This window comes from Strix aluco, chromosome 10, assembly GCF_031877795.1.
Source record: "Strix aluco isolate bStrAlu1 chromosome 10, bStrAlu1.hap1, whole genome shotgun sequence".
NCBI classification, from domain to species: domain Eukaryota; kingdom Metazoa; phylum Chordata; class Aves; order Strigiformes; family Strigidae; genus Strix; species Strix aluco.
In genome coordinates, this window is record NC_133940.1 from 4,018,982 (window position 1) to 4,082,926 (window position 63,945).

General features: G+C 48.1%; 1 pseudogene; it reads left to right on the top strand.

The window, feature by feature from the left end:
- Positions 1 to 33,161: 33,161 nt before the first annotated feature.
- Positions 33,162 to 59,490, top strand: LOC141927685 (uncharacterized; annotated as a pseudogene).
- Positions 59,491 to 63,945: the final 4,455 nt, after the last annotated feature.

The following is a 63,945-nucleotide window of genomic DNA, read 5'->3' on the forward strand; positions in this document are numbered from 1 at the left end:
GCTGCTTTGCAAACCAAAACGGGAGGCACTGAAACACACATGACTGCAGCCAGAATAACTCTGCACTGCTGTATTTTTTCAAAGACCATGCTGTTTTGGAGATGATTTGATTTGAAGCATGAAGGCCAGTTTGGAAAGCCAGCAGAACTACATGTGGAGACGGAGCCGTTTCCTGCCCCTTAGCACTGGGAAGTATAAATCAGCGAGGTTTAATTGCTAATCCAGCAGCGTATGGTTTTCAGTTGATAAATACGTGCCGTTGTTTAGCACTGAACAGCCAACGGGCATTTTCAGAAGTTCAGCTGCTGAAAAAGCTCTGAGTCTGAATTTTCAACGCACAAGCTGGTTCTTACCAAGATATCAGTAAGCGGGGTTTCTGGCTAAGGTATCCTTACTTATAACACATCAGGAAATCTTGGGCATGTTGGATAACTGCCTGGATCTGGAAAACTCTTGCCTGCTAGCTTCTTCATACTAAATACCATGTCTGGCCCTGGGCCCAGGGCACAGGCCTGACTCTCTGCCCTACCCCAAACCTGTTGCAAGACTTTAGCCGTTGTGTTTCTGTCTGTCATAACCCATACTTAGAAAATGCAGTCCCTGGGGTAGGCAGGGTCTTTTGATCTTTGCACAGCATTATACACTGTTTGGATCTCATTTTGATTGTGGCTTTTCATAAAGAAAAAAGTAATCAAAGTCAGGACTGGTAAGGTTTTAACAGAGCAGTTCTCTAATTGAATGAAAGCTGCCTGGTCCAAAGAGCACAGGCTTGGAGTGGTGGTGAGACAAAACTCCCTTAAACCAGGCTCAGCAGGCTGCAAACCCCACCTGCCGAGGCAGCAGGCAGTGACGGCAGCCTCTGCTATAAAGGACCTGGAGCTGGTGTTTAAGCCAACTCTGCACTGCCTTCCCCCAGCTCAGGGTCTGGCCCAGCAGGGTTACCGCTGGTGTAACACTTGTAGCTGCAAGGGGGAAATTAGACCCCAGGGACCCACTTTACAATGCTCTGCGAGACCTCCAGCCCTGGGAGTGGGTGGGAAAGCCTCCTCGAGATGGTGCTGTGTGTACCTGTGAGGAAGAGGTACGAGCAGAGGTAACCCATGCTGTTCAAACAGCCCTGCAAGTGCGTTCAACTTGGCATTTCAGTTTTGCAGAGGTTGTATAAACATTTCCTTTCGTGTTGATTAGAGCCCAGCAGTTACTGGACAGGCTGGGAATGTCAATACATGCCCAGCCTGGTGGTAACAGCTCATTAATCAGTCAACCAAATAGAAAAACTTGATTCTGTAGGACTCTGAAACTCATATTTGATGATCTGCAAATTTGCAGCTGATCACTCAAACTGGTCAAATAACATTAGTCATATAAATGCTTTAGATTTATTTTGCGGCACATTTTCAAATGATTATTTGATTAATACTTTTCCCTAATGTTTTCAAAGCTTAATTTTTTTTCAGATTAATGAGAACTGATATGAATCACATCACACTGTGCTGTAGCCACAGTGATAGATGTGTTTGTTGACGGCACAATGCTTTCATGTACCTTTAAAAATTCAGGAGTCTATGCAGCAACAGTTGAATTATCTTCTGGGATAGTCATTGCTGAAAGACAAGGCTGGATATCTGAACCACCAACAGCGAGGCAAGGAACGTCAGCGTCCAAGGACCAACCCAAGGCACAGCAGCATCTAAGTATCGTTTACCCTTTATTAATTGGGAAGCTAAAGTAGGCAGCTGGCAACTCCTTCCAGTGCTGCCTTCAAGTGAGTACAGACCGTGCACTGGCAGTAATTAAATCATTATTCACCCACCCTTTTAGCAGGTGTAGCGCTCCTTGGGTGGGTTTTCATTCTCCTTGAAAAACACTGGTAGAAAATTACAAGTGAAGTCCAAGAAAAGCATTCAGAAAATAATCGGAATTAATCTCCTCTCATTTTAGATGCCTAACAGGGACCTGTCCATGTATCTGCTACTTACTCCAGGCTTCCTCTGGAGTCAGTGCTATCTTCAAAATTAAATTATTTTGACCCAACTGAGGCAGCTCTCTGACTATGGGAACAACTTCCCATTGCTGGACCCTATTTATTCCCACTGACTCTACGAGTTTACGGTCATTAGCTCATGTTTACACACCTAAAAAATAAACATATAACTTAGGGCAGAGGAATCCCCCTCAAAGGGATGTATTTTTTTATATATGGACAGATAAAATTGTGCATCTTACAGTATAGGAGCACAATGTGTTAGCTGATGGGAGACATGGCAAGAAGGGACGTGACAGTCGCTACGTTCTTAGATAAACCCACCGTGCACATACCCACTGCTCTGAGGCTTTCCAGTGTCATTACTTCCCACCTGTAAAGAGTCACCAGAACAACATAAACTATAATCCTTCTCCCTGGAGTTGAGCTACCACTGTTAAACCCTCCATACCTACAATAAACTCTCGGCGTGTGCATGAGAGGGCAGGAAAAGTGTGCACGAGGTACAGGAGGAGGGAGGAGGCAGCTGGTTGCTCTGAGCAGACTGTTAATACATTTGCTGATCTTGGTGGTGGATGTGCCCTGAGCAGCTGTGAATGACTTTGAACGCTGAAGCTGCCTGTCCCCTTGAATGGCTACAGTGATTTACGTGCTGGAGAGCAAGGGAGGTGAGATGGATAAACCATGTGGTAAATCACTTTGAAGCTTTTCATCACACCATCAGCGCTGAAAGCACATCTCTCGTGATTTGTAGCAATATTAGCCTGCCATGATTCATCTGCAATGTCAGGCTCTTCCGTTGCCCTCCAAACACCAAAGTGTGGGCAGCATTCGACTGCTGGCATCAGGACACCCAAAACTTTCACCTTGCTTTGTTTTCCTAGGGCCTGTTCTGTTTCCTTATTCCACCTCCTCTATGTACACTTCATTGTCAAGCATGAGGATCAGGAATGGCCAAATAAAATCCCTTTGCTGAACTCCGCGAGGTGCCTCTATGCCCATTTCTCCAGCCTGTCGTGGTCCCTCTAGTGAGGAATGTAATAGTGATTCATGTTATGAAATATAGTGACCTTTAGTGACAAATGTGCCGCAAGCATTTTGCAATGTATATGTGTTAAAGAGAAGTTGCCGCAGTTTTCGTTGTTAAATCGGTTGGAAGTTTTTTTCTGTAACTGCAGACTATGATATGAGGCCTGTTGTTGTGCATGGGCAAAGAGGGAGTGGAAAAACACCTGAAAGACCCCTGCACTGAGTCCCTGACAACACCAGAAGATCCGAGAAAGTTCAAGAAGCTCTACTATGCATGTGCAGACTAGGAGAAGGTTCGGGAAGCTCTGTTACACCTGCGCAGCCTAGAGGTGGAAACTTTTTGGGAAAAATATGCCCATTTTGTGAATATGTATTAGGAAAGACTATAAAAGGAAGTGGCATAGCCCTGTATAGCGTGCGTCAGTGCAGAGCGGACACACACACACACACACACCCCCCCCCCGGCTCCCCAGCGTACCCAGAGCTGGTTTGCTTCTTCTTATTCCAATAAATGTATAAAATTATATTCTGGTTCTGCCTCTGGATTTATAACACTCTGAATGGCAGCACAACCTTCTGGTGTATCAACTGCTCCTCCCAGTTTTGTATCAGACACCCAAACACTTTTAAAGAACTGCCCATACACTTTAAGAAGGTAATAAGTGTGAGAAGAAATGAGTTAATTTGAATAAAAATCACTCGACAGTAATTTCAGAACTGGGAGTGTAGTCTAGACCGCTGATGGATGTCTCATCATCTAGGCTGTACTGCTTCTCTTGGCCAAAAACAGATGTGGAGTTATACCAAGACTATTATTAGCATCCCAGATCCTGCAGCACAGCCAGGAGCTCCAGAGGCACGTTCATGTGCAGTTGTGTTTGGCATTGCACATGCACGGAGCAGAGAAACAACCTCTGTGCCAGGGAGCTCCTATCTAGACCTGCGAGGACACAGCAGGGAGCGGGGCCAGCAAATTACTGTCTGTAACACTTCATGGGGGAGGGATGAGGAGTGACAGACAGGCTCTGCTGCCTGTATGACGATGCCCCCACCCTATGTGTGCAACCATGGATGTACCGAGTCGGCTCTTGGTTCTGCCCAGACTATATTCTGTGTGTGGATGGAGGGTGTGGAAGAGTCCTTCCTGAAATATGTTTGTGTGTGTGACCATTCTCACAGCCAGAAAACATTTCTTACTGCTGGAATGAAACAATGCTTATGGCAGTGCAGACTGGGGTCCTGAACAGCAAAAGCTCCCGTGGAAAGCTGTGGTTTTGGTGAAAGGCATATATTAAAGCATTTTAAAAATTTTCTGTTATGGGAAGATACAATTTCTAATGAAACAGTTCAGTCCTCTCAGAGATAATGCTAGACACAAGATATGTGTTTTCAGTATAATTTTGAAATTATGAAAATAAATTACTATTTCCATTTTGAATTTATTTTTTAAATTATCTTTCCTTTTTTTAACTAAATGAAATTTTAAAAGTCAAATTACATGGCTTATGAAAATAATGACAGCAAATTGGCTATCATGAAGTTTCTGCTCAAGTTAGTTTCTATATTGCTTTATTGGAACAAAAAAACCGCAAAATGACATTTTAAGTCTCAACTAAATGAAAACTGGCACTTTGTTTTGAAATACTGATTGAAATATTTCCTCCAAACCCTAAACTATGCTGTGGTTTTCACTGCTCACTCTCAAAGGAGACTAAGCAGCACTAAACCACGTACATGCACAAGAAAACAAAGTACAAAACCGTTACATGAATTGCTGAAGTTGCAGAGCACTTCCACAGGCTGACGGAATGATGCCCTTGAACTCCCCATCCCAGACTTTCCCCACTGGACCACAACAAGTACAGTGTACTTAAAAACACATCATGTAGCATATTGGATTTTATTAACCTGTTACAGAGTCCCTCCACGTCTCCCTTCTGCCTGTTCTGTAGCCTGCAGCAGTGACATTCACACCTACTGTTTTTTCCCATGTTCGCCCTCTTTATTGTTTGGTGTAAAGTATACCAGAAAAGCATTGTAAAGCAAGACGGTAAGTGACAGGCCACTATTTTATACAGTGTTTGCAGGAGAGACAGCAATTTTTTTTTTTATAGAAAAATAAATCCTCTTTAGTCAGCCAGTAGCTGCTTGGGTGAGTCTTTCTTATGACTACTGCAAGGATGAATAGCCAAGGATTTCTAGTTTAAAAGTGGTATCTCTAGACACACTGACTGCTTTCTAATACACATCCAGGCACTCTATCCACAGACAATTAATTGACACAGCAAACGGAGGGCAAGAACAAAAGAACAAATAATTTTGCTTTCCTGGGAGTTTTGCTGTTGGTCACAGCCTGGGTGGTTACAGCAGCTGGAGGGCCCTGCTTGTGGCTGGGATACTTTCAGATCCTTCCTGCACCCGGCAAATAGGCTGATGGTGCTCTTTGCTCTGACACTGAATTAACTGCTTGACCTCATCTTTCTGGGGGCTGGGGGTCTTGCACATGTACAGTTAATGGAAAAAAAAAAAAAAAAAAAAGAGGATGAAGGAGAAGGGATTGCAAAATTCCATAAACTGTAATGAAAAAAATTGTCAGGGTCACCATTAGCCGGGGTCCTTATTTCTCCGTGCAGGAACAGGAATGACACAACACCAATGTGATGATCAGATCGTCCATCATTATTTTTCCAGTCCTAGTTACATTTGTATCCTACTAAGTTCCGTACACACACTCATCTATCTTCTAATAGGCTACAGGTTATCTGCACGCGCTGTTCATGCGCCTCTACAAGCATTTCCATTGGTTAATTGCAATTAGCACGTAAAGCCCAAAACTTGCCAAAAACTCCCTTATCTCATACCCTGTTTTGCTCAGACTTGTGTGCTTTTGCTGACCACAGGTGTTTCTCACTTATCTGCTATCTTGTGTGTTTTTGCCAGCTTTATTTTGCTGGCCTTGTCTTCGTCCTTGCATCCTTCTGCCTGCACTAACTTCCCTCCAGCGTGGCCCAGACTCCTACAAAAAATAATTAACGTTTGCACAATTTCGCAAATATCTTCCATTTCATGTCTCCTTTTTAACTGATCGTTGTTTTCCTTTTCTCCTTTTTCCCATTTAAAATGGACAGAAAGTGATAGAAAGAGGCTGCAGAGGAGTGCAAATGGAAGGAAAAATAAAACCTTGAACTTTTTTCACCCTCCGCCCCAGCTTTTGGTTTTCATGATTTTTTTTTTTTAAGAAAAGGTAATTTTATACCAAAAAAAAAAAAAAAAGTTGGGAAAAAGCATTGTGTCGAACTTCAAAGCAAATTTATAATACTGTGTTACTCTGGAAGGCGATTTGAATACCAGTGGGCTCACTCAACTTCAAGTAACTGTATGTACACAGGCAGCACAAAGGCTGGGATCAAATAATTGAGGCTGTTCACAATAAAAAATAATGCCATCAGCTGTATCCCACCCAGAATTTTTGGTCTAATTACTTCCCTGGGGTACCCTTACAGACAATACTTTCCCATTTGCAACTCTCTTTGACCCTCTTTGATTTCCTGTGTGCTCAATTCAATTTTACTCTCTAACCACTTGTGAGTTCACAGTAAGTTGTGGTTACACATAAAATGTCACTCAAGCAATCTTGGGTGGAAAGGTTAATGCACATGAGGCTCTCACTGCTCCTATACGCTCTCTCCTTCACCAGCAGACAGAGATTTCCTCTCCCTCTGGTTACCTCATGCAGATGAAACATGCTGAGCCTGAGTTATTCCTCAGTTTCATCAGCGGATGACAGAGGAATCACTGATGCTCCAGGATTTGACCGGGCAGGAGCTCCCCTCTGCTCCCCAGTGACACTGCTGGGTGCAGCGCGGATGCTCCACGTCACACCTTCATACCCCCAGGACGGGGGTTTCCACAGCCTCGCATTTTGCCGTTCCCACCAGTGCAAGTGGGAAGGGTCTCTCCTTTGGCCAGGTCCTGGCCCCATTTTGGGTCTGGCGTGGAGGACCTGAGAGCGATGAGGAGCAGAGCTCAGGAGTGCAAAACTCTTGGTGGTTTCTCCACTGTCACAGCAATTCCACCCTCTGTGCATGAGGCAGTTTTCTGGCTCAGCACCCACCTTGCAGCCCTGCCACTGAACAGCCTGCCAGACTGGAGGATCCCCATGAATTTACTTTCCTGAATTCAGACATTTTGAGTTTGATGTACGTCGTCACAAAGCATATGAGAGGGGTGCAAGTGAATGTGGGAGGCTGTTCTTTTCCTGTCCAGAACTCTTACCGATTTCATCCCTGGTACCCATAGCTCCTCCCACGGGCTGAGAATTTGTAGAAAGCAGCTCCCTAGACAGCTGGCAGGACGTATGGATATCGTGCAGACTGATCCTGAGGTGAAGGGTGGGTGAGGGTGTTTGCACACAGCAGGCGGGGAAGGCAGGGCTGCCCAAAGGGCTCCACAGTCCCTCCCAGGCTCTGAAACGAGATGGCTGGAGCAGTGAGAGTGGTGGGGAGAGGGCTCTGCTCTCCCGCTGTGCACCCCAGGGCTGCTCACAGGGCACTGCTGCCCCTCCGCACACACCCTAAGCACCTCTCTCCTGAGCTCTAATGGGGGCCCTAAAGCTCCCCCCATGATTTCATTCACCTCACAGTCTCAAGTGAAGGCCACCTGGCACATCAAAATTAGGTCAAGGGTCACACACTCCTTCCTTGATGGAATAATTTTTTCTCTTTGAAGTGCTAAGGCTTAGACAATAGGCCCAAGCCAGAGCTGACCTATAGATGAATCCTGTATATTTTATAACCAATAACCATTGTGCTAACAGATGTTATACTAAGTTATAACAAACCACCTACTCTGATGTAGAAGGTGGAAGTGTTGAAGCCTGAGCAACAGGCCCTGAGCCGAAACTGCTAATCCAGTATGTGATCCCTAATGAAATCTGCATGGAGGATGGAGCTACCTTGAATGTATCTTTCCCTTCCTTTGTATGTGAATAGAATAACAGAGTCACAGAGGCAGGTCTCTGTCTCCAAGACCTGATGTGATGAATGTATCTTTCCCTTTCTTTGTATGTGAATAGAATAACAGAGTCATGGAGACAGGTGCCTGTCCTCCAGGCCTGATGTGAGACCTTGCGCATAACCTGATCAGAGAAGCAAAGAAACTCCCTGAGCTTCTCCCTTGAGCCCTGGCCAGGCTCTGGGGGAACCTAATGTGAAATTTAAACCAGGTATTTCCGCTTAAAACAAAGGTGCCAGCTATTCTGCCTTGCTGGTTTTTGGGTATATAAGGCCAGACCCACTCACAGCGACTTTGGGTCCCTCACCTACGGGTGGACGCCCCGCGTAGGATTTCCCACTCGCCGGGACAGGCTCAACAAATCCTCGCTGTAACCGGGGCTGCCCAGCGACTGCGGGTCTGGGTGGTGGGAACGGGTGTGAGTGGTGATGGATCTTCCTTAATCACTCTTCTCTCTCTCAGGTAGCAATGATGTGATGCGTTACCCTGTATTTTCCTATTTGTTTAAGTGCACTGTTCTGTCTTTTCTTACTGTATGTTTTCTGTATTATTCTGTTATATTATTTAGTTATTTCAAGTAAAATACGCCTGCTCTTTTCACTCTGGTGTCTAATTGATATCCCTAATCAGCAAAACACCCTTCTGTCTTCTTTCTTTCCCAGTTGGCTTAAATAAAAGCTATCTGGGGCAATAAAGCAGCTATAGCATTAGCACTCAGTTTGCAAAGTGTATGAAAAACATTCAACATATCCAAACAGTTACTAATAGGACGTGTTCTACTTTTTCTCATCTTGCTCACTGGAAGGAAGCAAGCCTGGGTGGAGGAAATCTGCTGTTTATTCAGGAAATAATAATAATCTGCATTATCTCTAAATCAAGGCTTTCTCCCTAAAGGATTCCAAAGGACCTACCTAACTATATGGCATCTACTTTGTGTATCTGCCTAGTACAGGACCATCATGGCGCACTAAGGTGTGTTCACATACGTTAGCACGGTAGTTTTGCACTTGAAAATGCCAGCAAAACACCTGCATATAAATCTGTGAACTAAATATATAAATTTTCAGTCATGCAAAAGCACATTCCATAATTCCTATATAAAAAGCAGTGCATTGTAACAGTTTTATTATAATGGTAACTTGAGGATACTTCTTGTTTATGGGATGCAATAACCATATCATAGACAAAATAAATTCTAAAAGACGGTGTTGGAATATTCAGCACTGAAGTTTATTAGCTGAGCACAGAGTTATTACCAAGTCAGCCAGAAACACCCCCATCTTGTGGTTGTTATTATGATGATGATGCTTTTAATTAAATATTAAAATACTAAAGGAAAAATATTCAGGAAAACCTTTCAAAATACAGGTGTAGAAAGGTGCATTAAGACAGACACTATTTTGCTCCTTCCTTTACTTTTGCCACCTACTATCCCTATTTCACCCATGCTGTAAATTAATCTGCATTCCACAGTCTCCTCTCCTTCCTTCCAAGGAACAAATCCATGTCTGTAAGATAACAGTCCCTCTTGGTGGACTGAAACGGGTGTTCAACTGTCTCCCAGCACAAGCATCCATGTAACACTGACAGCAATTCTGTCTGAAGTAGCTAATAACTTGCCGATTGTAAAACTATGAGTTAGAGAGACATTTGGATCGTTATTAGAAAGAGATATTTCCCTTTGACTTTGCATACCAGTCTCTCTCACAATCTCCATAAACATGAGAGTTTATATGCTATAACACAGACTGTCATTTATTTATCAGCAGTGGAAATGGGGCAGTATATAGCAGTACAACATACTAACATTTCTCAGAATATCAGCTATATATCTACAGGCTGCACGACAAACATTTCAGATCAGCAGTTAAATATGAAACTGCCAAAGGGCCCTTATCTAATTTAAGTGTTCAGCTCAGAACATGGTGGAATAATACGGCTTTTCAGAGAGGGGTCATTTCATGGTGTCTGGCAAGAGGGGCCTCTGGGGTGTTTCAGGCTTGTCTGACTACAATCTGGAGCCATGGAGAAAATACTCATTTATTTTTACTGGAGAATAATGCTGCAGTTCTGCTTTGACTCAGGCCAGGCTGGCTGCATAATGCAGACACTCTCAGGAGATATTTTCCTCTCTGCTCACACCCCAGGTTCTTGCTTTGACTTCTTAAGCACAATAATCTGATCCTGGTTTTTACTGCGCTACCTCAGAATTTGTTGGCTGTGTTCTAGTTCAGCAATTTTATAGAAAAAGGAGAATGTTACAGATACTTCGTTCAAGTCCTGCTTCATACGATCGAGAGACTTTCACAAATACCTTCTCCAACAAGCCAGATAATTCACATGACTCCAAGTGAGATGGTCCAACCCCCACACATAAAAATGAAAGCTCTAACTTCAGATTTTTTAATCCATTAATAACCAATAACTCCATTTGCTGGTTCCATTCTCCCTTCTAAATTGAACAATCTTCATTTGCTTTGCCTTTTACACCATCTTTCCCCACAATAATGGCATTCAGAAATTCTGTATCTTATTCTCATATTCTGAGTTTTAGAGGTGGTACATTTGAAGAGTCACGCTAACACAACATAATAAAACACAATGTGATTAAGTCTCTGACAGCAAACACTGTTGGAGATAAGACTGGGAAATGCTGATTGATTGCTCTGAATTCTTATACTCTCATGGCAATATTATTTTATTGAAATGGAAGAGCACTGATCTTACTGAAACGAGCTGCTTTGATAGTGCTTCATCCAAAACTTCGCTATGCCTGTTTTCCTATGATACACCACTTCCCTGTCACTGAACGCAAAGACCTTAGCAGGATGTGGCCTCTGTGCTGATGCACAGTCAGCCCTGCCACTGCCCACAAAGCCCAGAGATTGCTAAGAAGCCTCCCTTTCACATATTTATCAGGGTTTTCTACTCTTACATCCAAAAGACCAAAGCCCGAGCCTGAATTGCAGCTGGCAAGGGCACAACGTGTGGAGAAAAGGAAGAGCTCTCTCCACTTTGAGGACTGCCAGTCAGGGAGATTTATATTCCACCTGATACGTCCCTATCAGTCTGTCATCTCAGATCGATTCACGGCTTCATCAAACATCGCAGCTCATCATTAAGCAAGGCTATAAAATCAGGTAGATGAACGGCACTGAGGCCATAGTCTGCCAGGCAATGCTGCTCTGGTTTTCTCAAAATGCCTTGGCCTCCTTTCTCCCTTTTCCCTGCTTAAATATTTCTGAAAGATGTTCATATGGATCTTCAGCAGTGATGCCTGTGAGCTAAGGAGCCTCTGTCCCCTGTGGGGATATTAGCAAGAAATTAATTTCATCAGGTGGATATACAGGGTCCAACATGGTTGCTTTGAAAGACCAAGTCTGAAAGTTTAAGGAAATTGCATGTGATTCCTCAAGAGAGTGAGTGAGTTCAGTTCCAGTTTCTAAAAATCTGGACAGTTTGCTTTGTGTGTCCCTTTCACATCTCTCTTCTCTCCCACTGAAAAGCTGTGGGAGTGGAATACCTGTTTCCCTGTTCAGACCTTTGAAAATATCTGTCCCTCCTTGGTTGCCAGCACGGTAAGTCATGCCAGAGATGACAGAGGTCTTTCAGCTCCAGGGGCCCAGCGGAAACCCCTGGAGTAAGTCAGTTATGATGGGCACTTCCATGTGAACTTAAACTTTCCTGCCACTATTTTCCTACGTGAGCAATGAGGCTGATAGTGTTGAAGTGAGGATTAATTACTATTTGTAACATGTCAGAAGACAGAGTAGGTTCAGATATTCTAGCCACCTGAGCACAAGATCAACTTGCATTTCACTTTAATCTCTTTACTATCCAACTCCAGAGGTTGGTCTTAGAGTAATGTAACACAAAACTCAACACTAAGGCAAATCTAAAGAAGTTGGAGAATTCTGAGGCTATCCCATGAACTTTGGAGTACCTGAAAGGAGTTGCCAGAAACTATTTATGATGGTTGTACTTTGATTCTTTTCACACACTTTTTACTGCAGGCCTACAGTGAGTGGTGAAAACACCGTCACAAACTGCAGAGTCCTGCTATGCCCCTCTCTGCACACCCTTGAAGGACCCTGCAGAGAATTTCTCTTTGAAGCCCAAGGTCAGCATGCCCTTCTGACTCTGCCAGTCTGTTTTCAAGGCTTTTTAGCAAAAATGGTAAAAAAAGCCTGAGGTTCTACTCCTTTCAAGAGCAGTTTCTTCTTCAGGCTAACCCTGTGAGGCTGACAAGTGTGATCATGAAATCTCACAAGTTTTTTAATCCCGTGGTGGACAAGTTAATGAAAAGGAGATGAGGCAGAAAGTAGGATGGAACAGAACAATCCCAGAGTCCAGTGGTTGAGGGACCAGAGCAAAACAATGCCACATAAAGTCAATACAGTACATACATATAACGCATTTGCTATGTTAAAAATACATATTTAATCTTACTTATTGCTCCAGCAAGTATAGACCTATCCCCAAGATGTAGTAGCAATAAACTAGTGATTTCTACAACATTTGAACAATCTTCATATTCTTTGCTCATCCACATAATGGAGATAATTTCATTTACCTGACAGTTTTTTGGGGAGGAGAAGAGCAGGCTGCAGGCAAAACAAGGATGATTCAGAAATTTTTAGGCCTTGAGAAATCAGTCCTATGTTAGCACTGAACAGCAGCAAGCAAATGAATTCATACAAGGATGATGGGTCACTGACTTTTGCTTCAAAGATTTTAGAAGCAGCAACAACAAGGATAAAAAATAGCCTGAGGTTCTGATCTTTCTGAAACAAGAGAATTCAGTTCTGGCTCACGCTGAGCTGAGATTTCATTTTGTCATAGAGCTGTGATTTAATAGAACATTGGCTTGGGCACAGATCTAGGACCTACCTGACCTGTTAACAGAGAGTTCTGTGCGTAAGCACAAAGTGCTGAGCAGGACAGCGGAGCGCCACAGTCCGTTTTCTGCGCTACGGAGGCTGTGCTTGGCTAGCCACCAACTGAGCAGTAGGAATTGGGCTTGTGGCTCAACAGCCCTGGCTCTGTTCTTCACCTGTCTCCACCCCACCCTTCACCCCATCCTGACAAGCAGCAGCAGGAGCAGGAGCTAATACCAATGCTTCGCTTGGCTTGCAAATGCATGAAACAAAGCTGCCCTGCTCAAAGAGGTGGAAGGCAGAGAGATAAACCTCACACCCAGTGCTGACAAGTAGCCATGTGTACACGAAACTGGAAGCTGACATAAAGTGTGTCCTCTCCTGGGTGAGAAAATATATCTGTTCTTATTTCTAAGTCAGTGGATCTAATAATCTTGTTGCTGTTATTTATCTTGTAAACATCTTCTTAAATCTACCACTGTCAGCTACCATTATTTTCTTACAAGTCTCCTGATAATGATACATATCATCATTCCTCAGTTCCTCATTTCTCTGTGTACATGGAAGCCTCAGCTTTCCTTTATAAAAGACAAGCTTCTCACAGCCCACCCAGATCAGCAGAAAAATGTATACAGGTGACCAGACACAAGGAGAAGGTGAAGAAGAAAAATGTCAAACTACCGCTGAAAAATCAGATAAAAGAAAAATTAAACTCATGATTTGTTAAAGCCAATTTTAGGATTTTTGAGTCATGAATTTTGGATGCATTCAGCTGGTAGAGCTGCACATCCAGCTTATTACATCTCTTACCAGTAAGGGGAGGAGAGGCCACTGCAGCGCTGGGCTGAAGGTATTTCTCTCATGCTATGGCGCGAAGCTGGGCTGGCTTCACACAGGGTGACCCACTGCTGCGTGCTGCTGGGGGGTCGGATCAGCAGTCCAAAATAACAGCAGTAGCAGAGCTGTCTGATTAACAGCTCAGAAGTGCTGTTTTCTCAGTGCTTTTGGACATTACACCCTGCTGATGAACAAACTATCTTGAGTTTTAAACACCATTTTGCTCAAGGAGAGCTTTTTTGTGGAGACGAGTCCAAAACTAGAGCTATTAATTAAGAAAAACCAGCAGTGAATGCAACAGCAATGCCAACATTCTTCCTAGTCCCCAAGGGTATCGTTTGAAGAATACCATCCAAGGCAGTGGCAGAAGGTCTGAATAATCAGAAGTGACTGCTCATCCATCATTTAATCACCTAAAATTATCTCAAAGAGGACCATAGTCAAGCACCACAAAGTTTCTCTACTAATTCTTGGAAGAGCTGGGATGAAAGATAGAATGGAATTTGTCACCCTGTGAGCCAAGAAGATTGTTATGAATGAATGGCAGGCTGTCCAGAGCTCCACCAGCTGTCTCCAGCAAAGAGGAAGAAACAGAGCAGGAAGGTTTTGTTAATCTATATATTAGCTACTGAGCCACATGCTTCAGCCAATGTGGCACTGGCACTTGGCTGGCCATCAAATAAATTCAACATTTAGAAAGGATTTTTTTCCTGATGGATGTATTCCTGAGAACGGATAGCCATAAAAGAGAAAAACAGACTGGCTATGCCCCGGTAGCAACAACCTGTGAAGTCATTATCACCAGCTCCCCCTTGTGAATTAGGATCCTGTGTCTGTGCAATGCACTTTCTGAAGTAATTTATCAGCACATAAATTTATGGACTCTGAAAAAACTGTCTTGATCATTGTTTTCTGCTCCAGTTTACTAGCAATACCTCTATTTAGATTTTGTCAAGATTACTGCTCCTCTGTGTCATTGCTGGGTGGGAAAAACAGTCTGGCCTCGCAGCAGTGCAATTAAATACTCGTGGCAGGAGGATGAAATCCAAGCAGACAATGGCTTTCAAAGAGTCTTGCTGCTTTTCTCCCAGAGGTGCCCAGAAGAATCCATTCCCATCATTGTTACAATTTCCAAGATGGGGAAGTTCTTGTAGGCTACACACCTTCTCAGAAGGTTCACCCTCGCATTGCCTGGTATTTCCACAGCTCCTTTTCTAAATGCCTGGGACAGTTTAAGCTTGGAGTGTAATCACCACTGAACCAACCGACGCATTCCTGGATGAACAATGGTCCCTTCTGAAGCACACTGTCATTTCATTTTTACATCTGGACAGAGAGCCTCTGCCGTCCTTTGAATTCCTTAGAATAGGGGTTAACATAAGTGTAACAAAGCCAGACTGCACCAGGCTCCCCACTGGCACACATCCACAGGCTGGCTCAGCTCTGATTTACCTCAGCAGAGTCTGGCCTGATGTTCACTCCCAAATTGGTTTTATCTTTATTTGAACAGCTCTATTGACAACAGTGGTTCCAGCAAGGGCCTAAATGGTGCAAATCAGGATAGAAGCAACGGGGAACATACGGGTGATGAAAAACAATGTTTATGAAACAGAAATGCAGAAAAACAACAGGAAAAGGATCATTATTTTAAAACTCCAGCAAGAATGCACTACAGAAAGCTGTCTTTCTTCTGAATATTGAAGGGAAGGAGCTGATATAGCAGGAAATAATCTAGCTCCCCCGACAGCATGAATAAAAATCCCATATGTACAATGTGTGCTTTCTACGGATGGCAGCACGTGGAAAGATCAGAGAGTTAATAAACAAAAATATCACCGTAAAATAACCTGATGCTCTGTGTTCTTCCCAGCTCCACGTACCTCTCAGCTCTTTTTTCCCATGTTTTCACTGCTGAACTCTAGTGCAGAGCACAGTGTGAAGCCAGTGTACCTGTTACAGGTTTCTTGTCCCCCCTGTGGTTCTACACTCTCTCTCAAGTTTAGGTTCAACTCTGAAGTTCAGACTGCACATCATCATAAGACAGACTCTCAGGTATGTATGAATTGGCTTAGCACAAGCTCCAAAGCCATTTGACATGGGAGGAGGAGAATGTGGCTGGTACCTTCCCATGAACACAAGCTGTCACTGCTGTGACTGGAGTGGTTCTATTCTGCATGAAGCCCACGGCCCCTTCCACTGACAGCTACCTTGAACAGCTCGGCTGTGAACAGCCTGACCTAACAGAGCTGGATAACTGAAGGCATTTATAACTGAGCTGGTGTCCCAAGCTTCCTTCTGCACTCAGTGGAGGGACACGGACATACCCAACAGGACATTCATTGCATCCTATGACAGGTATCTAAGGCAGGTCAGATGAAAGCTTTTGACACTGTCTCACACGACATCCTTGTCTCTAAACTGGAGAGACATGGATTTGACAGATGGACCACTCAGTGCATAAGGAATTGGCTGGATGGTCGCACTCAAAGAGTTGTGGTCAATGTCTCGATGTCCAAGTGGAGAGCGGTGACGAGTGCTGTTCCTCAGGGGTCGGGGTTGGCACTGGCGCTGTTTAACAGCTTTGTCAGCAACATGGACAGTGGGATCGAGGCACCCTCAGCAAGTTCACCAACGACACCAAGCTGTGTGGTGTGGTCAGCACGCCGGAGGGAAGGGATGTCATCCAGAGGGACCTGGACAGGCTGGAGAAGTGGGATGTGCCGACCTCATGAAGGCCAAGTGCAAGGTCCTGCCCATGGGTCGGGGCAATCCCAAGCACAAACACAGGCTGGGTGATAAGTGGGTTGAGAGCAGTCCCAAGGAGAAGGACCTGGGGGTGTTGGTGGGTGGAAAACTGACTGTGAGCCAACAACGTGCACTCACAGCCCAGAAAGCCACCCGTGTGCTGGGCTGCATCCAGAGCAGTGTGGGCAGCAGGGCGAGGGGGGGATTCTCCCCCTCTGCTCCGCTCTCATGAGACCCCCCCTGCAGTGCTGTGTCCAGCTCTGGGGGCACCAACATCAGAAGGACACAGACCTGCTCAAGTGGGTCCAGAGAAGGCCACGAAGATGCTCAGGGGGCTGGAGCAGCTCCCCTGTGAGGACAGGCTGAGAGAGTTGGGGGGGTTCAGCTGGAGAAGAGAAGGCTCCGGGGAGACCTTAGAGCGGCCTCCCAGGACTTAAACGGGCTACAGGAAGGGAGGGAGGGACTCTTGATCAGGGGTGTAGGGATAGGATGAGGGGTAATGGATTTAAACTGAAAGAGGGGAGATTTAGATTAGATGTAAGGAAGAAATTCTTCTCTGTGAGGGTGGTGAGGCCCTGGCACAGGTTGCCCAGAGAAGCTGTGGCTGCCCCCTCCCTGGCAGTGTTCAAGGCCAGGTTGGACGGGGCTTTGGGCAACCTGGGCTAGTGGAAGGTGTCCCTGCCTGTGGCAGAGGAGAACTAGATGATCTTCAAGGTCCCTTCCAACCTAAACAGTTCTATGATCCTATTCTATGAATTACCCCTGGAGGTGCCTGTTTCCCCCCACTGGCAGTAATGCAGAGGTGTCCAACTCAGAATCAAGCAACCAGCTCTTTGTCATCTAAATTTCATTAGAAAAATCTCATCTCTGAGTCCAAGGTGCAGCTAATAGCTGCAAGGGGGAGGGTAAATGACTAAGGAGGCTGACTAAGCCTGTTCTTTACTCTCATTGCCAACAAAGCTCTGTTGGCTCCTTTCAGCATCTCATCACCAGCTTCCCTGGGATTAAGGCAGCCTCAGCTTTGTGCTGGAGAAATGGTCCCCTCACTGAACAGGAATTGGTTGGATTTGAGAGACACGGTCAAACAGAGGGGTTGGGGGGAAATTATTAGATCAAAAGAAAAGCTGGCAAAAATTCATGGCAAAGGCTGAATTTGAACTAAATCTCCTTTATGGAGATTGGAACCATCTTGATTTATGAAGCGAAGGAGCAAACCTTTACGGCAGGGGTCCTAGTGCTGAGTTTCCTTTTCTGTGCTATCTTTCCGTCAAAAGACAGGGTTACAACTCCCCCCATTCTTGCACAATCTTTCTTAGGACTCTACTACGTGTCCATTTTGTGAAGAATATGGTGGTGATTCATGTTAAAATATGATGACTTGTTAAGAGTTTACCATGTGCATAAGTTAAAGGAGATTTGTCATAGTTTTATTGTTAAAAGGAGTTTGGAGGTTTTTTTACTCAGTGACTGATGCTAAGCAGGTGCAAAATTACTGGCGGGACTCCCGTCAGAAGTCCCCAGCAACACTGGATTGCGCAGGTGAAATATGATTGGAGGAATCCCTGCCAGGAGCCCCAGCAACACCAGAAAGCCCGGGAAAGTTTGAGGGACCCTCCTGCGGATGTGAAGAAAGGACTATAAAAGAGAGTGACGTAGCACCACCTGGTGCTCGTCGGTGCAGAGCAGGAAGCCCCCCCTGCCCCCCGGCGTGCCAAATTTTTTTTTTTTACTTGTTCTTATTGCAAATAAATTTATAAAAGATATTTTCGGCTCTGCCTCAGCATTTATAACAATTTCATGATCCTACATATTAACTCATGAATCTACAGGGCTGTGAAATAGTGCCTGAGCTATTCTTTCCCCTCTCTTCACAAACAGCAGTCCAAGAGAATTGCAGAGTCAACAGTTTTATGGTACTGACAGGTATTTGCTTTGGCTTGCCAGTTTTATCTGTCAGGCTATAAAGCTGGCACTAGAAATGGATCATGCTGCTGTAGGGATCTCTTGCTGGCAACCAATACGTGGAGAACCTGGAAAGAAAAAGGTGCCATTCATTAAAAGGTGGAGGTGCTCTGGCATGGCTTAGGGCATAAAAAGGATCAAAGACAGTTTGTTTCTAGGGGGCAAGAAGAGGCACCTTGCGATTCCTGGGTCCGAATGCACTGCTGGGATTTACTCCAACACAGCCCATGTCCCTGGGGGCAGGGACAACCTCGGACCCACGGCCAGGCAGCTGCTCCTGTCTGCATGTTTTGAACCCAGCTTCTGCCCCAGCACATGTCTTCTTTGAAGTTTCACTTCATGTCCATTTGAAAGTTAAGCTCTTGGCCAGGTGGCAACTGCCTTTTTTTTTTAACCTACTCCAGACGTGCCTACCCAGCATCTGCATGAAGTCAGCTGGGAAGGCTTGTGTAGGCAGGTGAAATGAATTTCTTTTTTTGCAATTCCAAAAGCATACTTCATATCAAAGTTAATAACGACTGCATTTTGAATAAACGCTGAAGGTATATTAGGTACAAAATTAAAGTTAAGTAGCTCTGCGGAAGAGACATATTTACATTCAGCACTGGTAAAACTGGGCAAATATCTTTTAAAAATTAACTGTACCATAACTTAATAAGTTAATTAATAACCATGCTTAGCATTCTGCTTTTAATACATATGTGGTTATGGTGCATTTTTTACAAGAAACTTTAATAACACTCTTCATCCACTTGAACAGTTGTGATGAGTGACAAATAGCTCAGGTTGTGACTAAAACAGGGACAAATCCTATAGTCCTCAAACAACTGTTTTTTTCATAGGTAGAGACATAAAGATTAGTTCCACAAACTGGATGATCATGGTAAAATTGATCAGTAGAGTTAACAAGACTGGTTACAGATAAAGGATCATGCTACATCCCTTACAAATCTCGGAAAAGACATTCTCTGCTATTAGCTTGCATTCCAGTATTATACAACTGTCTTATGAAATTTTAATTCAACCCTTATTGGAGATGAATAATTCAATGGCAGACAGTAACAGACAGTCATCCAGCCTATGGCCCTCAAAGGAAAAAAAGGAGGATGTCAGACCACGACAGTCTTCAGCCGATGTAAATCAGCATCACTCAGTCAACTCCCATGTGTCTGCACCAATTTACTGTAGCTGACAGACTAGTCTGCACGTGCGAGAAGATACTGGTCTAGGAGCAAGAGCACTGGCAATTTGTGTTCTACCAGTGAGCTGATCTGACCATCAGTTACTTGGGGATTGGCAGATGGGGTTTTTTGACCCAAAACACATCTTCGATCACGTGTAGCTACCACTTACACACCAGCAAAGCTTTCCCTTTTTCAGGAAACTGCCTGAGAGGTGTGTGATTGGCAGCCTATGAACAGGGGCAGCTTGACCAGCAACAGAAAAAAACTCTCCAGCTCATATATCTTTGCCCCCAGCTGAGTTCCCTGTTCCAGATCCTGGCCTGAGCAAGACCCTGGTATGAAGCAGCAGAGATCTTCCCAGGGGACATCTCTGACTTGTACTAATGAAACAAGATGGATTTCAAAAAATGATTCCTGATTTACCCCAGCCTAAACAAGAGGTGACTCAGAGCTACAGATGTTTGTCTGATTTCTGAAAAGCTGTTTGAGTCATTGTTTCTACCAGGCTAGATTTTCATTTTGCCACAGAAATTGATGCACAGAAAGCCAGCCCATGGCTCCACACCATGTCGTCCTATTGAAGCCCTCATGATGTGAACACCATTCACTCTTCACCTCTACATTTGGAGGAGAAGAGGGATAACAAGGGAAAGAAGAGCATTTGCTATTCACTCTACGGAGTAGCTGTTCCTAATTCATTACTCTCTCATTGCACAATTCAAATTCTCTGAGTATGAAGCAGAAGCCATATGGTTAAAGCTGAGCAAAATATGGGATTCCTATTCTGTGGCAGATCCCTATGTTTCAATACTTTGTTTTCATCCGAAACTGTGATGGAAAGCGAATGTTTGTTATTGAACTTAAACTCCAGAAGCGTTTCAGTGAGACATTTTCTAAATGAAGAGAAACAGGTTGACACATTTCAAGCTGAAAGATCTCACTGCTTTTTGTTGAACTGATTTAAAACATTCCCTTTTCAGTGCTCTCAGTGTTAGGCAGGATTTTCCCCTTTGGGGTACACTGCCACATCAGAGCTGAAGATTTGCCACCATTTGTGGATGAATCCTGCAGAAAATACAGCATGTGCCAGAAATGACTGAACAAGAAAGTATTTCATGGTTCATAGTTCATAGAACTCTTTTCTAAAGAGCAAAGTTGAAATTTTCCCTATTTTAATGAAACAGTTGCACATTCGTGATGCAATCAGGCACCAAGACACAAATGAACTCTTTCCCATCACTGCTGCTCAAGTCAGATGATGCACTTAGTACTTTATAAGATAAAACTCCAAGAAATCTCCAGCACGCTGACCCTAAAACCCAGGTCCCTGCTCTGCAGTTGGAACATATTTGCAACTCACTGTTAATATGAATCAAAGACTTTCAGAAAGAAATGTGTGCATTGTGACAGAGGGTCAGATTTCTTCAAACAGGAGCAACATGAGAAATCCAAAGTTAGTTAGGCTTACAAAATGTGGGAATCTGGGCTCAATCCTGCCAAACTACTGTTCTAATGGCGCTGGAAAAGGCCTCGCTTCACACAGCAGGAATCTCCTAGTCACCAGCTTTTAGGAAGAGAACTGACCAAGATGCAAAGGAGTTAAACCCAAATCTGTAAAACGCGCTTAGTTAGGAGGGAGCTTTACCCTACTGAGAACAGGTCCTGGGCCCAGGTGACTTTCCTAAGGTCAGAACAGCAGTCAGTATCGAAGGATCCCCTCAAGCCCTCGTTTAATCAAAGTCATTAATTTAAAGTATGAATTCTAACACTCCTTTAATCCTTCTTAACAATAAGAAGCACTATTAAATCCTTAATGTGCCTACTTTATTATAACCTATCAAACATGGAACCAATTCTAAGTGGTAAACACAAAAAGCAGTATTCTGCAAGTGGATGAGATCACGCCTTTTAAAATGCAAATTGAGACTGAAGCATTAAACCTATAATAAAGTTCAATTAATCTTTCTCCTTAAAACACACACAAAATATTTAATCTCAGTCTAATCTCAGAGGCTGATTGAATCAGAGCCAAAGCAGGCAGCTTTGGTCATATGTAACCAGGCAGGAGCAGGAATGTCCTGTCCTTGGAGTCACACAGATCTAGGGAGGTGGATGTTCATGTGGGGGGTAGGGGAGCAAATCCATTAAAGTTTAGAATGAAGGTGATTATTTTTGGAGGATTATATATATTAAAATTTCCCATTATCTCATGAACCTCTCTAAATTCCCTACCTGGAGAGACATCCACGGACAAGTTACTTAAGTAAGAGTGCAACAGCAGTCCCTGTCTGGGGCTGGGACAGTGACAGCCTTGGACTTAACTGATTTACAGCTCTTTTCTGCTCGCCAGTGCTGAGGAGGAGCACAGGAAGCAGAGCTGTAAATCAGAGACAGGCTGGAGAGGTTCTTGAATAGTCTCATGGTACAAAGAACCACTAAGGATGCTGCAGTGTCTTGTCTTTCTCATCTCTGGCAGTGCAGGATCTGAGCAGTCGAGGTGGATTCTGCCCTGTGCTGGACAAGCTTGTGGCCAGCCCCCCTCCTCCTCCTGCAGTGCCAGTCTGCTACAAAGCAACAACTGCGAGCTGTTACTCCTCTTAGTCCAGGGAGGAAAAGCGCTGGCAAGTTGCTGTGTTAACACTCAACTTGTGATTGCTACAGTTTCTTCTGCAGGCACTTCCCCAGAGCTGCAAGAAATGGGCTCAATTCATGTATTCCATTTCCTAGCAAGTTTGTTTTCTGCTGCTGAAGAGTGTAAAAGTAAAAATGTAAATGCCAGTCCTGCGAGTGTTAAAAAAAAGGCATTTGGGGATAATGAAGCTATTTTGTTTTATGAAAGGGAAATGTTCCAAGCTGGTTACATATTTTTAAAGGAATATTTATGTTGTAAAACAAAGATACTTCTAAACAAAAAGTCACTTGAAATACAAATAAAAATGTTTTGTTTTGACAACCTGGGAACAGGATATTGATGTATTATTGAACAGCCTGACTATTTCTTTTCCCCTCCTGAAATACGAATTCACCAAATTCAGCATGCTGTTGTGAAACGTTTTGCTTTTAAAAAATAGCTGCTTTTTGCTGAAAAAATGTTCAATTGGAAGATTATAGAGCAAGTCTGCATCTGAACAAAGTGGGTGTGGAGGGTTATTAAATCAACACAGAAGGGTCTTGATATTGCTTAGGTGCATGTGTTGACACTGGATGCTCTGTAGTGGAGAGATATCCCTTTTATTATCAGTGTTATTTAGCTCTGATAACGGGTTCAGTCCTGAAGAGAATATAAATGTAGCTGCACAGCTGGACAAATAATGACAGTATTTGTCTTCATGTCATTTTTGATGAAAAATATTGGCAAAACGTCCAATGAAATTTATTTGTAATGAATTACTGGATAATTCAACAAATGAAGTCAGAACAGCTAGAAAACTCATGGAGGACGACTCTCCACCACGTTGCAAGCTGTTGTTACAGCAGCAAACAGCAGTTGTAAAATGTTACCACGGCAATCGGACAAAACTTGATGACTCCCAGCCACTCGACTTGCCTTTATGTAAATGCCTGCCAAAGGCCCTGGTTAGTAGGAATCCTGGATCAGTATGATGCTAAATACAACCTTAGATCCCAATCTTTACAGAATTGATTATAAAAGAACAGATAAAAAACAGTTTTAAATGGCCTAAATACGTCCAACTCCTGCAGTGCTGAATGCCCTTAGCAATGCTTCCTTGCTGCCTACAGGCGTCTGTCAGGAATGCTATTAATAACATTAGCAGATAATGGGTTTACAGCTTTTTTAAATCTCCCCATGCCCTCCGTTTATTTATTGAGCATGTGAGTAAAGACGAGGCAGCCATTCCACGTTTCTGGGAGATCTGTTCTGGTTTCCCTGACATACAATTTCCCTGCACAGCAGTCCCTGTGGCGTCCCCATATCCCGTTGCTTTTCCTTGGAGCAGAGCTATTCACTGATGTGCACTGCAATCACACACAGAACCTGTCTGTGTGCATCATCCCTCCCTGCGATAATGTGCTGCACGGGTTTGCAGACTCCACTTCTGTGTAAATGAGTCTAATGGGTCTTGTGTTGAGAGGTTTCATTAGTAATCCCAGGTGCCTTGAAACACCACTTTTTTATTACAACAGAAAAGCTCTTAGGAATTACAGCTGACCGTGGAGTCCCGAGCACGCGATGCATTCACGTTCCATTTGGTGCATCTTGGAATCTGTGATTTAGATTCCAGTTGCAGCTGTTAAAATTTCATTAGCAGATGTCTTGTGGTGCACCAGCAGTTGCCATCTGGGAGCACTGGAGCTCTTCAGGTCATTAAAGCTGCCTCAGAGAAGGCTTGGCTCTGACTGATCTCACCACTGCTCCTTAGTTATGTGCTGTGTATTTACACAGAATAAGGCAGCTGTGTGCCAAACACCCAAAGTGTGTGCATCAGTTTATGGGAGCAGAAAAAACCCCCAAACCCCAAGTGATAAATACCACTTATAGCCAATTGGGCAGCACCAATATAAGACATTCTAAGTGGAGTCCATAGTAAGGGTTAATGCTCTTTGCTCCCTGCTGGGACTGTCCAGGCCATTGAGATGGTTGACTTCAGGAGCAGACAACAGCAAACCCGATGATCTGTCCCCTCCACACACCTCAGACACCGAACACTGATCTTGGCTGTATGGGAGGTTCAGCAGGACCTCAGTTCTCTAACTGGTTGCTTTAAAATCTTCATGCAACCAGCTGCCACCACGGCCTGATGTGTGTGCCCTGGAGAAGGGTTCTCTTCACGTGTGCCTCAGGAAGTCCTTCAGCGGGCACAAAGGTCTCGCAGACTGCAAGTCTTGAAGTCTTGTCCACGCGAGGACAATTTCTGCAGTGCTGAGGGGAAGATGGGGTGCGATACCAGAGGGCTCCCATCAACTACACCTGTTATAAATGAGCTCAGACTCATTCAGATTTTAAAAACTTAACTCCAAATTTATTGTTCGAATAAAGACAAGCAAACAGCGCTGGGTGTGCCGGGAGTCTCTGCTCTACCAGGACACACACAACAAAACCGATTCCTTTTATAATGTATCCTTATACATATTCATGAGGATGGGTGTGTTCCCTGAGGGGTCTGCGAAGTTGTAACAATTTTCTTTTCGGGGGGTTTTCTCGGGTTTTCCCATTTATGGAGATGACTCAGCAGGGCTGATGTCCGAGCACAGGTGCCATTGCAGACATAGTATCAATGAGTCCAGACATGACACTGGTCCGATGAAGACGGCTATTTTAACTGCCCTCTAACAGCAATGGATCTTAACAACAGGAGCTATGGACATAACATCTTATTTCCTAAAAAAATACAAAAGCGTTTAGGAACTCCATACATAAGAGAATTACATTTTATCACTCACATGGGCACGAATCAGATAAACATCTCTCACACACCTGTCACACCTTGCTGATGTAAGAGACTTGGCCGTGAGGGTGGCTGGAGTGTGCAGTCTTTGGCACACGCTCTTCTGGAGCCTTTCAAAAGCTCAGTGATAAAAGTTTGTTACATGTGGGGCTAAAAGCGAGGCCAACGCTGCAGTTTGCAGTGCTGTTTTTAAACACAGCAGCAGCTTGCAAATCTGTTTGCAGATTTGTTGCAGTACTGAAAAAGAACAAACCAAAACACAACCAAAGCTACAAAAAAACCCTCACTCATCAAAAAAACCCTAAACAAACAAGGAAAGCTTTAATTTTTATAGTAGCATGTTTAATCAGTTTCATTTATCTGTTGTGAAGAATAGGGTGGTGATTCGTGTTAAAATATGATGACTTTGTTAAGAATTTGCCATGTACATAAGTTGAAGGAGATTTGTCATGGTTTTATTGTTGAAAGGAATTTGGAGGTTTTTTTTCCTCAGTGACAGATGCTAAGCAGGTGGAAAATTACCGGCGGGACCCCTGTCAGAAGACCCCAGCAACACCGGATTGCGCAGGTGAAATATGATTGGAGGAATCCCTGCCAGGAGCCCCGGCAACACCAAAAAGCCCGGGAAAGTTTGAGGGACCCCGCTGCGCATGTGAAGGAGGGACTATAAAAGAGAGTGACGTAGCACCACCCGGTGCTCGTCGGTGTGGAGTGGGAAGCCCCCCCTGCCCCCCGGCGTGCCTAGTTTTTTTTGCTTGTTCTTATTGCAAATAAATTTATTAAAGATATCTTCGCCTCTGCCTCGGCATTTATAACAATTTGGTGACCCCGACGTGATACTTCGGGACCCGTGGAGCGTTGGTTTTCAGGGGAGGCGCGCCCCACCTTTTAGGTGGCCCCTGGACTCCAGCACTTCCTCGGACCGACAGTATCACGAACAGAAGGCAGTAAGAACAAGCAAAAGAAAAGCGAATCCCCAGACGACGCTCCCCGGAGATTCCCCACGAAGGATCCAGGCGAAGACCTCGGACTGTGAGTGACGCCTGGTGCGGGAGGGGTGATTTTCTGCCTGAGTGAGTGCGGTGTGACTGAGACGTGACTGCATCACGAAGCGAGTGCGGAGCCCTTCTAGCCGCGGTTTCAGAGTCTCGCGAGAGGCCTGGCCGGCGAAGGGGCGAAGCGAAAGGAGTGAGTGCGGTGTGACTGAGACGTGACTGCATCACGAAGCGAGTGCGGAGCCCTTCTAGCCGTGTTTCCAGAGTCCCGCGAGGGGCCTGGCCGGCGAAGGGGCGAAGCGAAAGAAAGAAAGTGTTTGAAAGGACTCAGGCAAGGGTTTTCAGGATAGGCATTATCCTAGGGTTTATGGGATCAGTCTTATCTCAGGACGCCGGCAAAGACTATGGGCCAGAAAGGGAGTAAATCCCGCGGCTCGGGGAACCCACAGAGAGGTTCCCAGAGAGGGAGCGATTTGCCCGATATTTCTCAGGACAGTCCCCTGGGTTGTATGCTAAAAAATTGGTATAATTGGCCTGAAACAAAACGAAAAAGTAAAGAAAAAATGATTCAGTATTGCATGGTCGAGTGGACCAAAGAACCTATCAAATCTGATGATTTATTTTGGCCAAAATTTGGAACTACGGACGATTGGACATGTCAGGCATTAAATTCATATGTACACAATAAAAAACCATATAATCAAGAAGAATGTAACTATGCTCAGGTGTGGAGAGGTTCCCGAATAACATCAAAAATCCTATTACTAAAGAATAAAAACACTAATAAGGAAACTTTCAAAGAAAAAGAATGGGAACCTTTAGAAAATCTTCCTCCTCCTCATGAGGGAAGCTCAGAGGATGAGGAACCAAAGCCTACCGCTCCTTCCCCTCCATCAACTAGCAGAACCAGCAACCAAGAAAAACAGAAACAAACAACAAATAGTGGGGCAGAGGTTTGGGAAGGCGTTGGCGGCGGCGGGCGGCCCCCGGGACCGCGGCACGACCCCGCACCAGGACCCGGCCCCCCCGCGGCACCACAGGGAGGGGCCCGACGGCGGCTGCACCCCCGCGGGGGCTGCGCCGAGCGCTGCGGTCTGAGCGTGGTGCTGGAGGAGCCCGGCCGGGGAATAAAGCAGAGAGCGAGCAACAGATTTTACAAATATGTTCGGGGGTAGACCCGACCTCCCCGGTGGGAGAGGCTTTACTGAAAACTCAGTTCGTGGCCAAATCGTGGGGTGATACCAGAGAGAAATTAAAAAGGTTAGATGACTGGCAAGATCAGGGTCTGCAGGAGCTGTTGAGAGAAGTACAGAAGGTGTATGTTAGAAGGGATGAAGAAAAACAGAGAGTGAAGGTAAAAATACTTGTTGCAGCAGTCAGAGAAACTCAGCGGAGAGAGGAGAAGCCTCCGAGATCTCGCTCTAATGAATCACCTGGAGCGTTAGGTGGTGAAAAGAGAGGGACAGTAATTGGGGAAAACACATTAGCCTGCTATTATTGTGGAAAGAAGGGACATTTACAACGGAATTGTAGAAAGCGAGAGCGGGATGAAAGGATGTTTAGAGAAGAATAGGGGTGTCAGGGGCTCTATTTCCTGGGACAAAGACATCAGAGGAGCCCTTGATAAAATTGAAATTAGGTCCCCAGGGAGAGGAGTTTGAGTTTTTAGTAGATGTGGGTGCCGAAAAATCACCTGTGAAAAACATTCTGAGGGGATGTAAAGTGAAAAAAGAAACTGCTCTAGTAGTAGGAGCTAAAGAGGAACCATTTAAAGTACCAAGTGTCGGGGATGTAGAAAAATAGAATCCCAACCCCGTATCGTTATAGGGGATTTACTGTTGCTACCAGAGGCTGAAAATAACCTTCTGGGAAGAGATTTAATTACGGAGTTAAAATTAATAATAATACAAGAAAAAGAACTAAAAATTTATACATTAACGGAAAAAGACAAACAACAAATAGATCCGAAGGTCTGGTATACAAAAGGAGAGACTGGAAAACTTGAAATAAAGCCTATTAAAATTAATTTAATTGATCCGGAGACACCAATTTGGATAAAACAATACCCCATTCCCCTAAAGGGTCGAGAGGGGTTGAAACAAATAATAGATGAATTACTAAGTAAAGGCACATTGGAACCTTGCATGTCTCCACGTAATACACCTATTTTACCAGTTTTAAAATCAGACGGATCTTACAGATTGGTGCAAGATTTAAGGGCTGTGAATCAGCGAACTGTGGCTCGTTTCCCTGTGGTAGCAAACCCCTATATGCTACTTAACCAACTATCCCCTGACTATATTTGTAAAGTAATGATTAAAACTTGGAAGGAGGAAAGCTTATCTTCTAGGTGGGAAGGACCATTCCTGGTATTGTTGACTACGGAGACAGCTGTAAGAACTGCTGAAAGAGGATGGACTCATATTTCCAGGGTGAAAGGACCAGTCACAGGTGAATCAGATTGGAAGATCGAGTCAACGCCTGGAGATTTGAAGCTTCAAATACAACAAAGCTAAAATAGAACTGGACTTACTGAAACAGACAGAGCGACATCAACAGTAGTAAAGATCTTGAATTGTCCACATGAACCCTGTGTGTATGTAGATATGTTAAAAAGTTGTAACATTCACAGGTTTTTTTTTTCGGTTTTAGACGGTTTTGCATGAAAACATAAGTCAGTTTGTATAGTTGGACAAAGAAACTGAAAGAAAAGGGAAGTAAGAGAGTGAGGGAAAAGCTGAGAGTAAGTCCAAGTGAGGGCAAGACCGGGTTGGCCTCCATTTTTGCTGTTAAGAAGACACAAACCCGACCGTTGGCAGCAACCCAATGGGTCCAGGGATAAACAGAAAAATGTGCCATACCGGACCTCACGATGGCGACTGGCTTTTTCTCCTCATTTTGTGTGTTGGCCTCGTGATGGCTAAAAAGGGTCAAAACACTACCAGCTTATCTGACCCCTTTGAAGAGAATGAGTTTGTTCTGTTAGCAAAAACTATAAGTAAAACTTTCAATTTAAGTCATTGCTGGGTTTGTGGGGGACCTTTGGGATTGTCAAGTTGGCTGTGGGTTTCTGTACCGCTTTCCCCATCACAAATTGTAAGTAACTATAGTGATGTTAATAATACTACCTGGGAAGATAGTGAAAAATGGCCAGTTCAATTTCCTAACAAGGGTAAATTTTGTCTGAACCGAACTCAGAAAGGAGGAGTTGATGTGGGAGAGAGTAAGTGTCAATGGACACTTACACATAAATTAATTAACAAAGATAGAGGTATCTATATATGGTTGTGGCTTAACGGACAAGGACGCAGCAAAGGATTCAAGGGGTTCTGGTCAGACAAAAATGAAACTGAATATGCCAAACTACGAGGAAACAGTTTTTATAATTGAACTTGCGAATGGAAAAATGACACTGGGTCCTGGTATTGTACTATATGGATAAATAACAATTTAAACGAAGTTTTCAGCCCTTTGGGTGACAAAAATACGACTTATTTTCAAACCCCAAGGACTGCAGAGGGACCATTTGCCAAAGGTACGAAGGCCAAAAAAGGCCACTATTGGATATGCGGACATACTGCCTACAAACAATTGCCAACGAACTGGTCAGGAATTTGTTATATAGGGATTATCCGACCTCTATTTTTCCTTCTTCCAGAGGCGGATGGCCCCCAATTAGGAATAAAATTAGGAAATAAGAGTATTACCCGTTGTAAGCGATCCATTGATTTCAGAATAGGTGGAACACAAAAGTGGGGGGAAAATGAGTGGCCTCCTGAGAGAATCATTAAACTCTATGGACCTGCCACCTGGAACCCTAATGAACCAATATCAGGGGCAAGAGAACCAATTTATAATTTGAATCGTATAACTAGACCGCAAGCAGTTTTAGAAATCATTACGAATAAAACTGCTAATGCCATAGATCTTTTAGCTCAACAGGCTCAGCAGATGCGCACTGCGATCCTCCAACATCACATGGTCCTGGACTACCTGCTCGCTGAAGAGGGAGGGGTATGTGGAAAATTAAATGTCTCCAATTGTTGCCTAGAAATAGATGATGTAGGAGAAGTGGTCCTTCAATTGACCACAGATATCAGAAAACTGGCTCATGTCCCTGTCCAAACATGGAGTGGCTGGAATGGCGATCTATGGTCCTGGTTACCTGGAGCCCCGTGGGTAAAACAGCTTTTATTTTACTTGTTGTGTGCATTTGCTGCCCTAATGTTTATACCATGTATGATTCCATGTTTTATTAGATTGATTCATTCAGTTGTTCAAGGGATGCAAATCTCTGCAATACCAATAGATCCTGAATTAGCCAAAGGAGGAGAGGTACACCCACTAATGATATTTAAAATAAAGAAAACAGAACACCCAAATCCCATACAACAAACCCTAGCACGTTTTGAAACCGAAACACGAATCAATTTAATAAAACAAAAGGCGAGGGATTGTGAAGAATAGGGTGGTGATTCGTGTTAAAATATGATGACTTTGTTAAGAATTTGCCATGTACATAAGTTGAAGGAGATTTGTCATGGTTTTATTGTTAAAAGGAATTTGGAGGGTTTTTTTCCTCAGTGACAGATGCTAAGCAGGTGGAAAATTACTGGCGGGACCCCCATCAGAAGTCCCCAGCAACACCGGATTGCGCAAGTAAAATAAGATTGGAGGAATCCCTGCCAGGAGCCCCAGCAACACCAGAAAACCCGGGAAAGTTTGAGGGACCCTGCTGCGCATGTGAAGAAAGGACTATAAAAGAGAGTGACGTAGCACCACCCGGTGCTCGTCAGTGCGGAGTGGGAAGCCCCCCCCTGCCCCTCGGCGTGCCTAGTTTTTTTTGCTTGTTCTTATTGCAAATAAATTTATTAAAGATATTTTCGCCGCTGCCTCGGCATTTATAACACGGGGGTGCGTGAGGGTCCGGGGGTACCAGGGAGAACTCGGGGACCCCCGTCCCCAGCGCCGGGGGTGCCGCGGGGAGGGGGCGCCCAGCGGGAAGCCCCTGCCTACCTCAGGGGCTGGCGGGAAGGAAGGCGGGGAGAGGAGGGGGGAGAGGAGGGGGGAGAGGAGGGGGGAGAGGAGGGGGGAGAGGAGGGGGGAGAGGAGGGGGGAGAGGAGGAGGCAGCGGCGGCAGCGCCCGCCCCGACCAGCGCCGCCTCCACAACGACAGCGGCGGCGGCTGCTGAGGGGAGGAAAGAGCCTTCCCGCCCTGCCGCCGCCCGCCCCCGAACGGGCTGCCCTCACCCGCCATGGCGGCCGCGGCGTCGCTCCGCACCCCCCTCCGAGTCCTGCGCATGCACCCCGATGGCCCCGCCCCTGCCCTGGCAATGCCCACACTCCCCATGGCGGCCTCGGCGTTGCTCCGCACCTATCCTCCGCGTCCTGCGCATGCGCCCTACTGGCCCCGCCCCTGCCCTGGCAATGCCCACACTCTCCATGGAGGACGCGGCGTCTCCGGGCCCGCCTCTTCGCGCCTGCGCGGAGCCGCCTCCCTTTAGTCTCGCCCCTTCTCCCCGCTCCCCTCAGGGCTACCATGATGGCGGCGGCGGCCCCGCGGCTCTGGCCGCTCCTCCGGGCCCTGCGGGCTCAGGTGAGGCGGGAAGGCGGGTAGGGGGGGACCTGGGGTGGGGGGGCGGACCTCGGGGGTGGCGTCACGCCCGCGTCGCGGCCTCACCCCGCCCGGGGGGTGTGAACACGGCGGCTCGGGGGGGGGGGGGGTTGGGGTCCTCCCTCCCCTCTTCCCTTCCTCCCCTCTTCCCTTCCTCCTTGTCGCCGTTCCCTTCCCCGTCCTTCCCGGGGGGCACCGGGGGCCGGGATGTCCCGGCGAGCGCCCCGAATGCGGGTCGCGCGGATTCAGCCCCCCCGCAGGCCCGGCGCTGGCGGAGCCGCTGGAGGCGGGGGGGTGCGGGCAGGCGGGCGGCCTCGCACTGCTCACGCACCAGCGGTGGCAGCGGGGCCAGGCGGGGCCCAGCGTCCCTGGGGGGCGACGGGGGGGTCAGGGGCAGCCCCCAGGGAGCCCCCCCACACCTGCCCCGAGGCAGCCCCCACAAATCCCCACCACATAAACCCCACAGGGACGTTTCACGGACCCACAGAGACCGCCCTGGCCCCACAGAGACACCCCAACCCACAGACACCCCCCCGCTCCCATAGATCCCCCCTCAGCCCCACAGAGATCTCCCCCAACCACCCAGAGACCCTCCCCCAGTCCCACAGAGCTCCCCCAACCCCAGAGACCTCCTCAGCCACCCAGAGAACACCCCAGCCCCACAGACTCCCACAGAGACCCCCTCCAACTCCCCAAATCCCCCCTCAGCCCCACAGAGACCCCCCCCAGCCCCACAGAGCGCCCCCCCGCTCACCAGGGCAGCCCCACGTGGAGGTGCAGGAACCGGAGGAAGTTTTGCACCAGCCCCGCGGGGGTGTAGGCCCCCAGCCCCAAATGCTCCATCCGCTCCTCCCCCTCCACACCCACGGCGGGGAGGGGGAGGGGGAACCGAACCCGCAGCAGGGGGTTCAGACTCACGGTGGGCTCTGTTCACCCCACGGTGGCTATGGGGGGTGGGGAGGCTGCCTGGGAGGGGGAGGAGAATGGGAGTTATAGGGGGGGTCTGACCCACAGCCCCCCCGAACCCCCACCCTGCCCCGTGGTGCCCCCCAGAACCCCCAGTCTGCCCCCCAGAGCCCCCAGTGTGCCCTCCCAAAATCCCTGTCCTGCCCCATGGCCCCCCCAGAGCCTCCAATCTACCCCCCAGCCCCCCCAATCTGCCCCCCCCCCCTCCCCGAACCCTCCGTCCCCCCCTCACCTGGGCACTGGCGGTGGCGAGGGTGGGTTCAGGACGTGGGGCCCAGCCCCAGTGGGGGTCTCCAGGCCCAAAGGGGCCCCCGCAGCGTCGGGGGGGTGGGGGGCGGGGGGGGGCATGTGATGTCACATCACATCATCGCCTCCCACCCCAGGGGCAAAGCCCTCCCTCCGCAGAGCCCCAGCACGGCCGTGACATCACCACAGAGGGCAACACTCACAAGGGAGAAGTGGCGGAGGAGCGTGACACCACTGCCGGCCATGATGTCATGATATACGTTAAAAAAAAAAAAAAAAACACCACAGGAAATGACCCCTACTAGGTCCTGCCTCTACCTGGCTTGTCCTTGAGGTATGGTGGGACGGGGTGGTTTGGGCAGGACCTACAGGAATGTTTAGAAATGGAGAATATGGAGGGTTTTGGTAGGACCTACAGGAATGTGTGGGGTTGGGGCACACAGAGGGGTTTGGGTAGGACCTACAGAAATGCAGGTGGCACCAGTGCAGTGAAGGTAGAACCCAGCTCTTGGGGTCACCACCCCTGAGAGCCCTGTGCAGCCCAGGGACACGGAGGCTGCTGCAGGCACAGAGCAGGAGATGGGCTGGGGCTGCGTGGGAGGGGCGGTCGCTGCAGGGAGTTGCAGAGGTTTGGGGTTTTTTCTTGTGGTGTGGGAACAGTTTCCGTGTGTTACAGACACCCAGTGCCCCCTGCTTAGAGTGACAAGCGTTCTCCTTGCCATCAGCTCTTCAGTGATGCATGGAACCAGCAGCTGCTCACCAACAGAATTCAGATTTCCTGGGCCAGGTCGCGGGAGAACTGGAGGTAAGAAAGGCTCCACTTCCTGCGCTGCTCCAGAGTCATTCGCAGCTCTGCTCTTTTTTCCCTCGGGGAAAGCAGAGCCTGGGGCAGAGGGTAAAACTCTGCAGGCATGGGAAGCTTGGCCTTGTGCTGGTGACCCACGGGGTTTGTGTGCTGCTGGTGTCTGGGCTGGAAGGGCTGAGGTGGGGACCCTCTGAAGAGCCCACGCTGCCCCAGACCCAATCTGACAGACCCACAGCAGAGTGCAGCTGTTGCTTTCGTACTTCTCGGCAGCTCTTTGTCCTGCTCCTTCCCAGAGCTTTGACCTGCAGGAGGAGGGTGACAGTCTGTGGGGGGAAGAGGAGCTGCCCTGAAGAGAAGCCCCTGTCTGCCTCAGCCCTGCACCCTGGGACTGTTCTTCCCTCTGCTCTGGATCTCTGGGGCTACTCAGAGCTGCCCTTGGCAGAGTGAATCTTCTCAGGCCCCGAGAGCTCTGGGGATGTCATTACTGCAGGTTTCTTCAAGGCAAAGCTGGCCAGGAGAGAGAAGCCCTGTTTGGGCCTGCAGGGCAGGGTCCTGCCAAGATGCTTTAATGGTACCTACTGGAGAGAACAATCACTAAATAACTTTTTGTATAAAGCTTTGAGCTCGCGTGCTGCTGCCCTTCTGTCAGCAGGCAGCCCAGTTACTGTCCAGTGCCAGCCCAGCTGCCAGCCCTCGCCATCGCCTTCACAGCCAGCGCTGCCTCTGCCCATCGTGATCTCTGCTGCAGAGTTTCTCTGGGTTTCCTTCCCCGTTCTGTCAGGGAGCAGCCAGGGCACTGCTGAGCACGGGGGATTTCCCCTTTCAGTGCCCCTAGAGCTGAATCTGGGGGACTCACCCCAGGAGGTTTCTCCTGTCATGCAGTTTCTGTCATGAGTTACTGTCAGCCATTTACCTTACTTGGCTGTAAGCTTCCCTCAATGTGCAGGGTATGCCCTCACCTACTAGTTAATTCTTGAAGCCTTTTGGCTGTTCCATATGTTTCTTCTTATCTCTGAGGAGAAAATAGCCTCACTCCTCAACCCGTCAAATGGACCCATTGCTCAACTATCAGGATGTGTCCCGATCCCAAAGTGTCAGATGGGTGATTTGTCCCCAGCAAAGATGTCATCTTTCCTGCCAGCTTTTACTGCTGCACCATTAACGTGCTTCAGAAGTGAGTCAGCTGATAGAGATGGTGGTGTGAGTATGATCTCTTTCTTGATCCTTCTGCAGAGATGTGTCCGAGCTGAAGACAGAGCAGAGGAGGCTTTTGGGCTCTGTACTTGTAAACTGCTCCCACCTGAACTCTGGCGTGCAGCTCTGGGAGCCCGTCAGCCTGGGCAGACCTGTCCTAAAGGGTCAGGCACAGCAGCAAGCGGGACAGGAAACAAGCCAGAAGACTTGGGAAGTGATGCCCTTACAAGTCAAGGGGGACCTGGAGAAGAAGGAGCTTCAGGACAGGTAAATGTGTTTTAAACTTTGCTGTTACCAGCATTACCTTTTGTGGCTGCCTCTTGGATTCACAGGCGGGCTGTGTTCACGTTTCAAACCCACCCATTCTGCACAGCCTTGTTTCTGTCCCTAGCCAAGCTATGGCCTTCAACAGCACAGGTAGAAAAACACGTCTGACCCACAGAAGCTTTTGTAAGACAAGACTGGAAAAGAGATCACAGTGTATTACAGTGTTTTTGCCGTTACCTGATTGTTGGTGAGAAGTTGAGACCAGCATAAAGAGAGCTGTGTCTCTTGTACAGCCCTTGGTACCCCCAGGGCTGTGCAGAGGAGTTGGGAGGGATTTGCCCAGGGCCATCCTAAGCCCCTCTGCACTGACAGTTCCTTACCAGACTGAGTGCAGAAGTCCTTTGGGGCAGGAAGGGCCATTTTGCAACATCAGGCATATTAACCTGTAGAGATGAACGCTGCCTTGGCTGTATTTTCTGGGCTGACCTTTCTCTGCTGTGCTTCTGGGAGCTGCTTAGCTCTTCAGCGGGTGCTGGTGTGCGATGCTTTTGGAATGGCACGTGGACCTTCTCAGGGGGATGGAGCTCTCAGCCTTGCTCGTACAGTCTCAGAAGCAGAACGAGGAGAAGGAGAAGACCGTGAAAACACTTAACGACACTGTGGAGATTCTAGTATGTCTTACCTTTATTTGGGAGATGGTTGCTCTCCAGCTTTAGCACAAAGGGGTGTGGTTTCCTCAAGAGAAAGAGCGGTGAGGACGCTGACTGTGTGGGAGCATCAGGCACGTGTGAGTCAGCCCAGGGGCAGGCAGTGGCGGGGGAGCTGCAGACAGTTCCGAGGGTTGCACCAGTGCTATTCTGCCTGTGACTAAATCTCTAGGGATCAAAGTTCCTTGGAATTGACAGCTTCATAGCAGCCTGTGAAAACCAGCTGTTGGTCTTTCTCTTCTTAGTTTTAGCAAAGAAGGAATTCAATAGATGTGGGAAGGGATACACTGGAATCACTAGGGCTGAGGCTTATCAGCACGACGATGCTGCTGAGGCTGGGAATGCTGCAGAGGGGAGCAGCTCTTCCCTGCCCACCCTTTGCTTATTCTATTCTCAGGAAGCAAGTCTGCTAGAGAAAGAATATGAAGCTTCATTGACTAAAAGTGTCAAAGAAGAGAATCTTTCCCTCCAAAAGCTGATAAAAGATATAACAGAGGTGAGTACAGAGTTGGGACCACATGCCTGTAATTTGATTTAAAAGTACTTGAGGAAGGCAAACGACTGGCCCAGGGAATAGATATATATGTTTTATACTGTCTGTGTTAACTGCTACTGGCTGTTTAATTATTATACCACTTTTCTGACATCAAACCTGCTATAACTTCTGAGTTGGCTGTCCTGTGACACTTGAGCTAAGTCACTAGAAGTTTCCGTACCTTTGCCTTTCCCGTAAGGTCTCTATTTGACTGTGCTTTGAGTTGGCTACTTGACATTTGTGTTCTAGTGTTGCCTGGAGGCTTCTCCCACCTCCTTGAGCAATGACTCTCTTGTTCTTTAGATTTTTATAAAAGGTCACTGACTGAATCAATGCGCTTGCCAACTCTGCTCCTTCACTCTGCATTCACTGACCATTATTATCTCCCCAGAATTGCAACTGATCTAACTGTTTAGGGCTAACTTTAGCTTAGTCCTAAACCTCACTCTAGGGAGGGGGGTTTAATCATCAGATGTTTTACACAGCTTCTCACAAAGTCAGTTCTTTCCCCTTATGCAGTCATTTTTATCCTCTTGTGCTACTGCTCAGAATAAACATTAGCTTTTTCATTGCTGTTTTCCAGTATTCATCAGCTTCCTTCTTCCCTGGGTAGCATTAATATTTCCTTTCATTGCTATTTCCAGTGTTGACCTGGTGCTCCTCATCTCCGTGACTCTAAGAAGCTGAAGGAGACTCAAATCATTCATGAGAGCTTCAAGAAACTGAGCGTTCAGGCAGCCTCCAGCCACTTCACACTTGTTTCTTCTTGTTTGTAGTAGCTGTATTCAGAAACCCCTGGAGCACTTGTGACCGCAGGGACAAAACTTCTTTGTTGACTGAAGAAATGAGAGAATTGAATTTTTAATGACTCTAGGGTGAAGTGGGAGAAAAAAAAGGAGAAATAGACAAAGAAAATCAAGCAGAATGAGCAGAGAGTAACAGCTTGATGTGGGCTTTCAGGTGGTGTTAGATGAATGTGCCAGTGTGGTCACTGACAGCTCCCAGCAGGCAGAGTCTATCAACGTCCTCTCTTGTCTGAGCTCCATTGGTGCAGAGCGTGCCTTTGTGTTGGTTCAGGAAGCGCTGGCAAGGAGGAGAGGAGCAGCACAGGTGAGAATTTCTCCTTGCCTTCACCACTGGCCGCAGGCTCAGCTGCTGATGCCTTGCTTATCTTGAAACCTTTCCATTCACTTAGTCAGTTTCTTTCTAGCCATCCCACTCTTGGTACTATATCACCTCACCAGTCTCACCAGCTCTGTGTTCTGATGCTTTTCTCTCTTTGATCTCCACCCCCTCATCACAACTTTTGCCTTCAGGCAAGCTGTCTCGCTGCTTGCTTCTCTCACAGCTATCAGGAGCCATCTTCCCTGCTCCTTATTGCTTGTTTGTGCTTTTCCCTGCCCATTCCTTGCAGGCCCCAAAAGAAGAGCTCTCTGCCAGGCAGGACTCTATCAGTTTCCTGCTGCACCAGCACAGGCAGTAGGAGGAGAAGTGCTGGAAGCTGCAGCAAAGCCTCGAGCAACTGGAGCAGGAATGCCAGACGGCCAGCAGCCACCAGCAGCACCTGCAGTCTCTGGTAGAAGCACTCAGAAGGTGAGTGTTCCCTCCTCCTCCTGCGGTCTGGAGGCAATCTGCTTCCAGTTCTGGCAGTTCAGAGCTGTTACGGGCAAAGAACTCGTCTGCCCTCGCCGTGTATGCCCCTGTTTGGCACTTCAGCATCCTCCTGTCACTGCTTTTCCTGCTCTACTGTGAATCCTAAGGCTGTCTTGGAGACTCAGAGCGACGTTGGAATACAAGACGCCTCCCTCTCGATGTGCTGCTTCTCTGAATTCTGTTCTTTGGGGGCCCTTTCCTAGCCACGGCTTCTCAGTGAATGAAGGCAAAAGCCTGCCTGCCTTCCTCTGTCCCTCTCCAGTGACCTTGTGAGGGGAAGGGCAAGTTCTTCCTTACCGTGCTGCCCACAGCGCCAGCCTGGAGTGACTGGAATGGCATCCGTGACTCTTCAGGCCTGTTCATTCTTCTGACTGAGCCTTGTCTCTGCAGTGACCGTGCAAACCTCGAGAAAACCAGGGCAGAGCTACAGCAACAGCTTGAAGAGCAAGAAGCCTTGCGTCTGCATCAGAGTAACACTGAGCTGCAGCTGAGGGAAGATGCAGCCCAGGGGGAGAGGGTGGAGCAGCAGCAGAGGGTGGAGAGAGCACGTCGTGACCAGGAGCTCCTGTGAGCATTAAAGCTTCCTCTGGGCAGGGGTGGGTGCTGCCGGACGGTGGGAGGCCCCCCTAAAAGAATGGATTTTGCCTGCTCAGCATGTGTAGCACAGACTGGTGAAGGGAGCACGTGGGCAGGGCTGGCTCCCTGCTGACACACAGCAGAGGTGCCTCCTTGTACTGTCTTTATGGCCCTTGAAAAAAATCATTCCAAAGCTGACCGGAGTAGTTGATGACAGGCCTAAGGTGAAACAAGAGAGGTTCAGGCTGGATTTAAGGAGAACAAAAAATGGAACCATGAAGGCAATCCTGCAGCAGAACAGGTTGCTCGAAAGGTTGTGCAGATTCCATCCCTGGGAATTTGGAAGCCCCAAGTGGATCGAGCCTTGAGCAACCTGGACTGATCCCATAACTGACCCCAGGTGCTTTGAGGTGAAGATTGGGCTAGAGGCCTCCTGGGGTCCCTGCCAGCCTGAATCATCCTGTCATCTTATGGTTATTGGATTGGAAATTCATACAGATCTCCCCAAATAGATTGCAGGCTCTTTCATCGTTTTGTTGCCGCAGGCAAGAATAATGGAGAGAATGTTAATCTGGACTTTAAAAGTCTGTGTTATGCAAAGAACAACTTTGGAAAGTCTGGTATCTAATGTATCAAAAAGGAGAGAGAGATCTAACAGGCAGGAAGCTGTTGAGAGCACCTGAACTTTTTGGAAACCTGTGATTTCTGGAAGCTTGTTTTACTTTCTCAATGATGAATGTTTCACCTGGGTCAGTGACAAAGACTGATGCAGCGCTAGGCAGGAAATTACAGCATTCTTTGGGGGTAAATAGAAAGCTGTTGCAAATCGTTCAAACTGCCATATCTCAGAAATAGTATGTAATCTTGGTTTTGGAAATGAGACTGTTTTTACATTAAAGACTTGTTTGTCTTTCCCCTTCTCATAGGCTGAAGGACTTAGCTGCACTTGAAGAAGAACATTCTTTATTAGAGAGTGAGCTGGTAGTTGCGAGAGAGACACTGGAGGAATCGCACCTTCAGAGGGATCTGCTGAGGCAAGAGAAGCATGAGCTTACCATGGCCCTGGAGAAGGTATGGTCACCTTATTCCTAGCAGAACTTGTGGGAGAGGGAGTTGTGATAGCAAGACCAGCACAGGTGCCGTTTCTGTCAGTAGAAGACAGTGACAGGGTTGTTCTCCTTCTTGGAAAAGGGAGATCAGACCACACAGGCTCCTTGGTGCAGTCAGTCCCCACATGGTTATTGGGAGCGCTGGGCTGGGGGTGTGTCAGAGACACCAAAGGGGATCTGGAGTCGCTGCTTAAAGTCAGGGATTTTCTTGTCTCTGCTTTCATGTTGTTCTTTTGTCTCTTCAGGCAGAGCAGTCAGTGGCAGAGTTGAGAGGGGCTCAGAATAAGCCGGGTGCTGAAGGAGCTGATCTACACGTTGCAGCAGCGCAGATGAGCAGTGTCAGTGAAGCTCTTGCACTGGATAAAGTGCGACTGAACAAACTTGTGTCGCAGGTGAGCAGTTGCCAAAGATCTTGCCAAGTGTTCGTCTGCAGCTGCTGCTGCTTTTCAGACTTCTTGCCTTCAGACGTATGACTGCCTGAATATGGAAATGTTCCTTTTTCTGTCGAAGCCAAACCTTCTCCATGGTAAATCTCACTGTATTTCATTTCCTCTGTGCTTCTGTGACTGCAGCTGGAGCAAGAGAATGAAGTTCTGTCGGGTAAAGTGGCTGAGCTGGAGAGAGTAAGGATCTCTGACCAGGAGAAGCTGAGCTTGTGTGAAAGAACAAATGAAGAGCTCGGTGCAGAGAAAGCCCACTTGGAGCAGCTGCTGAAGAAAGTGGAGGAGCAACGGGAGGGGCTGCAGGTAGAGCTGAGGATACTGGCAGAGGAGAAGGCAGAAACCAAGAGCAGCTCAGTCAGGTGAGACCAAACACCTGGTGCTTTCCGGGTGGGCTTTTGGCTGCTCGGCTCGGTGAAGCTCAGTCTGTTGGATTCTGTGGTGGTTTTGTCAAGGAGACACTTGGTAGTGCTGGAGGTCAGAAGCTTTGTTTACTGCCTTTTGGAAATGTGTTGGTGGCTGGCAGAGCTGTTCTGCAATTCTCTCAGTTGTTCTCTGCTGCTACAGATGACTTCAATCCACCTGCCTGTGGTGGCCTCTTTTTTGGCTTTTGATAAGCTGCAGAGAGATGATTTGTCTTGCCCATGAATCTGAGTGAGGCTGCTGCTCTCCCATGTGGCAAAAGAAGCAAACAGCGTAGCTCTTCACCCTTTTTCTGAGTCAAAAAAACCCGGGGTTGCATGTTTCTACTTACGCTTTTTCTTGCGAATCTGCAACTTTCAAAACTCCATTTGTTGGAGCCTGGAGAGTGGAACAAAGCTGCAGGTCAGTGTCTGCTGTCTTGTACTGCTAAGAACGGGAATGAGATCCTGAAATTGTTGAAATTGTATTTTAAGACATACATGCAACTTTGTGGCTGGAAATATGCCTGGGGAAAAAGGACCTGGGGGTGCTGGTCAGCAGCTGGCAGGTTATGAGCTGGCAGTGTGCCCAGGTGGCCAAGAAGGCCAATGGCATCCTGGCTTGTGTCAGAACTAGTGTGGCCAGCAGGACTAGGGCAGGGATTGTCCCCCTGTGCTCAGCACTGGTGAGGCCGCACCTTGAATACTGTGTTCACTTTGGGCCCCTCACTCCAAAAAGGCCATTGAATGACTCGAGCGTGTCCAGAGAAGGGCAACGGAGCTGGTGCAGGGTCTGGAGCACAGGTCTGATGGGGAGCGGCTGAGGGAACTGGGGGGGTTTAGTCTGGAGAAGAGGAGGCTGAGGGGAGACCTCATCGCCCTCTACAACTACCTGAGAGGTTGTAGCAAGGTGGGTGTCGGTCTCTTTTCACAAGTAACAAGCAATAGGATGAGAGAAAAAGGACTCAAGTTGCATCAGGGGAGGTTTAGGTTGGATATTAGGAAAAATTTCTTCATGGAAAGGGTTGTCAGGCCTTGGCACAGGCTGTCCGGGGAAGTGGTTGAGTCACCATCCCTGGAGGTATTTAAAAGCCATGTGGATGTGGCGCTTAGGGACATGGCTTAGTGGAGGGCTTGGCAGTGTTGGGTTAACAGTTGGACTTGATGATCTTAGAGGTCTTTTCCAACCTAAATGGTTCTATGATTCTGTGAGCTGTTAGAGCCTCTTCAGGCTCTGAGGAAGATGAGAAAGAGGTGATCACACAAGACTCTTCACTCTGGACTAACTGATTTTGATACCCTGGAAAAAGAGCTTGGGAGAATCATGTCACTGAAGGAGACCAGGGAGTTTGTCATCATTTAAATGTCAGTTTCATAATGTACAATCTTGGGTATTATGGGATAACTTTGAGAGAATTGTTTGTTTTTGATGATCTGTTCTCTGTTAGATAGTCAGTCTTGGAGTCCATGGTATGTTTGGCAAATACCCAGCAGAGGTGTTATATTGAAGAAAAAAGCTAAAAAACCATGGTTAATCTTCAAGTTTGAATACCAGCAAGGTATATTAGACAACTTCTTTGTGTGAAACAAGCAAATAGTGTTGTTGACATGAACTACTGTAGGAATAGAGTCTACCATCTCTTTGGCCGCATCAGCCAGACTTCAATAAATCACCCCAAGGGCTGTTTCCCTGCCCAGCATCACCTCATTGCAGCCAATGCACTTGGATCTTTTTCTTTTTTTCCAGAAGGAGAAACCACGTGTATTTTCACTTTCTTCAGCGAGCAAAGTTGCTTTTGCTCAAACTTTTCTGAAAATTTCCAGCACTGGGATAGATTCTGATAGAATTCCAGTTTGCAAGGTGGCAGTTCTGGAATATGCCATATTTTTGCGTGCAAACACGTAGTCTGGCGTATTTATGTTTGCTGTGAAGGGGCTGTGTGGTCCCAGGCAGCCCAGCGTGGCCTTACTCATCACTTCCAAGTTAACAGTCCCAGTGCCTTTTGGCAGCCCAGGGTATTAGCGTGGTATGGAGCAGATGCTCTTAAACTTCCAGCCCGCAGTACAGGAGCTCTTTCTCCTCCAGCTGAGGCAGAAGTGGCACTGGCTGGCTCTGCACAGAACTCCAGAGAAAGGGCTCTAACTGTCTTTTGTCCTGCTTTCAGGTTTACCACCAGCAAGAGTCAGCTCGCAGCGGTCTGAGCAGCTGCGCCAGGAGTCCTCTCGCCAGGGGCATGCACTGGCCACGGTGTCCAAAGAGAAGGAGTTCCTGGTGCACGAGAAGGCTGCCCTAGAGGTGCGCCTGGCAGCCCTGCAGTGGGACAGACAAGGCCTGTCAGAGCAGCTGGCAGAGGCCAGGTAAGGGCGGGGAGGAAACCCTAGGCAGGACATTAGATAATGGCTGTAATTATAAAGGTGGTAATCATTCCACGAGGATTTACTGCATCCTGTGTGCTTTTCAAATGTTTTCACCTTCCACGGGCAGAAAATGAAAGAATCTTGAGTAAAATGAAAAAAAGTATACTATGATTTTAATGTTGTTTTCCTGACAGCTAAAACTAGCAAACATCTCCTGGGCCTCGGGCTCAGGTTTATGTCCCCCTGCACATTCCTGTGTGAAGTCCAAAGCAAGGCAGCTTGGCTCTGAGTTGAGCAATAATTAAACCCTGCAGGCGTTTACTGAAACTGAAGTTTCTCTCTGGTTTTGGTTTCTTGTTCTATGCATTTGAACATAGATCTGTCCTTATCAAGTAGTTTGGCTGTCGATGGCTGTTCCATGCAGACGTTGTGAGTAGGACACTGCCATCTAGGGTGGAGCCAGAGGCTGGTGCTGCAGATCTCGAGGGCCTTCTGGTTGGAAGGTAACTCTTGTTACTGTGGTGCAGGACCCAGGGCTGGTTACTCCAGCAGCTGGGAAACCTCTTTTGAATCCTCACGTCTCTGAGGATTCTTGCCCATCACTGATGTCTGCGCCCTGTACTCCTTACCACCTGCTGTTTAGAGACAGATGTCGTGGAGAAGTTACACAGAGAAGGAGCAAGATTCTGTCCTTCTGCCTTTCTAAGGTCATATGTGACAAGTTCTGCTCAGAAAAAAAAAAAAGAGTCGTTTGTCCTCCTTGTAGGTGTTTTTTAGAAGACTCCTGAACTTGCAGAGCTGTACAAATGATGTTTTAGACATTGTTTTTCATGTTTCTTGACTTTTACACTTTATTACTCCAGAGTATGTCGTTAGGATGGCTGATAAACACCCATTTTGACTCAGTGTTTCTTGAGAGCTGCTGCTTCTTCTGAGCTCCAGCTTCTCTTATTTGATCCAGCTGAGTTATGTTTGGTCAGTTATTGGGCTCTTACTAAACTATTAAATGTTCAGCTCCTTTTTAAAAATTTTTTTGAAAAGGGATACATTATTTTTTGAGAAGATAAATTAGTTCTGAAGAACCTTTGACAATAGATAAAAATTCAGCAACTGTTCTTGCCAGATGTTGTTCTCAAGAGCCTTTTGTTGTCACAGTTTTGGACTCTATCTTTTCTGTTCTGTTTTAGAGACTGACTTGTATTTATCCTAAAATGGAGCATATTTGCTTTGGACTGCCAGAGATTGGCACAATCAGAAATATGTGCTTGTTCTCCTTGAAGATACACCCTCCATTGTCCATCCAAGCAGTGAAATTCTACTGCTGTGGTTTTTATGGCACCCCCGTCCTAGTGAGGCAGTGCTGTGTGTTGTGGGAACCTGGCACACAGGGCGCTGTGTTAGATCAGGGAGGTCACTTCAGCTCCTGGTTCCAGAACCCTCGTGTCATACGCAGCAGTTGGTTGAAGTCTGTGGCTGTAAGAATTTGGCTCTGCAGTACTACAGCTTCCATTTTAAAGAGCAACAAGTCACTTGGGCTGCTCCCTACTTAGATAGCAACACTTAAAGAAAAGCAGCAAGTTTTTCTCTTGAACTTTCAACAGTTGAAACTGAAGGCTGCCCGTCTCTCCTTTCAGTGGTCCTTGTTCAGATAAAATCTAGTTCAGGTTTCTTACGAGTGCTGCTCCAAGCGAGAGATCCTACTGTATCATCTGATGTATTTCTTGAGTCCCTTTTAAATACAAGGAGTCTGGAAAGTTACTTACCTATAGCTACACTGTGAACAGCATTCAAAAAGTCACCCAGGGCAATACTCTTGTTCTGTCCCCCTGCAGAGCAGCTTGGAAGCGCTGATGAGCTGAGGGCTGTGAGCAGAGCCCGGGCTTTTGCTTGTTGGCCCAGACTCTGGGCACAGCTACTTGTGTGTCAGCCAACAGCAATTCCAGATTTGGCCGTTGAGATCAAATTCGGCTGGGCTTTCTGTGTTATGCTGGGTCATAAGCAAAGCCTGGGTATCCCCCGGAGGGGCTGGCATTGCTATTTTAAATGGCAGAAATATGCTTTCTGTATACAAGTTTCCTTGCAACCCATCTTCTGTACTCAGGGGTAGGGATCTTGAATGACTTCTTACTGGAATAACTCTTAGTGGGTGTCGGGAGCAACAAACTCATTTCTCTCTGTACTCACAACTCACAGGTCAGTGAAGGAGACGCTGGAATCCAGCCTGTTTGAAGCTCAGCAGCACTTCTCTCAGCTGGAGATCACCAGGAGTCAGCTGGAAATCCAACTTCACAGAGTCACGCAGGCCAAGGAGGTGATACAAGGTGAGAGCCTCCTGTCTGTGGTGATCCCCCTGCTAGGGAAGGTGGTATAAAAATAGCTCTGTGTCCGCAGTGCTTGTGAGGAGTGAAGGAGATGGAGGCAGATCTCTCCTGCACTGGAGTTCAGATGGTGTAAGGTCAGTGAAGTCAGAACCATTGTGTAGACTCTGAATCTTGCCATTTGTCCTGTTTGCAGGGGAAGTGAAGTGCCTTCAGTGTGAGCTGGAAGCAGAGCGATCTCTAATGAGGCAGGAATGGGAAAACATGGCACAACAGCTCTTGCAGACGGAACAGCAGTGTAACAATACCCTCAAACTGCGGCAAGCTGATCATGAAGTGGAAATAAACCAGCTCCTGCAAGACCTGGTAGGAAACAATATGCTTCTGAATTCTTCAAGCAAGCTTTGTGGGCTGGCTTTAGAAGAGTAATAGCCTGAGTGTGTGAAATGGGAGAAACCATCTGTCATAGGTCACACCTTGCTGACCCCTAGCCCGTAACCCTAACCCCAAACCCCTAACCCCCGACCCTCAACCCCTAATCCCTGACCCCTCACCCCTACACCTAACCCCTTCCCCTAACCCCTCACCCCAACCCCTAACCCTTACGCCTAATGCTAACGCCTAACCCTGACCCCTGATCCCTAACCCCTCCCCCTCCTCCCTACCCCCTACCCCCCAACCCTCAACCCTAACCCCTAACCCCTAATCCTAATTGCTACCCCTAACCCCAACCCCTAGCCCCTAACCCCTTAGCCCTAACCCTATCCCCTATTCTCCCTAACCCTAAACCTTGTACTTGAAGGCATGTGAAGACCCCCAGGACTCTGCCAGGACAGTAAAAGCAGCCACAGATTCAGTGTGGGCCTAAGGCGAGTTTAGCTGGAGGTTGGGTGCTCCCCACCCAAAGCCTGGCAGGAAAGGGGTAGGATCTTACAGACTCCTGTCTGCCATGAAGTAGACTCCTCACATTGCTGCCAACTGCAGTCACGGGAACTTTCTTCCTTTCTTTCTGTCCTGTCACCGTCATCAGAGGTGTTATCTCTGGGCTTGACGCATGTGGAACAGGCCCCTTGTTCCTGGTACTTCCGTTCGTGGCCTGTCTTGTGACTGGGGCATCAGGGTACCGGTCTCTTTCTCACCCTGCAGTTCATCTACATCTTTTCACTGATGGAAAGGGATGTGAGCTTTGAAAATAGACTCTAAGAATAGAGAGAAATCCTGAGGAGACAGGTGCTAGGAAACAGGCAGCCATGGAGAGAGGAAGGTAACATCTCCTTTTCGTAATGGTTGGACTCAATGTTCTTAAAGGTCTTTCCAACCTAAATGATTCTATGATTCGTCCACCTGCTGACCCACCTTTTAAGTTCCTTGACAGGACGTGATTTATGGAGAGCACAAAGCCATTGTTGTGCACTGTTGAGGTGGGGGGTTGTGAGAGGGATGAAGCTTCACATTTGTTTTGAGGAGCGTGGCTGGGACTTCACCTTGAAGTCTTTCCCTCCACTCCTCAGGCAAGCGAGCGGGAAGGGCATCATTCAGAGCTGCAGAAGATACTGGAGCAATGGGAAAAAGAGAGGGCAGAGACAGAAGGGGAGCACGAGAAGAAGCTGTTTGATATGAAGCAGAAAATTGCTACCACGCGAGCTCAACAAGAGGAGGAACGAACCAGAGTCGAAAATGCCAAGCAAGAGGTACAGACTGTGAAAGGAGAATTTGTGTAGCTTTTTTGCAAGGCTAGAGCCGTGGGAGATGTCTGGATGTCGGGCTGTGTGGAGCATGCCCTACATGTTTTCTACATTGAATTTGGTGAGGTGAAAGGCAAGCAGGGTTATCTTTGGGACTAGGAGTGAGACCTGTCAGAGGAAGCCAGGCAGAAGCATCACCTTTCAGTTGAGATTTTTGTGCTGCTATTGGTTTTTTAAGACTTACCTCAGAGTATCTTCACAGTTCTCTTAACAGTCCTCCTTTGATCTGTACTGATACATGCTTATAACCTTAACTCCATTAAAGACCAAACGGAATTTGTAGGACTGAATCCCCATGAGGATGGGGTTTTTGTTTGGGGGGGACAGGGGGGCATGGCAGGATTGTTGACAAAAGAAAAACAATTTTCAAGACTCCTCTGAAATATTTCTGAGCAGTAAAACAGGGGTGTCTTCTGGGCTGTTTTAAGTCACTTGCTGGTAAGCTGTTTTGTGCCCAGATCTCCTGTGCAACGCTGTGACACAGTGAGATCCTCCTTGTGTCCCACCCAAAGTCCTCTTCATGGAGTCTGCCTGGGGACAGCAGTACCCCCAACTGTGTCTCCAAGTATTGAAATGCCAGGGCAGTGCTCAGAGATGTCAGTATGTCCCTGTCATGTCAGTACTTTACCAAAGTCTAATGAATACCTTAAAAATGAAGTAATTTTCACCAAACCCCACTTGGAATACAGGAGTTTTCTGAAGGAGCTGCTCGCTTCAGCCCTCTGGCAGCCCTGCATTTTCTCTGCTGCTAACTAGGTGTAAAAGTTGCTATTGAAAGACAAACAGGACACAGCAGAAGATGAGGGACACCCTCACCAGCAAGGCGAGACATCTGAGAAGTGCCACACATTTTCCTGTTAGGTGTTAGATGTTTGTAGGAGGTTCAATCACAGGGGGACTGTGGCTGGACCATGTTCATACGGCCAGTCTCACCTAGGAAGCTGTGTCTGCAAGTGGGCAGAGAAGGGCCTGGGAGAGCAGCAACACAGCGCTTTGAGAATGTGTCAGCCCGTCGGTGTTGGAGCCTTGCCACACAAATTCTGTGTGGGAAGTTTAAACCTGTCTTCTCCTTGTTTCTGTGCAGGTCCTGCAAGAAAAGGAGCATGAGAAGAGTGCTTTGTTAGAGACACTACTTCAGACTCAGGGAGAGCTAAGAGAAGCCAACCAACAGCTGGAGCAGCTCAGGCAGGAGGTGAAAGAGCAGCACGAGGATGGGCAGGTAAGTCTGACTAGTAGGGTGGGTTGAAGGAACAGGCCGTTGGCAACTGGACGTAAGCTGAGAGAGGCTGAGAGACCCAGGTAACAGAGTGAAGGGCAGTAACAAGGAAATAAAACCTAAGTGCTGTGACTGAGGAGGCAGGGACTGGTGCAGGCACTGAAAGCCCAGAGCCTGATGAGCTCCAGAGATCAGCAACAGGAAGGAAGTGTTACAGTGGAAGCAGAGCTGGGTAGAAAAGCAGAAGTGGCTGAATGAATGTGATTTTGAGACAGAAAGAAGAGAAAGCTGAACCTGATGGCAGGTCCCAGCAGCTTGCTCTCCATTTGTGTTTGCAGAACATCACAGAAAAACTGCAAGCAGAGCTGCAGGAAACTCAGAGTAAGATCAAGGCAGTGGAGAAGAAGCACAAGGAAGAAATCAAAATAATGAAAGAAGAAATTAATGTCCTCCTTCAGCAGAGGGATGTTCTACAAAACCAGGTGAGTGAAACAGCAGTAGCTACTCCAGTCATCAACCAGGTGGTCTCTCCCCATGGCAGAGCAGCAGGGGATGGGGTGAGTCCCTCTGGCTGCCATCACACTGTGGTCTCCATCTCAGCTGGGCTGAAGGAGACTGACTGGCCAGCTGCTGCCCTGGACAGATGGGCTGCTCTTTGTGCCTGTTTGCCAGCACTCATCAGAATGGATTTCTGCTGGCCTGTTACTGCCAGCCTTGTTTTTTAAAGTGCTTTTTCAGATGAACATGGTGACCCACTTAGATTTTTAAACAAGCCAGCTGTATCCATTGTGGATCTGGTATTTTCATGAAAGGGTGAAATTTAAAGTTGTTCTTTCCCTTTCCTCACAGTATATGATATGGCTAATATGGCTGACAGTGGCAAGCTGTAGTCTTTGACTGCTTTGTTGTGTTTTACTTGAGGTGGAAGAGTTGACATCTCAACTAGCAGCCTCCAAAGAGTCCCAGCAAGTGATTGGCCACAAAGCTCAGCAAGATCCGAGTGAGGCACAGGAACTGTCAAGGCAGAAGGTGCTGGAGGTTGTGCACATCCAGAAGATCCTGGAGGAGAAGAGGAGTCAGTGGGAGAAGGTAGAACATCAGAACAAGGAGCTGCAAGTGTGTTTGCAGTCTTTGGAGGGGGAAAGGAGTTGATGAGGAGAAGTGGAGCGTCACAACACAGAATTTCAGGCTTCGTTGAAGCTCCTAGAGAATGAAAAAGCCAGGTAAATGAAAGTCTGTGAAACTCTCTGTTCTGCTTAATGGATTCCCTCTTTCAGATCTTCACATATCCAAGTGGCTCTGGCAGCATTTCATAAAAAGCAGAATTCTGAACTATCCATGCAGATATGTTTCATTCTCTTGATGTGGTGTTTCATTTTCTTTTAATCCTTCAGTTACAGTGTTTCTGAAGACAGTCGCTTTTGGAGTAGTCCTTTCCTTAAAATGAGGTGTTGTTTTGTTAGGTCGGCGTGTTAATGCTGTGAAATGAAACTTTCAGGGGTTTCAAACCTGAAACACACCAAAGGAGGCAGAACGAGCTGCAGTGTAATGAGCTAGATACATCCATCAGCTCTGTCTTGGGTCTAGTAAATTTTAAACATTTGGGATCTGTGTCAGTCTTCCATCCTGATACCTTTGGTTAAAACCATGATTTTGAACTAAGCCAGATTCCCCTCTGAGGCACCCAAGAAATAAGCATGTTTCTTATTGCCATCTGTTTCCTCATTCCTCAAAAAATCCCAGCCGGTGTCTGGAAGGGCTTGAGCAGGGTCCCTGCCAGCCTCAACAGTTACAGATGTTACTGACTGTCCAAGGAATGCAAGAAAGAAGAGGAAGGGTAGGTAGGGTACTTCACCTGGTAAAGTCTTGCCAGCCTTCAACACACACCTTCATTGAAGAAGAGAAAAGGCCGTGCCCTCTTGCTTCCCCCATGAGGGATCTGACATGTTATATAAGGATCTGAGTATTTCTTCCAAACCTCCATTACTGCTTCTGGTATCAGCCTTCATTTCTCTAGCTGAAAGTAATATGGGTGCTGCAAGTCTTGTGAAACTCCCCAAAGATCACCTGGCTGTCAGTTGCTGCTGTTCCTACCAGGACAAGTTAGGGGAAGAAAATGTCTCTTCATTATTGACAAAACCTCTCCCTTGGAGTCTCATTAGTCAAAAGAAAAATCTTCCTCTGCCCTAATGTCTTCATTTCAAGACTTTGTTGTGTTTCTATTCGCATTCCCATCTCAAAAAAAATAGGGTATTTAGCCAATAATTCACCTTTCTTCTGTGGAAAAAAGCGTAGTGGGCACGTGCTTGGGTGTGGTTGCCAACCTGGCTGAGGACTGAACAAGCAGCCTAGTTGTTCAGACAAACCTCAGCAGACAAATCATTTTTCCCCTGTGGTGGTGGAAGTCCTAAGAGTTTATTAAATGTTATATACCATGTAGTAATGAGTTGCTCTGACTTTCAGGCTGACTCTGTCTCTGGAAGAGAAGGAACTGAGCCTCAAAACCCTGGAAGAAAACAACCTTGCCCAGCACAACAAGGTGTCTCAGCTTCTTTCTGCTCTTCACCAGGCCGGGCAGCCCCATTCAGACCACAGAAGAGAAATACAAGAGCTCAACAACCAGGTGACCTGTGCACTAGCATCCTCTTCTCCAGGGACATAGAATACCACCTTCAGCTTGTAGGCCTCAACTTGTTTTCCCTCCCAACAACATGCACTCCTTCTGTGGTCTGCCCAGAGACTGCACACTGAGGCTGGACCTGCTGTGTTCTGCCTGGGTTTTCTCCAGTTCTCTCATGGTTCATGGCATTGAAGACTCCTTTGGAGCTTCTCAGTATCTCTGTTCCAGATATTGTCCCCAGATGGTGTTTCTGCCTCTGCCAGGCCCTGAGCACTCTGGTGAGACAGCATTGGTTATGGCAGTCTGTGGGAGCACTCCCGGCTCGGCCGTTCAGCTGGCATTGGGGAGGTGCCCCATGAAGGATGCCGACTGTCTCCCCTTTGCTTCTAATCCCAAGCATCCCTGGCAGCCCCACTCTCCATTCAGGAATGCTTCATCTGCCACCTCACCCTGCCAGCCAGCCCCTCGCACCCTCACACACACAGGAACCTTCATTTCTGAGGTTGGAAAGCACGAAAACCTGACAGTTTGACTGTTCCTTTGGGGACGGGGAAACTTCCTTCAGGCCCCTTAGCCTCCAGGTACCTGTTTGTAGCTTGTTTTGCTCAGTTTGAATCCTTGCCCTCGTGCGTTCTGTTTCCAGCGTGGTTTTTGGCTTGAAGTAATTCCTCCTTGGCCCCTTCCTCTATCCCGCTCTGTTCCTCAGCAGCAGCGCTGTCCCTGAGCACTGTGCGTCTGTGTTACAGGTGCAGTTGCTGCAGGAGGCAGCGCTGCAGGAGGAGGCTGGCCTGGCAGCTCGGGAGGAGCAGCTGCTGCAGGATCTGGAGGAGTCCCAAGCAGGCGAACGACGCTCGAGGAACTCTCTGCGCATGCTGGAGGCTGAGGTGTCTGAACTGTGTTTGAGGCTCTGCAGCACAGAGAGCAGAGCACAGGCATTGGCCACGGGGTGTCAGCAGGCCAACAGTGCCCACCTCGAAGCCCGATCCCAGCTGGACAAACTGCACTTGGTTCTCCAGTGCACGGTCTGTGACAGCAGAGACTTAGTCCCTTGGAGTTCAGGCAAGTGTGGGGCTGGGTTCACAGGTCTGTAGGCGGGTATAGGGGAGCAGGTGCAGGGGGGGTGGTTCTTTGTAATCCTGATGTGACAGACCTGTCCTGTCAGTTTAGGCTGATTCAAGCCTTGGGAAGTCTTGGAAGCCTGACATCCCTGCAGAGACAAGTCCGTGTTTGTATGTGGAGAAATGACCAGCATCAGAATGAAATAGGGCCCAAGTCCCAGGGCACGTGCGTCCTTCCTTGAGGCAGTGCTGACATTAGTGGTCATCAAAATAACGTTAGCCCGGGACACACGTCTTGCTGTAACACGAGCTCTAGGACGACATCAAAGGCACTGCCACCTCCTCCTGTGCATAAAGAGGCCTTGTTTGTTGGAGACCCTTTTGGTTAAAGCTTGCAACAGAATGGCTTCTCTCTTCAGAGCAGGGTCATGCCTGAGGCCCAGCTGTTTCCCAGGCCAGGGACCTCCCTGCGGAGCTCACAGTGGACAGAGTGGCCGCAGCCCTACGAGACCTGCGCCAGCACCTGGAGCAGACTCAGCAAGATCTGGTAACTTGTGTCTAGTGCACCCAGAAATCCCGTCCTTCTGCTGCACTGAACTGACAAGCAGAGTGCCCAAGCCAGAATGGATGTAAATTCTTGTGGGCCAGGTTGGCTTGCTGCCACGGGGGAAAGGAGAATCCCCATCCCATGTACCATTACTGCCCAGCTGCCCCCTCCCACCTTGGCTGTTTCTGCCTGTGTGTTTGTACCTCTTTGTCTCCCGCCAGCAGTGGCTCTGTGAGGTGATGCTTCTCTTCTTACCTCTTCCAGAAGGATGCAAGGAAGAAGATACAGGACTCGGAGCTGGAGCTGAGCAAGAGGCAAGCTGAGAAGGAGTATTTCAGTGCCTGCCATCAAGAGCTGCAGAAACAGTTGGCTTAAAGCCAGGAAGGTACAACTTCCCTTTTCCAACCCACTGACCCCATCCTGTCTCACCAGTGGGGGTCTCTGATACCACGCAGAGGAAAAATGCAGTGCCCAGAGATGGGAAGAGGAGAAAAACAACAAGCCTGAGACTTATCGATAGAACTACCAGGGAAAGATTTTTGTAGAGAAAGATCCAGTGTCTGGCAGTGCATCTGGCTGTGTGACTGGTGATAATGTGCAGAGGTGGTGCCTTTCAGGTCCCATGTCACTGCTAAGTAGGTGTAGCGTGATGCCTCACAGTGTCCTTCTCTGTATGGTCTTTGAAAGCACCAACCTCAAAAAGCCTTGTCTTTATCGACTTCCTTTTCCTCTTACATGGCAGATTCACAGAGCATGAGTTCAGTGTTAAGTTCCTGTGGTATTGCATCCTTCCTTCTGCTGCTTTTCCTCGTTCTCTGGTACCTCGTGCTTCTGCATCCTTCTTACCTGTTTTCTTGCCGATACTGATTTGGTGTCTGAGCTCACAGCCATAGAAAACACAATTTTTTACTTCCGTAGCCTTTGGTAACATGTTCATGTTGTGTTTATCTAGAAACTGGTTTTCACATGTAGCTAGTTGCCTTTTCCTCTAATCTCCAGGCCATCCCAGAGCCTCCAGGGCTACTGGCCTCTCTCTATTATAGCTGGACAGACATTCCTTCTCCTTTCTCTGTCATTGCTTTCCCACTCCCCACATCAGAATTGGGTTTTTATCTCATTGTCGTGTTTTCCTTGTCCCAGACTGCAGGAACAGGGAGGTGTGGGCATTGCTCGTTGCCTCCCCCACAGGCTGTCGCCTGCTCATGTAGAGCCTTTACCTGTTCAATATTTCTTCATGTTCCCTCTCTGAGGTGGAACTGCTGATCATTTTTCAGAGAGTTTTCCAGGCCTTAGATCACTGCTTTTTTCTGGAACATTCATAGTTTTTACTACATATGTTACGTATGATAAAGCTTATATACTTGAAATTCTGCCATTGGATGGATCCTGCTTGTCCCACTAGTCAGTTCTTTCCATCCTTAGTTCCTGTCTATTAGTTTAGTGTATTAGTTTAGTTTTAGTCCTGTCTATCTGTAGTCATCCTTGATTCAGGTCTCGGTACTGGTGTGATGTTCAATTGTTTTTTCCTTGCTGTTGTCCTAGTACCACTGAATATTTCCTTTCTTCCTTTTCCTGCCAGTGCACAACATATTCCCCTAGCTTCGTTCTTTTGAACAAATACCAAAGCACATCTTCAAGCACAACGTTGACAGATCTGGTTTTTTCTGTAAAGTCTCTTAAGTCTTCCTGGTCAATGAACTGTGTCACAGTCAGTCTTCACTTTTGCTTCTTCTTCCTTTTCCTTTAGGACACTGGATCTGACTCTCACCTCCTGTCTCTGCCCGTGTTTCACTGATGTCAGTGCTACCTGCTTCTCACACTGTGGGTGATGTGCTGCCATGCCCTTAGCCCTGCCCTTTCAACTCACAGAAGAGCAAGCACATTTTCGTATTCTTCTGAACCTTGCCACTCTCATTCTTCTTTTATTCTCTGCCTGGAAGTTTCCTTTATTTATGTGTGCTTTGAAAGTCCTTGTGGGCTCAGGGCCTGGAAAACACAGACAGGCAGGTAAGAAAATGGTGTTTTCTCTGTAGGATGCAAATCAGTTTGGTTTTGCTTTGCTTGTCATCTTCTCCTTCACCTTTCCTGCTGCAGAGACACAGATGGCAGAACACAGGAAGAACTCTCTACAAAGTGCCTTGCAGGAGGAGGCTGCTGCTCTAAAGAAGGAGACTGTGACTCTACATCAAAAGGTGGCGTCTTTGGAAAGGAAACTCGAGACCACCGAGAAGCACAGAAAGGATGTCCTGGTGAGGCTGGCAGATGCCATGAAGAGCCATTTCTTACATATTTTTTGGCCTTCTGTTAATAATTTTAAGGAGCAACTTTTTCCAGTGGAGATCTGATTTTAGGTGGTCTTGTACGAGTGCAGTCCAGATCTGAGAAGGCAGAGAATATGCAAATGCCAACCAAGCTTCCCTCATATTCCCCTTCCATTCATCATTCCTGTTTCCCAGACTTGCTTTCCTGCCAGGCCAGGTAAGCTGAATTAGCAGGGTCATCACCTTGGGTAAGAGAAGACAGTCCAGAAAGGAGAGATCATTGACATGACCAATATCACAGACTTTGTGGAGAGACCACAGACCACCATAAGAGCAGAAGAATATTGTGTAAATCAGTGGCTGTTTTTTAGTTTAACTTTTCCAGTTACATCCCTCTGAATAAGTAGGGAAAGATGCTGTAGTCATATAAAATTCAGTTAAGATTCAGGGTGTTTATTTTCCTCTATTTTGACGATTTCTCCCCTTGAAGCTTAAGTCAAAGTAATTTTCAAACTTGTCTCTATTTACATTGCATGGTTCGGGCTATTATTTGTGTCCAAATCCGTATTTAGATTTCTAAATATCTGGATCAGAAAAAAGGGGTGAGAATACAAAAGTTTGCTAATAATAGAAAGCTGTTCAACATTACCACTGAGAGCAGACAGTGGGAAAAAAATAGAGACATTTGAGAAACAAAAGTGCTGAGCCAGATAAATATGTCTGCCTGCAAGGGGACAGCCAGTCCTGATTTGAAACACAGAATGACAGTCTGTGCTCTGACCATCACTCCTTCGAGAGGGCACAGTGCGGTTCTGGAGGATGGTACCATGAAAACACTACACAGTAGAGGTCCAAAAAAACCCCCAACCCCAAAATGGGAAATCAAATGTCAGGGTTGTTCTCTCTTCCCTTCCTCCCTAATAGAGAGAACATCATCGTGCCACTGCCTAGATCATGTTTAGTCTGGACTTTAAATCCTGGCTGCAGTTCTGCTGGCTCCTCCCCAGAAGAACATCCCAGAAGTTCAGAGAAGGGCAAAAAGGCAGATAGGCCAGTGGGACTCTGAGGGAAGAAATAGCCATCCTGCAGAGAATGGTTTCAGAGAGGGACACAGGCCGGTTTCATCATCTCTGAAGGATTCTAAAGGTGTTTCCCATAAAGATGTGGGAATATATATTCCTACAAATACATGACCTGCTTGGCCAGAGAAGCCATGCTTGCAGTCAGCAGGTTTGCCTGTCTGTATAGCTCCGGCCGGAGACCATTCACCTGCTGGAATGTTTTCTGTCAAGCCCAGAACTACTGAAGGAACTACAGAGCTTGCTGTTAAAATTACCTCAGGTGCAAAAGCTGGGGATGGGTAATTGGTTCTCTCTTACCTGGGCAGGCCTAGCCAACATGTTGTGGTTAGGATTTGGCATGGAAAGGAAAGGGCACAATTGAGCGAGAGTAATGTACTAAACTGTGGTGGTTTGACCTTGGCTAAATGCCAGGTACCCACCAAGTCACTCTATCACTTCCCCCCCTTCCCCTTTTTTTCTCAACAGGGCAAAGAGGGGAAAGAAAATAAGATAGAAAAAAACCCCAACCCTTGTGGGTAAAACAAAAACAGTTTTAATATAAGCAAAACGAAGCAAAGGTCCATGCGCGGAAGCAAAAAAAAAAAGAAAACAGATTTATTCTCTACTTCCCATGAACAGGCGATGTCGGGCCTTCTCAGGAAGCAGGGCTCCAATACTCATAGTGTTTGCCTCGGAGGACCAAGGGTGACCCCCCCACCCCCCACCCCCCTTCCTCCTTTTTCCCAGCTTTATACTGAGCAGACGTCTCATGGTCTGGAATATCCCTTTGGTCAGTTGGGGTCAGCTGTCCTGGTTGTGTCCCCTCCCAAGATCTTGCCCACCCTGTCCCACTGTGGGGGGGGAAATGTCAGAAAGAGCCTTGGTGCTGTGTAAGCACCACTCAGCAGTAGCCACAGCACCAGTGTGCTATCAACACCCTGCCAGCTCCCAACATAAAACACAGCACCATGAGGGCTGCTACAGGGGAAAACCAACTCCGGCTCAGCCACACCCAGTACATAAACTTAGTAGAATCGTATCACAATGGCTGAACAGCAGCTGCACTGATGGTGCTTAGAGGATGCTTTCGGAGACTTAGACTTCTGAGGTACAGCTTTTCCAGTGTATTGAAAGGAATTGAATTGATCTCATTGCCTGATCTGGTTAACAGCTTCCTTGTGCATTCAGGACGTCCTTGTGCTGTGGTTCAAAAAGCAAGAAGGCAAATTTGTGTGGATTTCTCCAAGGTGATCTGGAGGAGGGCCCCTAGGGAGAGAGTGTGTTGTCTTGGCCTCTGGACAGGAGGAGAAGGGACTTAGCACTGTCCGTGCCTTGGGCCAGTCACTCTCCCAGACTTGTTGATTCTGGCCCTTCCAACCCTGATGTGGCAGCAGCTCACGTAATCCCCTCTCTGTACCCAGCAGGCTGCTGCAGAAGGGGAGCAGCTCTCATGGCTCTCGGAGAAGAGACTCCTGTCGCAGCGGCTGGAACGTCTGCAGCAAGCGGTTGCAAGGCTGGAACTTGAGAAGAAGGAGCTGAAGCAACTCATTGCTGAGCTCAGGAGGACTCTTGAGCAGGTAAAACTGGCTTTCACTGCCTCTGCAAAGCCTCACGGTCCTCTGGAACACAACACAATTCCACAGACAGCACTTTGGAGTCCTCTGCTTGTTTCCTTCCCTCTCCCACTTTCCCCTGTGGACACACACTTTGGTATTTTCTCTCTCTTCTCCCACCCCATTGCCTTCACAAATGCACATTCACTCCAGTACCACCCTTCTTGCCCCAGTGTCCCCATACGCACACATGTGTCACTCTCGTGTCAGGAACTGTTTCCTCTTGCTCTTTCTCTTCCATAGTCTACTTCGAGTGCTTTTTGCCCGTGCAGTTACAGCCTCTGAGCAGAAATCTCCTTGCCGTGATGCCCAGAGGTCCTTTCGCCCCTTGTTTGGTGGCAGCTTTCTGTGACCCTTTCTCCTGTCTGACGTGCAGGTGGAACGTGAACGGAGGAGACTGAAGAGATGTTGTCGGTCGCTGCCAGATGCACGAGGATTTTCCCTTTCTGACCAGCACTAGATCCCTGCTTCTAGAGAGGTGAGAACAGAGTCTTACTTGGTGGGAGGAGGGTCTGGCCATACGGAGGAACGATGGCAAATCCCAGTGGCAGCAGCCCCCCAGTATAGATCCAATAGAAGTTGAGTACAGACCATGGCCCTGACCAGACTGGAGACTAAAAAGAAATCCTTGTGTTTTCTTCGCAGGAGGAGTCTCGGGCTCGCCGCAGTCACTGATGAGCTGAGTTGCAGAACCAGGTGAGGAGTAGGAAAGCTCTCATCAAAAGCTGCTGTGCCCGTACTGATGGGCACAACTTTGCACAACTCTACAGCCCGAGTTCTGTCTGGCTGTCAGGAGGTGAGTGCAGCAGTGCTGGGAGGGCCCTGTCAGACACATCTGTTGGCCATGGCGAAACGACATCAGTCACCTGGGTCTAGTCTCTGACTTGCCTAAAGGTCAGGCATGGTGGGAAAGAGATTGGAAGAAATTCCCTTTGCAGAGCTGGCTGTCTGGGTTTCACATCTAGTCTGCTCTCGATGCTTAGCAGATTAGGGTCCCCCTCTTTATCTGGTTTGGCTTTATGTTGACAGACCTTGGTACTGTAATTCAAATGTAGCAGGTTCCATAAGCCACAGAACTCCTTTAGGAATTGCTTCTGTTGTTTGAGTTCACATGCCAAGAGAATATTTTCATATTCCCAGCCTGAGGTTGGGGGTGGCATTCCCATGGGGAACACAGCCCTTGGCAAAGCACGTGTCACTTTGAGAACAGAGGAAAGCCTCTGACCTGAGCTGTTTCCCCCAAAACAGGAAAGCCCCGAGCGCTGCTCCCAGTGCTGGCGTCTCCCACTCTCCAGAGCAGGCAGAGGGCAACATGCCAGAGCTGCTGTGGCTGCACCGCAGGGCAAACCTACTGGGGGGTGGGAGCAGCGGGGTCTGTCCCACCAAAAGCCCAGCAGGCACCACCCCGTGTTGCCAGGAGATGGTAGAGTTTGAGGATTGTCAAGGTCTCGGCAGTCCTCATCGAGTTACGCTCTGCTCATTTGTGAAACGCTCTAAAGTTAGGAAAAATGAGGGTTTGCTCCCTTTCCGTGTGCTAGCTGTCAGGTTTTTAAGCCAGACCCTGCAGAGCAGTTCTTCACTGCCTGGTGTAACCAGTAGAAACTTGAATTGTTGCTCATCTGAGCTCGGCTCAGGGGACTCTGGGAACCCGCTGCTCCCTGCGGCACAAGGACACAGCGTCGGTCAGGGCTGGAGGTAGAAGGTGCAGCCGGAGCCGTGGAGCTGCGGCTGGGCCTGGCGCTGGGGGCTTGTCTGAGCTCGGCCTTTTGCCTCTTCCAGGCGTCCCTCCTGCAGGCACAGCCGGCACGAGACCCAACAGCCGAGCAGGACTCTGTTGGGTGCTGTGCGAAGAGCAGCCGGGAGCTGTCGGACCTTCCCCCAGAGCTGTCTTGCTCCGTAGCAGCTGGGCTCAGGGAGCCCGAAGCTGCTGTGCTGGGAGCAGAGACTGGGAACCCGGGTCCCCTCCCTGAGCCGCCGTGTCCTGCAGAGGGACAGCTGCAGCATCTCGGGGTTCCTTTCTTGTCTGCCCAGAAATGTGCCATGTTTTGCTGTGGGGAATGGGGGTGCATTAGTTCTGTTGGATTTGGAAGCATCTCCTAGTGACAGAGACTTTAAAAATTATTTTTATAAAAGAAATTTTGCAGGACTGCACTTTTTCACCATTTTTTGTCCCCATCCCTGGGTGTGTTTAAGGGCCGTTTGGATGAGCTGTGGGGGGATGTGGGGTAGGGGAGAACTTTGTAGAGTCAGGCTGAGGGTTGGACTCGATGACCCCGAGGGTCTTTTCCAACCTGAAGGATTCTGTGATTCAGTAGGAAAAAGCAGGCGGTAGGTAAATATGTGGTTTAGGGAGAAGGTGACCCCAGTTTTCGCTGGCCCAAGGAAGCTGTTCCGAGCTCCTCTCGAGCTCTATCCGCAGCCGCTGGCGGGGCAGAGAGGGCAGTGGGGGCGTTACCCCAGCGAAGGGGGGAGCACAGGGCGGGGATGGGGGGGCAGGAGGGGGGGTTTTTCCTCCCTTCCAGCCTCAGCACAGCAAGCGCCGGTTCGCTTCCTGAGGCGGCTGATCTGCTGTCAGTGAGCGGCTGTGAGAGCAGCCTGAGGGCAGCCGGGGGGTCTCAAGAGGGCACCGGGAACCCAGCCCCGACCGGCCAAAGTGGGAGGCGATGGCGGGGGGATGTCAGCCCGTGCGGAACCGCGGGGTCGGGGGGGGGCTCGGAGGGGTCCTGCCGGGGCCGGGGGTGGGGAGGCCCGTCCCGCCCCGGGAAGGGAGCCCCAGCCCGGCCCGCCAGAGCCCTTGGCCGGCTCCAGGGTGGGGGGGTGGTGCCCGAAGTTCCAGAGATGGACTCTCCAGGTGGATCCCACCTCGCCTAAGATCCAACACACGCACACAGCATTTGGGAAGTTGACCAAGTTGGGACGGTTCTGGATCAGATCCCGTCTATCGTGCCAGTGATGGGAGTGGGTTAGGGTCTGGGTGCCAGCAAAGGGCACAGGTGACAGTGACGGTCTCAGCTCCAGCCGCTGGGACCAGGACCAGTAGGTGTGCCCCGGGTGCAGCTACTGGAGGAACTGGGATGAGTAAAGTGAGCAAGTTGTGGCAGCAGCACACGAAGCAGGACTGCAGGTCACAGCCCGTGGGCCTGGTGCTGCCTCTGGGGAGCCAAAGTGATTGCATCTCCCACAGACAGCAGGGAGAAGTGCTGGGGATGTCACGTCTTAACAAATTTCAAGGGGGGGCGACTGGTGAGGAGGAGGTCCTGGGTCCAGGCAGGGTATCGGGCACAGGCTCACGCTGGCATGTGGGGAATGTGTGGGTGTGGAGCGTCTGTTGGGTAAATGTGTCAGTGCGTGTGTGTGCGCAGGAACTGGACCAGCTGGTGTGTAGGAGCGAGCCGGAGGGCTGAGGGTACAGGGCAGGGTTATCAGATGGACGGAAGAGCTGTGCTGGTACTCAGGGCATCTGTGCTTTCACCAGTAACCTTCAGTCCTTGCCAGCTGTAGAGGAGAAAAGGGACATGGCTGGCTGTGGTCATGTGTGTTGGGTTTGTGTGTGTGTGACAGGGGGTTGGTAGCAGGGGAGGGGGCTACAGTTGTGGCCCCCCGTGAGAAGCTTCGAGGCTCCCCTGGCTCCAAGTTGGACCCACCTCTGGCCAAGGCCAAGCCAATTAGTGATGGTGGCTGCACCTCTGTGATAATGCACTTAAGAAGAGAAACCTGGGAGGAAGAGTGGGAGTGGTGAGGAGGAGCTGTGAGACACCTCTGCAAACACCGAGGTCAGTGGCAGAAAGGAGGAGGAGGGGGGCAAGGCACACTGGAGCAGAGACCCCCCTGCACCCCATGGGGAGAGGGCAGGCTGTGCCCTGCGCCTGTGGAGGTCACCGGGGGAGCACATGCCACCTGCAGCCCGGGGAGGACCCCAGGCCGGAGACTCTGAGGGCAGCCCACCCCGGGGGGCTGTGACACACCGGAGGGACGCAGGCTGGGTCAGCTCGGGAGGAGCTGCACCCCTTGGGCAGGGCTCCTGCGGGAGAAGGTTCGTGGAGGACTGTCTGCCGTGGGAGGGAGCCCACACTGGAGCAGGGGAAGAGTGCGAGGAGTCCTCCCCTGAGGAGGGAGCAGCAGGGACAGCAGGTGACAAACTGACCTCAGTCCTCATCCCCTGCGCCACTGGGGGGGAAGAGGGAGCGAAATCGGGAGCAAAGCTGAGCCCGGGAAGAATGGAGGGGTGGGGGGAAGGTGTTTTTAAGATGTGGTTGTATTTCTTACTGTCCTACTCTGATTGGAAAATTAACTGGTGGTGGTGTTTAACTTAACTTGATGTTCTTCTTCTTCCCATAATGAGTCTTTTGCCTGTGACCATCATGGGTGAGTCGTCCCTCCCTGTCCTTACCTCGATTCTCAAGCATCAATGAGGACGGACTTAAAAACTCACAACAGCTCTACTGGAGGAATCGCTCACGGCTGTACTCAGCATTCGCACCTCCCCACCTGCAAGCGCAGACATACTGCAGGGCACTGGGCCATACTGGGATATATTGGGGAGCACTAGGAGAGTCACTGGCACATAGTGGGGGCATTGGGAGGGTTGCTGGGATGTACTGGGGAGCACTGGGAGATACTGGGGTGCACTGGGGTGGTTACTGGGATGTACTGCAGGGCTCTGGGACATGCTTGAATATATTGGGGAGTGCTAGAAGAGTTATTGGCATATACTGGGAGGCATGGGGACATACTGGGGGCACTGGGAGGCTTACTGGGATGTACTGCAGGGCACTGAGACATACTGGGATATATTGGGGAGCGCTAGGAGGGTCACTGGGACATACTGGGGACATTACGAGTTTTACTGGGATGTATTGTAGGGCACTGGGTGTTTTGGTAATTGGGGATATCAATTAAACTCAGACACCAGAGTGAGAAGAGCAGGTGTATTTTACTAGAAATAACTAAATAATATAACAGAATAATACAGAAAACATACAGTAAGAAAAGACAGAATAGTGCACTTAAACAAATAGGAAAATACAGGGTAATGCATCAAATCATTGCTACCTGAGAGAGAGAACAGTGATTAAGGAAGATCCATCCCCACTCACACCCGTTCCCACCACCCAGACCCGCAGGCGCTGGGCAGCCCCGGTTACAGCGAGGATTTGTTGAGCCTGTCCCGGCGAGTGGGAAATCCTACGCGGGGCGTCCACCCGTAGGTGAGGGACCCAAAGTCCCTGTGAGCGGGTCCGGCCTTATATACCCAAAAACCAGCAAGGCAGAATAGCTGGCACCTTTGTTTTAAGCGGAAATATCTGGTTTTCATCTCACGTTAGGTTCCCCCCAGAGCCCGGCCAGGGCTCAAGGGAGAAGCTCAGGGAGTTTCCCTGCTTATCGAGTTGATTTATGAGCAAGGTCACACACCAGGTCACAAAGCCAGACAACTGTCTCTGTGACCCTGTTACCTTGCTCACACACACAAGGAAGGATACATTCAAGATAGACATGTTTTATGATGTTTAAGCTACATCTTCTATGCATATTTCACTAATGACTACACACTGGGTTAGCAGTTTTGGCTCAGGGCCTGTTGCTCAGGCTTCAGTATTCCCACCTTTTACATCAGAACAGTTGGTTTGCTATAACTTAGTATAATACCTATTAGCACAATGGTTATCAGTTATAAAATGTACAGGATTCATCTATAGGTCAACTCTGGCTTGGGCTGGTTGTCCAAGCCTTAGCACTTCACTGGGACATACTGGGATATGTTAGAGAGCACTAAGGGGGTCATTGGGACATACTGGAGGGCACTGGGATATATTGGGGAGCACTAGGAAGGCCACTGGTACCCAGTGAGGGTCACTGGGATGGTTACTGGTACTTACTGCAGGGCAGTGGGACATACTGGGATATACGGGGGAGCGCTAGGAGAGTCACTGGCACATAGTGGGGGGCACTGGAGGGTCGCTGCTATGTACTAGGCGACACTGGGACATATTGGGGCACACTGGAATGTATTGCAGGGCACTGGGGCATAGTGGGATAATTGGGGAGTGCTAGGAGAGTTACTGGGATATACTGGGGGCCACTGGACATACTGGGGGCACTGGGAGTGTTACTGGGACATACTGGGATATGTTTGGGAGTGCTAGGCGAGTCACTGGGACATACTGGGGGGCTCTGGGTGTCGCAGATGAAAGTATTGACACGGCGATGGTTTAGCAGGAAATCTGGATTTATTAATAACTAACAGCAATTTATCATTACAAAATAATTCCGAGATGCTGAAAGAAAGAAAAGCGACTGATTCACAGACTCTGAACTGCCCAGATTCACACTCCCTCCCTCACCGGTGCCTTCCCTGACCCATCGATCCCTGCGCATCCACCAACGGACAGACACCCGGAAACGAGGGTCCGTCCCCCCATGAGCAGAGACCGAGCGGGTGACGGAGCAGCGAGCTCAGAGAACATTTCCCTCCTCTCGAGGGCAGAGCCAATCCTCCCGAGGCCTCGGCATTCCCCCGCGGGCCATCCCTGAGCCCCGAGCGGGGGCACCTCGCCCCGGCCTGCCCTCAGCTCTGGCAGCAGACGACACCTCCAGGGTTTGG